Source organism: Archocentrus centrarchus, chromosome 1, assembly GCF_007364275.1.
Source record: "Archocentrus centrarchus isolate MPI-CPG fArcCen1 chromosome 1, fArcCen1, whole genome shotgun sequence".
In the NCBI taxonomy this organism is placed as follows: Eukaryota; Metazoa; Chordata; class Actinopteri; order Cichliformes; family Cichlidae; genus Archocentrus; species Archocentrus centrarchus.
In genome coordinates, this window is record NC_044346.1 from 36,061,582 (window position 1) to 36,133,670 (window position 72,089).

The following is a 72,089-nucleotide window of genomic DNA, read 5'->3' on the forward strand; positions in this document are numbered from 1 at the left end:
AAAGCATCAATATAAGGACTCACAAATGTCAGCAAATTCCTGGAGGGAGACTGCTGGAACTATCGGAACGGATGTGAGGAAATGAAGAAAGTGGACAAACAGGGACAAATATGTTTGCAGCCAAAAAACTGAGCACAAAGAGCGAAGACCAAAAAAGTCCCAGCCGGCACCGCATATAAAACACCAACACGCAACCGCAAGGTAATTAACACACACAATCCACGTACACAAGCATAAATGGTTGGCCACTTAAGTAGGTTGTGTACAGAGGCTGCAAAGCTAGCTCTCCGAGCAGCTCCAAAACAGAAGCAGCTTCATGTGGTGAGAACATCAGGATGCAGCTGGATTTGAGCTTTGATTCCTTCAAAGAGTTCAGGTTGTTTTTGTCCAACATTCGCTGTGTTCTGATGTTTTACACCTCGTGTTCTGAAGTTTGTTGGAGAGTTTATTGAGTTTTGGAGTTCATGTTTTTCTTGTTAATGTTCATGTGTTTCCTTAATATTACACACATTAAACACATAATGCTGCTATTTTGTGAACAGTTGGTTGTTGAATGCAATTTTTTAAACGGTATGTTTTGTCGAGTTATTATTACTCAATAGTCACTCTTGCACCTGACAAAGTATGAAAAACTGACGAAAATGAAACTAAAACTAAGCATGAAACCAGATATAAAAACTAATGCTCTGAAAACTAACAAAACCTATATATATATATATATATATATATATATATATATATATATATATATATATATATCACATTAAATAGTTGGACTTCCGGACCTTGGCCTCATGAAATTTTGTTGGACTGGACCTCTTTAAATTTGACTTCAATACCCCTGCTTTAGAGTATAGCACTGTCATAAATCTACTAGAAGATGTGATTGCTGCAGTATGGACAAGCCCTACTGCAACCATCACTGAAAAGCAACAAGCTGATCTATACCATGGCAGCTGTGATCCATGAGATGCTTGGATATAAGATCTACAGCCACACGGAGCAGTACCCTCCATTGAGAAGAAGACTTAAGGCCCAAATCAAGGCAGCATGGAGGGAAGTTAGCCAGCTATCAGAGCTGCAGAAAGGTGTCATGAAGAAGTACCTAAGAAGTACAACAAGCTGCCTCAGCGCAACATGGAAGCTGCTGTCAGACATCATAGCAGCTAAGATGGGCAGGCATGTGGCTCAGTACAGGAGGGGGGCCCAGAAAGGAATGGGCAGAAAGACACAGAAACACGAGAGGAGCAAAATACACTGCTCAAAAAAATAAAGGGAACACTCAAATAACACATCCTAGATCTGAATGAATGAAATATTCTCATTGAATAATTTGCTCTGTACAAAGTTGAATGTGCTGACAACAAAATCACACAAAATTCATCAATGAAATCAAATTTATTAGAGGCCTGGATTTGGAGTCACATACAAAATTAAAGTGGAAAAACACACTACAGGCTGATCCAACTTTGGTGTAATATCCTTAAAACAAGTCAAAATGAGGCTCAGTATTGTGTGTGGCCTCCACGTGCCTGTATGACCTTCCAACAATGCCTGGGCACGCTCCTGATGAGGTGGCAGATGGTCTCCTGAGGGATCTCCTCCCAGACCTGGAAAAGCATCCGCCAACTCCTGGACAGTCTGTGGTGCAACGTGACGTTGGTGGATGGAGCGAGACATTATGTCCCAGATGTGCTCAATTGGATTCATGTCTGGGGAACGGGCGGGCCAGTCCATAGCTTCAATGACTTCATCTTGCAGGAACTGCTGACACACTCCAGCTACATGAGGTCTAGCATTGTCCTGCATTAGGAGGAACCCAGGGCCAACCGCACCAGTATATGGTCTTACAAGGGGTCTGAGGATCTCATCTCGGTACCTAATGGTAGTCATGCTACCTCTGCCGAGCACATGGAGGGCTGTGCGGCCCTCCAAAGAAATGCCACCCCATACCATTACTGACCCACTGCCAAACCGGTCATGCTGAAGGTTGCAGGCAGCAGATCGCTCTCCACGGCGTCTCCAGACTCTGTCACGTCTGTCACATGTGCTCAGTGTGAACCTGCTTTCATCTGTGAAGAGCACAGGGCGCCAGTGGCGAATTTGCCAATCCTGGTGTTCTCTGGCAAATGCCAAGTGTCCTTGGGCTGTGAGTACAACCCCCATCTGTGGACATCAGGCCCTCATACCATCCTCATGGAGTAGGTTTCTAACCGTTTGTGCAGACACATGCACATTTGTGGCCTGCTGGAGGTCATTTTGCAGGGCTCTGGCAGTGCTCCTCCTGTTCCTCCTAGCACAAAGGCGGAGGTAGCGGTCCTGCTGCTGGGTTGTTGCCCTCCTATGGCCTCCTTCACGTCTCCTGGTGTACTGGCCTGTCTCCCGGTAGTGCCTCCAGCCTCTGGACACTACGCTGACTGACGCAGCAAACCTTGTTGCCACAGCTCGCATTGATGTGCAATCTTGGATGAGCTGCACTACCTGACCCACTTGTGTGGGTTGTAGAGTCCGTCTCATGCTACCACGAGTGTGAAAGCACCACCAACTTTCAAAAGTGACCAAAATATCAGCCAGAAAGCATAGGTACTGAGAAGTGGTCTGTGGTCCCCACCTGCAGAACAACTCCTTTATTGAGTGTGTCTTGCTAATTGCCAATAATTTCCACCTGTTGTCTATTCCATTTGCACAGTCCTGGGAACAGCAAAGATCCTGCACAGGACCCTCAAGCTTCCAGGCTTCTGGTAGAGGGCCTGAGCTTGAAGGAAAAACAAAGACCGCCTTCAGGGCTAGTGGGGAATTTTATTTTATTTCAAGGACAATTTTGATATGATAATATTCCAAAATATATGTATACGTTGTGAAAACTCTTTTATTTGGCCTTTAGGTCAACAATGCAGTGGTTGTATTCATTTAATGTTCTTTAAAAATTCAGCTTCATAATTCTGGTTCTTTGCAGAAGTTTAACTAGTTGTCATCAACGCCCTGTTTTAGCATGTGCAGGGTGGGGAGTGTGTGAAAATGTGTGAACAAAACTGATTCAATGTAAACACTTTCAGAAATTTGCTAAAACCTAATTTAAATACGCTTTCAAGACTCCACCGACTGGACGCTGGTATCTTAGGGCGTACATTTTGAGGCATTAAACAGAACCTGCTGTTTACGCTCAGGGTAAGATGCCCAACACCTTCATTTTGCTATACTCATAGATTTGACTATTTTCATGACTTTGAATTTTCCAGTAATATAACAGATTTTATGGCCTCTCATTATTTCTCCTTCTGTTGTTCTTTATTTCCCTTCATACAGATGGCAAGGCTGTGGCACCTCCTGCTCCTCTGCTGGGCATGGAGTCCTCTGTGCCTCCCATCCAGGGTAAGCTTCATTGGTACACCGCAGGAGTGTGAAAAGGCTCACTTTGTCCCTGGTTACAATCTGGGTGGAGAAGGCTTCGACATTGTGACGATGGAGAGAAAAGGTGCCTATGTCATCGACACTGAGACGTGGAAGCTTCGGGACGGCACCTGCAGGATGTACAGAAACAGCTACATGAATCAGGAAAAGCAGAAGGTCCCTGTTGCAATGCTGGACTGGAGAACCCTCCCCAAGTGCAGTTTATCAGTCTCCAGTACACTCTATGATTCTGCTGAAACACTTGCTAATGATTCCACATCATCTGTGTCCAATGACTGGAAGGTTGGCCTTGAAATTCCTGTTTCTGGTGGCGTTGGGCTTGGGATTGGTTTTGGTGGTTCCCACTCCAAAGCTTCTAGCTTTGGCATGCAAAAGTCAAAACAAGATCATTACAGCTTCTTTCGCCATTCTATCAACTGTAAATTCTACGGGTGAGTATTTGGACAGAATTCATCGTCTCTCTAAAGCTAACAATTATATATCCTAATGTTCATTTTCATTTCAGATGTGATAATTATTTACTGACAGAGAAAAACTTCAACAGTATTTTACCATCTCAGTGAAATATTATTACTTTACTTTATTATTGTATACCTTTAAAAAAAAAATTTCTATGCTTTACAGTTACAGACTGGCAGCCAATCCTCCACTGAGTCACAACTTTGAATCAGTTGTGAACTCCCTTCCTTCTTATTCAAGTACGACAGAGCATTCATACCGCCATTTGGTTGAGACATATGGTACTCATTTCATCACACAAGTGTATCTCGGAGGGGAAATGAAGGCCATCACTTCCATCAAGACCTGCGAAGCATCCATGAACGGCCTGTCAGCAACAGATGTCAAGGACTGCCTCTCAGTGGAGGCCTCAGTTAGCTTTGCGAGTACTGCCACCATTAAGGCCATGAACAATCACTGTAACGAAATGAGAAAAAAGTTGAACTCTGGGCAAAGTTTCAGCAGTGCATTTAGTGAGCGATACACAGAGATCACTGGTGGACACATTAATGGAGCTGATATCCTCTTTCAAGAGCAATCAAACCCCTCTCTCTATAATGACTGGATCAGCTCTCTGAAATACACACCTGATGTGATTCAATACAACATAAAGCCAATGCACATGATTCTGCCAAGCAGTCATCGTGCCAGAGCTGGACTGAAGCGAGAGGTGGAGAAGTACATCAAGAAAAATGCACTGATGAAACAATGCTCAGAGTCCTGTAAGATTGGGCACAGATCCAGCAGGAGAGATCCTTGTGCTTGTGTCTGCAATGGTAATCAAAACGTCAATTCAAACTGCTGTCCTGCTGGGAGAGGTCTTGCAACATTAAAGGTGTTCAATATTTATGCAAAGAATCTGTATGGTGACACAACTACACAAACAGATGGATCAGTACTAGTTAAATATGGTGACCAGATAAAGCACACTGACATTATAGCAAATGATGATAATCCCAGATGGTCAGAGGTATTTGAGTTTGGACCCATCACACTTAACATGAAAGACAAACTGGAGGTTGATGTTTATGATGAGGATAGTTACTGGAACAGTGATCATCTGGGTGGGTGTTTGGTTAAACTGCGTAGAGGGTGGCAGAATTACAGCTGCATGCTAAATCATGGTACTGTCTTCTTTTCCTGGAAAGTGGAGTGTGCACCAAGTCTTGGTGGTGACTCCTGTGAGGAGTACGTCCCCTCTCCCATGAGTTCCTCTTTGGCCAAAGTCTTTCACACCAGAAATGGTATCCTTATTGGAGAAACTGGTGAGAAAGATGGCAAATCATTCAGGCCGGGAATCGGAGTAAGACACAGGAAGACTTTGTGATGCATGCATTTTCAGCAGTGGCTTCCTTTTACGGTGATGCTTTTAATTCTTTTGCTTAACTGTATTTATCCTGTGCAACCATTCCTGCCTCATGTATTACTCACAAATATATTGATTCTGGATTCATGCATTCTAAGCCAAACAAATCTGCCAATAAAGCATTTATAAAAACAACATCAATGCTGGTGTGTTTGCTTCATTTGGTTTAAGGTTTGAAATGTGCTACACAGCGGTGAACATGGCCCAACTTTTCTGAAATATGTTAATGTGTTTTCTCAGTGTAAAATGTTTGTATTATACAGTCATCATTATTTTCACTAAAACAAGAGACTGCATGTTTGCATGCTATAAAAATGTGTCTCTTGGTTTGTGTTTCTATTAAAATTTATATGATCCACCTGAATGAGTGTGTTGATAGACGGGAAACTGAAAGACTGAAAGTTAGCTATGATCAAGTTTGACTCACAGGCCCCAAATGCAGACAAAGATGTCACAATAATGCACAGCAGCTTGCAGAATCATGCCTTTCACTGTGATGACTGCAGCATATAAATTAAATTTACATTATCAATATTATACCAGAAGCTTATGCTTGCATTGAATTTAGGTGCATCAGAACCATGCCTGATGATTTTGTGACTCAGTTGAATGACTGAGTGGGCTGCATTCTTTCCTCCATATATTTAATATGTTAAAGAAGTGTGGAAAAACGTCATATGTTCTCCTGCACCCACAGACCTTCACCTTCATCTTCAGTGAGTGCCAGCATTATGTTAAAATTTTGCTGAGCTTTAGGATTCAAAAAAGTCTTGATATGGTGAGTGATGGTTGACTGTGACATTTACAAAACAACTGATGTTTCACTTACATGTAGTTTATAGTTTATTTCTACAACTTGGTCAGTGTAAACACTTTGACCATCATTTCCACTTAAAGGCTGATGCATGTGTTATTTTCCTTTGTGAGGTTGCAGTCGCTCATGTTTGGCCTCACTGTAGGTAGGTGTGAAAATGACCACAATACAAAGCACCACTATTTCTGTTTCTGTTTCTCATGTGGGCAGCTGTTGGTGCTTAAATGTGTTCAATTCTCACTACCTGTCTGCCACTTCTTTAAGCTCACTGTAAAATGAAAGAAAATTGAGATAGTTCTCTCAGTGATTATCTGTTTACATAGTGCTTGAAGTGTCATTTGGGACATTTGTATTAAGATGATGTAGTGTTGTAGTCAAGACCACCTAACCCGAGACCGAGACAAGACCAAGACCAGAGTGTATCGAGACCGAGACAAGGCCAAGACTTTTAGGGTCCAAGACCAGTCGAGACCAAGACCGAGAGAAGACCAAGACCAGTGCCTGATGCTACATGACCCAATAAAATGTGAAACATGATCAAAATCACTTTTCAAATTGATCTGAAAGATCCACATTCCCATAAAATCATCCTGATATTAAACACTCACAGCTCAAATAAATATAACCATCTTTATTTAATACTCCTGGGTGACTTCCATCATTTATCACAGAATGTAAAACAATTATTCACAGTTCATCACAATAGTCTTAACTTTTCTCTGCCTTTCATAAACAATGCATAAAGTTGTGTTGATTTTAAACCAACAATCTTTGTAAAAATGGGTGCTTTTTTAAAACCACATAGCTAAATGCGTAAAACTGAAAAAATGGCAAACACTCATCAACAGTAAGAACTAAAGCCTTTAATCTTATACAGATTAAAGCTGCAGGATGTAAGTTTTATAAAAAATCTGTTTTTTACATATTTGTTAAAACTGTCACGTCACGACAGTATGAGACCGATAATCTGCGAAGAAAATGGAGCTCCTCCACCTCCTCCCTGAACCGCTCCCAGTCAAAAACAACCAATCAGAGCCAGGAGGAGGGTCTTAGCACTGTCAATCACTCCTGGTGTATGCTACTCAATGTAGTTGTGTGCGATACTTCAAGATTTGGTATCGATCCTATGCCAAGTAAAGACAGGGCCATTATCACCGATACTGATACCAATACTTTTTAATAATTATGAAAAATTTCCATGAAGTTTAACTGGTTTGAGATTTTTTTCCTTTGGATCATTAATTAGTTAAAACCCAGGATAGAACTGGGCAAAGTTTATATGTAGAAAGTAGAAAATACTTTATCAAAATAAAAGTTATTGTTCTGAAACAATAGAACAAAACAGTTTTCCCCATACAATGACGTCTGGAATTTTTTTTTCTTCATAAATTAAGTGTACAAAATCATCACTCAAGAACAAATGCAAACTTTTTTCCAGGTAGATTGTTCAGAAAGTATTATAAAAAAATTTAATAAAAAATGTTCCTTCGTTCACTAATATTCTACAAATTTAAATTTAAATTTGCTTTAAATGTTTAATAGCAAAATCCTTTTTATTTTCCCAATTAAAATATGTTATGCGTCACATGACAGTATAACAAAACACTGTGGGGAGGGGAGGAGCAAAGTGCTCTGTGCTGTGACAGGAGCGACACTTAGACAGTCAGCCTGCATCTTTGATGAAACCGCAGCACTGCATACAGGAGAGAAACTGAAGCCAAAGTATCGATCTCATTACACTGATATTGATCAATACCAATACCATCGTTGGCATCCATATTATCGATATTAGGATCGATCTGCCCACCACTAGCTCAATGTACTAATGGCGGAGAAACAACTTACTTACTTCTCTGCCGTTACCATTGGTGGTGGCCATGGTAACTTCAGGGTTCTAGCAAGAAATATTTCTCACCCCAGCGTTAACACTAATGCTAATTAGTAAGCTAATGCTAACAGCTAAATGCCGCTCCCACTTGTTAATTGAGTAATGGGGCCTAAGATGTAACTGGAAAGCAGCAATCAGTTTTTTTGGACGTGTAGTTACATTTCTCGAGGTGCATGTCAGGTTTGGTTCAGAGAGGATTTTCAGTTATACACAAAGGATCAATGCAGAACTCTAAATCAGGCCTTATTAGATCGATAGAATGATCATTTTTGCATATAATCCAGAAAAGTTACATTTATATATCAAGCATTTAATGTGTCCCAGAGTGCCGTTTCCTTCCACTAATGTGTTTGCAGAAATCACATAAAAAAAAACATACACAACAAAAACATAATCCAGATTCCTCAGCTGCTAAAAGCATTTCCTACATTTGAATATCAGCCACCATGTTGTGAGCATAAACGTTTTTAATGCAACAACAGGAAGTGACATCATCCTGCTGGTAACTGTAGTTATTTTATACTTGAAGGCCTCTCATAGCTCTGCTGGTGCTGAAAACTAATGTTTGACTATGGCTTTCTGAATACAAGTAGGGCTGCAACCATCAATTATTTTAGTAATCAAGTATTCAATTGATTACTCTGTCAATTAATCAAGTAATTGGATAAGAAATAATTTTTCATTTTAACAATTCATCAGCATATTTTAACTTCTGTACTGCAGATGTTTCTCTGTGTGAAACAAACAGGGTGGATGGAGCAGCTACAAAGTTCTCTGTTCTTCATGTTGCTGATCAGGTGGTTGATAAAAACATTTTGACGGAGCCCCTCTGTACTGATGGTGGTGGAGGGGGCACCGAACGATTGCTAGTGCTAATGGCAGCCCCCCTTTCCCCAGTACACTGTGGTTATAGGTCTATTCTGGTGGCTACAGCTGACATACAGAAAAAATAACAGCTGACATCCTCTGCACAACATGCGCGCACATTCAAACATGCGCACTCACATCACAGAGAAGTGGGGGCGTGGAAATACATCTCAGCGATCCACTCGTGTTAAAGGGTCGTTTTTGTTTTTTTGTTTTTGTTTTTTTTCCAAATGACGGAAATCCGTGACAGCGATGGAGAACTAATGTGGAGGAAATGCTCCGCTTACACGGAGACACCTGAGCTGCAGAGTTGAAATGAAACATCAAAGCAACAAATTTGTGTCGAGGATTTTTAATAATCGAATTGCGTTACTCCAAGAATCGTTGCAGCCCTAAAATTTGCATTAAATTTTCACTTTGTGTATCAAATACATGAAGGTTGGTATTTACCTTTCATGTTGGGTTTTTTTGTTGAATCGAAAGCCTGAAATTTTCCTTTGATCTTCATTTTTCCTCTTACTTCTCTTCGTGTTCATGCGGTTGTTATTTCGATTTATGCAGCACGTGAACATAGTGAGACCAAACGTGCACATTGTGAATGAAACTGTCCGTGCTCTGTGGTAGATTGCAAACTGCGGTGCAATGATACAGGCCTAAGCAACAATAATAGCAGCGACCTAGCCGGGCGGAGTGTGGGAGGTGCGCTCCTTTGAGAGGCAGAGGAGCGCACTCTTTGTTGGATTTGAATCAGTACGATTTGCATCCAATAAAAGCAAAGATGTTACCAAATAAATTGGACAGTAATCTGGCAATTTAGTTATATTTCCAGAGCTGTGGTCTTGACTGGTCTTGAAATAAAATCCGGAGTCCATGACAAGACCAAGACCAACAAAAAGCGGTCTTGAGACCAAGACCGATCTCGAGTACTACAACACTAGGATGATGTGTGTTTATTTGTTGAGCTTCTTTGTCCCCTTAAGGAAGAAAAGGCTAATTTTGTGCAGAGCGTCTTGAAAATATGTATCTATACTTGAACAGTGCGGGAGTGCCAGCAGCAAGCTGTAACTCTTTCATTGTGAAAATGTATAATCATTAAAGTATACATGTGAATTTGTTTGCCTTCTTGTATGCATGGAGGGCATGCATGCACACGTCTGCAATCTCCAAAGGCTTCATTTCGATAGATCAATGTGTGCATGTTTGTATGGAAACATGTTTTCACGGAGCAGATGCAACTATGTTTCCCATGTGTATTGTGTATTTACACAAACACAAAGAGTCCTCTGAGTATCCCAACCAATCACTTTGCCTCTGTGTGACGGCACACCTCCTGTCTGTGTTATAAATAGAGAGTAGATGCATCAACTCCCTCGGGTTAAACAGCTCAAGTTCAAAAACCTTCAACTGACTGTTTTGACAGAAGGGAAAAGACGCACTCCGCAAAGACAGACCGCGGCTGATAAACAGTGTTAGCCGGCTATTACAGAGTCACAGTCGTACTGTATTAACTGCATAATGTTGATTAAAATAGATGTTTATACTTCTGACTTCAATACAGCCAACAGGATCCCAACCAATCAGGTGTTTCACATTGAAATATTAATAACATTATTTATTCCTGAACACAGAAGTGTTAAAGGTTTCTAACTTATGCAGCAGATCCCGGGGCTCTGCTCTGGAAAATGATTTAAACATGTCCACATGGATCTGGTGCCTCTTAGTGGTGAAGACCTGAACTGCAACTTCTTGGAGCACTGAAGCAGAAACAGAGTTTGTACAGTTTGTGTGGGGCCCTGTGGCACAGGACGAGCCGCAAAAGAGGCTGAACAACATGTATGTAATCAACAGTGATGCAAGCAAAGCAAACTATCAAATCTTTGGAAGGAAGTTTAAATCTTCATTTCACTGTGCAAGGCCAGCTCTTCATCATATGAAGGAAAAGCACATACTGTAGCCTCTACCTGTATTAGTAACTTTTATGTCTACACTGACAAAGTATTTAAATACGAAGACACTCCTGCAAGTACAAAATTCAACATTTATTACTAAAGTACTAATTATCCAGAAACATTTTAGAATAAAATATATTTTATGAATAAAGAAATATCTTATAATAATTGCTTGATTTAAATCATTAGAGGAACTGGAATGATATATGTTAACAAGGTTTCCTGATTTACTCATTTCCGGACTCATTGAACGCATCACCATCCCATAATAGTTGTTTTCTCGCAGCCCATCCCATAATAGTTTCCTCCTCACGTCGGAACAGGACTTCGCTTCGGAGCTCACCGTTCGCTCTCCTTTAGTTGGACCAGTACCTTCAAATAGTTGCTAAAATAGTTACTCTTTCACCTCAGTGGAGGACTATCTTGCCGGGACACTCATAGGTTTTGTATCCTCAATGTTTATGCGTCCATGAGACTGTAAGTTTGCCTCTTTGATTGTTTGGCTAGTTACGAAAAAAGCGTCCAGTTCGCTGTTGAAATGCTCTTCTCTATAATTGTTCGCACTGTTTAATTCTGAGTGTTGTTGTTGTAATATTCCTCATTATTATGATAACTATCGTTGTGAAATCTTTATTAGTCTTAGTTGCGTCAGAGTTAGCTTTTTTGTATTGCGGTTGCCGAAAATACCGGTGATGCATTTAGAGACCATCGGAATTCTGGAAATTCCCATAATTTCATTAGTCAATGGTGCGTTCAAGGACGCTTGGAATTTTCTGTATTTGGCGAGAATTCACTGGATCAATGTTCCTTTCTAGTATGCTATTTAGTTAAAGCCATGTCATTCAATAACTCTTTACACCATTCTGGGTTATTTTATTGTAGATACTTGAATATTTATCTGTGCTGTTAGATTATATTGTTATATATCTATTTGATCACTTGTTGTCATTTATTCTCTTTTTTTGTAGAAACCATAAACTTCACTATAAACATAACATCATTATAAGCATAACCCTCATCCCAAGGGAATAAAGAGTGGCATGAGTGTAACTGACGTCTTCTCTCATCTGTTCTGGCCGGACAACCTGGGGAGATTGAGGATCTAAATCAGTTGCCTTATACAATCCTTTAGAGGTCACAAGTGTGGATTATTTCCCATCACCTCTTTTACATGGTCCTCCGAGCCGGATCCCCAGTTTCCTCTGTTCAAAATGGCCCGTCCTCGTCGTGATATTCGTCAGCCTCGTTACCTTGATGACTTCATGGTTACTCGCCCAAGATGTCAGCTCCCTTCAAATACACTCTATGACCACTCCACCGAGGGAGCCACCGATCAACTTCCAGCTCCACTTCTCACCCCAGAGAGATCAGCGAATCAGAATGTCAGTTCAGAAGACGTCTTATCAGCTCTTCGGGAAATAAGGGAGGGCAATAATCAACTCAGACAAGAAATGCAGAATCTTCTGAGCAACCTTTCACTGAGAACACCTCTTCAGCCTCCCTGTCCAACTGAACGGCATCCTGTGGAATTTGATGGCACTGTTGCTTCACCCTTGCCACATTATCCTTCTCAACGTACATCCACTCCAGGCCCCTTCTTCAGTCAAAGGGTATCTGAGTCAGAGTACTTGCCATGGCCTGAAGTTGTTCCTATTCCACCTTATAATGAGCCATTACCTCCGCCGCCACCTCCAGTGTCATATCCTTGTCCTGAGGAATCAAGGTTTATCAATACCCCACAGTATGTAGAGCCATACACGCTACCATCAGAAGTGCCTTCGCCTGCAATAGAGACTGTATACAGAGGGCCAAAGCCTCATATTCCCTACTTCACTGAGGATGACCCCCGACAGTTTGCTCGCCTCAAAATAGCATTGGACAATATATTGCCTAAAGACGCGACAGAGCGATTCAAGTATCAAATACTTGTCACTTGATCACCTCAAACTGGAGGATGCCCTCCTCATAGCAGACTCTTACAGCCATAGCCCCACTCCCTTCTCAAAGACTATGGCTTCTCTCACTGAGATGTATGGGCAGCCTCACAAATTAGCTCTGCAGCGCATAAATGAGGTCCAAGCTGAACCACCAGCCCGGAGTGGTGATAGCCGTGGGTTTCGCCTCTTCACACTCAAAATCAGAGCTCTCGTGGGGATGCTAGAGCAGCTGGGAATCGATGGGAAGACTGAGTTAGAATGTGGGTCACACACAGCACGCCTGTTGTCAAAGTTGCCACATGACCTCAGAGCCCAGTTCAAACGGTTCATTGACCCTATCCGAACTCCCATTCCAACATTGGTGCACTTTTCAAAGTGGCTTGAATATGAAGTCAGGGTCCAGGACGATGACTCACAACCACCTCACTCCCGTCCAGCTAGGGATGAGTGGCAGAGACTCAAGCCTAAGCAACTGAAATCAGGCGCCCGTCCTACTGCAGTACTGCTTGGTTCAGACCCAGCTCCCAAGCCATCTGCATCATTGACCTCATTCAGACCTGAGACTAAAATGGAGAAACCCAAGAAATACTGTCCTTACTGTGATAGTGTCCAACACTATTTTAATCAGTGTACTGAGTTCAAGAAGTTCAACACAGACCAAAGGGCCGCTTGGATCAAAACTGAGAGGCGTTGCTGGAGATGTGGGAGAAAGCATCGAGCAGCACAGTGCTATCTCAAGGCTAAGTGCCAACAATGCAATCAGACTCACCTGGAAATATTGCATGAGGTCAATTCTGCCACCACCATCAGATCAGAGGAACCAACCCCAGAGATGGTACAACCAGTTACCTATTATCTAGATCCTGCTCTAAGAAGTAGCTGTGTTTTGCTGAAGATGGTTAAAATCATTCTCTACAATGGCAAACAGAGACTTGAGACCTATGCCATCCTTGATGATGGTTCCGAGCGCACAATCATTCTCCACAAGGCTGCTCAAGAACTCCAGCTTAATGGACCAAGTGAAAACCTTGCGCTCAGAACTATCCGCCAGGACATTAAGACAGTGTCAGGAAAGTCAGTGTCCTTTTCCATAGCATCTACAACTCATCCTCAGAAACGGTTTCGTATCAACGGAGCATTCACAGCAGCAGAACTCGGACTATCTAAACACTCTCACCCAGTTGAAGCCCTACAAAAGACTTATCGTCACCTCAGGGGTCTCCCCCTCCATTCCTTCAGCCAGGTTCAGCCATTGCTTCTCATTGGTTCGGACTATCCTCACCTCCTCACTCCAGTCGAGCCTGTGCATTTGGGACCACCAGGAGGACCAGCAGCTCTCAGAACCCGTCTCGGCTGGACCCTTCAAGGTCCTGCTAAAGTCCTGCTGCATCAGTCCTCTACTCCTCAGTGTCTCCTCATCAACACTTCTTCTCCTTCTGCTGATCTCCTCAGTCATGTGTCAAAACTATGGCAGATGGATATTCTCCCATATCGTAATGAGAAACTCATCACAAGGTCAAAACAGGATAATGCAGCCATCAAACTGCTGGAGGAGAAAACAATCAGAGTTGATGTTGACAACGTTCAAAGGTATGCCACTCCCCTGCTGTGGAAAGAAGGACTACCCCCTATCAATGATCCAAAGGAAGCAGTCATGAGTCACCTGCGTGGTACTGAGAGTCGCCTGACCAAGGACTCCAGCAAAGCAGCTTCCTAAAACAAGGAGATCAAAAAGCTACTTGATGCAGGCTACATCAGAAAGCTTACTTTACCTCAAGAGCAAAGCTGCAACTCATGGTATATACCACATCACATGGTCCATCACAACGACAAAGACCGTGTTGTCTTCAATTGTGCGTTCACATTTCAAGGTACCAGTTTGAATGAACATCTCCTTCCTGGACCAACCTTGGGAGCTACTCTTTTAGGCGTCCTACTTCGTTTTAGAGAGTATCCCATTGCAGTTAGCAGCGACATAAAAGGCATGTTCCATCAAGTCTGCCTTTTGTCTGAGGACCAGCCCTTTCTCCGTTTCCTCTGGAGAGATATGGATCGCAGCAGACCTCCTGATATATATCAGTGGCAGGTTCTCCCCTTCGGCACCACCTGCAGCCCCTGCTGTGTGACGTTTGCACTCCAGAAGCACATCATTGAACACAGTAACACTGAAGAGGTAACTCGCCACTCAATTCAAAACTGCTTCTATGTAGACAACCTTCTCCAGAGCTTTCCCTCCATATCTGAAGCCAAACAGCTTGTCACTAAGCTGCAAGATCTCCTCCAGTCTTGTGGCTTTGAACTGCGACAGTGGGCCACCAACGTTCCAGATCTCATCAGTCACATGCCGCCTGAACAGGTATCTGAAAACAGAGAACTCTGGCTGTCCATGGATGGAACAGACCCACCAGAACGGACTCTGGGACTGCATTGGCACTGCAGATCCGATACCATCACCTATCAGCTCCGTCACACCGAACAGCCTCAGCCCACAATGCACACTATCTATCGGATCTTAGCTAGACAGTATGACCCCTTAGGACTGCTTATTCCTTACACTACACGCGCTAAGATCTTGGTGCAGTGCCTCTGGGGGAAAAAGCGGGACTAGGACGACCCTCATCTTCCAGAGGACCTCCTTCAACTTTGGACCACTTGGGAGAGTGAACTCTATATTCTCCCGAATATCGCCCTCCCCCGCTGCTATGTCCAGCCCGACACAGACCTCTCAACCTCAACTCAAAGCATCCACATTTTTTCAGATGCATCAGAGAAGGCATACGGATCTGTGGCCTACCTCCGGACTGTTGGCAGCAATGGGGAGATCCAGGTAGCCTTTCTAGCTGCCAGGTCTCGTGTTGCTCCAGTTCGACAGCAGTCCATTCCAAGATTGGAGCTCTGTGCTGCCCACATTGGAGCTCAGCTTGGCTCTGTATTGAAACGAGAGCTCACTTTACCCGTCTCATCCATCACATACTGGACTGACTCCACTACTGTACTGAAGTGGTTGCAGTCTCCATCCTGCCGATACAAGGTGTTCGTTGGTGCCAGAGTTGCTGACATCCAAGAGTTAACTGAAAACAGTTCTTGGCGCTATGTCTACTCCAGTGACAACCCAGCTGATGACATTACGCGTGGACTAACCCTCTCTCAGATCATCGGTGAAAATCGCTGGAGTAATGGACCTGGTTTCCTAAAACAACCAGAGTCATCATGGCCTCTCTGTCCAGACATTTCTTCACTTGAGGACCTAACTGAACTCCGAAAAGTCCAGTTCTGTGGCCAGACCACTACTTCCTCTCATCCACCATTGCCTGATCCCAGACAATTCAGCACCTTTAAAGAGCTACTAGAGGCGTCCGCTTGAGCATGTCACGGGGCGGCCATTAACCCCATTCCTACAGCTGAAAACTTCAGACAAGCAGAACTGTCTCTACTCAGACAAGCTCAAAGGGACTGTTTTCCAGAAGAATTCTCCCTCCTCTCCACCCAGAATCCAGTCTCTGCCAATAGCAGGCTGCTGACTTTAGCCCCAGAATATGACTCAGAAACTCAGTTGATCTGGGTGGGAGGCAGATTACGAAGATGTGAATCACTTAGTAAAGACACTTTACACCCCATTGTTCTTGATCCTCATCATCCCATAACAAAGCTCATCATAGCAGACTATGACAGCAAACTTGCCCACCCAGGAGCAGAGAGAGTTTTTGCCGAACTGCGAAGAAAGTTCTGGATCCTGCGTGGCAGAGAGGCTGTCCGCAAGCATCAGCACCACTGTCCTGAATGCTGCAAATGGCGCAGTAAACCAGTCATTCCAAAGATGGCTGATCTCCCACCTACCAGTTTAAGATTACATAAGCCAGCATTCTATTCAACAGGAATGGATTGTTTTGGACCTTATGTAATCAAGAGTGGGAGACGCAATGAGAAACGATGGGGCATAATATTTAAGTGCCTGACAACGCATGCAGTGTACCTTGATCTGCTAGCCAGTATGGACACTGACTCATTTCTCATGAGCCTACGCCGTTTCATCGCCAGGCGGGGAAAACCTCACGAGTTGCTATCTGACCAAGGGACAAACTTTAAAGGAGGCAGCTCAGAACTCAAGGAGACCTTCGACTTACTTGTCCCTGATCTACAGTCACAACTTGCCAGTCAGCAAATTCATTTTCACTTCAACCCGCCAAATGCACCCCATTTCGGGGGCTCTTGGGAGCATGAAATCAGAGCCATCAAATCGGCTCTGCACACAATCCTAGGGTCTCAAATTGTAATGGAAGAGGTCCTGAGAACCATCCTGACTGAAGTGGAGAGTATCATCAACTCCAAACCACTTGGCTACACTTCCACAGATGTGGCAGACCCAGATCCAATCACTCCCAATATGCTGCTCATGGGACGACTGGATTCCTCCACACCTCAGGTCATCTACCCTCAGACAGACCTTCTTAGTCGCCGCAGATGGAGACACTGTCAAGCCTTAGCGGATCAGTTCTGGATCCATTTCATCCGGGATTACTTACCTTCTCTTCAGAGCCATTCAAAGTGGCAGCAAGACTGTCAGGACCTCGCTATAGGAGACATTGTTCTCATCGTGGATCAGCAGCTTCCACGTGCCCTGTGGCTGATCGGCACAGTCACAGCTGTTTTTACTGGAGTGGATGGCAGAGTACGGACTGTCCAGGTTCAGGTCAAGGACAGGAACTACACAAGACCAGTTGCTAAACTCATCAGACTTCCTTCGCTACCACAGGATACACCTACCTGACTGACTTTAATCAACTTTGATCCTCAAAGTTGGGGGCGGCTGTTAACAAGGTTTCCTGATTTACTCATTTCCGGACTCATTGAACGCATCACCATCCCATAATAGTTGTTTTCTCGCAGCCCATCCCATAATAGTTTCCTCCTCACGTCGGAACAGGACTTCGCTTCGGAGCTCACCGTTCGCTCTCCTTTAGTTGGACCAGTACCTTCAAATAGTTGCTAAAATAGTTACTCTTTCACCTCAGCGGAGGACTATCTTGCCGGGACACTCATGGGTTTTGTATCCTCAATGTTTATGCGTCCATGAGACTGTAAGTTTGCCTCTTTGATTGTTTGGCTAGTTACGAAAAAAGCATCCAGTTCGCTGTTGAAATGCTCTTCTCTATAATTGTTCGCACTGTTTAATTCTGAGTGTTGTTGTTGTAATATTCCTCATTATTATGATAACTATCGTTGTGAAATCTTTATTAGTCTTAGTTGCGTCAGAGTTAGCTTTTTTGTATTGCGGTTGCCGAAAATACCGGTGATGCATTTAGAGATCATCGGAATTCTGGAAATTCCCATAATTTCATCTTAGTCAATGGTGCGTTCAAGGACGCTTGGAATTTTCTGTATTTGGCGAGAATTCACTGGATCAATGTTCCTTTCTAGTATGCTATTTAGTTAAAGCCATGTCATTCAATAACTCTTTACACCATTCTGGGTTATTTTATTGTAGATACTTGAATATTTATCTGTGCTGTTAGATTATATTGTTATATATCTATTTGATCACTTGTTGTCATTTATTCTCTTTTTTTGTAGAAACCATAAACTTCACTATAAACATAAACATCATTATAAGCATAACCCTCATCCCAAGGGAATAAAGAGTGGCATGAGTGTAACTGACGTCTTCTCTCATCTGTTCTGGCCGGACAACCTGGGGAGATTGAGGATCTAAATCAGTTGCCTTATACAATCCTTTAGAGGTCACAAGTGTGGATTATTTCCCATCACCTCTTTTACAATATATCTGGTCAACGTATTGTATGCACTAATATGGACCATAGGTGATAAACAAATTGTGTTTTCAGGTATGCTTATGTGCTTGTTGTTGTCAGACATTGTGTAGTGTTTACTATGGTAGAACATGCAAAGATGACATAAATGATACTAACCAATATTTTTCTCTGTTCACTGAAAATCATCTCATTACATAAATGTCAAAATAAAAACCAGGCCGGCTGTCTTGCTTCCTGCTAAGCTGAAAGTGATTCTAGTGGAGAAAAACTGAGGAAAGATCAGCTGACCAGCTGTGACAGTGAGAATCTCTGAATATTAAAACTATTACAGACAAAGAAACAAACAACAAAAATTGAGCATCAATAAAAGTCCTTTTGGATGAAAGGGGAAACATCTTCAAGACTCTGGATCAACAGACAAAATAAAATAAAATAAAACACAGATTAAAGCCTCACAGACAGATTTATTGTCCAGCTAAATAATGACCTCAAACATTAAAAAAAAAAAAATGGCTTCATACTTTCACTTCACTCATTAACAATCTGAACATAATCGCTGAGAAGAATGAAAGAAATAAAGATTCAAATCTCCTTCATTAAAAAGATATCTTCTGCAAAGGATACACGTACTGAATATTTAAAGGCGCTGAATACTCATACAGTCATTTTTCTTTAAATGTTCAAATTAGGGCAGCACGATGCTGCAACAGTGGGGAAAGCCATGCATCAGTTGTTGATTTTAAATTGGCTGCAGGTATGAAAGTGTGTGGTTGGACTGGTGACCTCTGCAGGGAGGAGGAGAGGATTTTGTTAAGCTCTCAGACATGTCAGGACATCTAAAGCTTATTTGCTGTCACTAGCTTTTTAGAAACACCCTGTAAGCAGAGATACAGACGCCTTATATCAATAGGAAGATTTTCCTCTAATAACACGTTTATAGAGAACAGCCTCACATTACCATCTAACTCATAAACAGAGCTGCGCCCTGTGATCACAAACAGGCTGTTTGTGTACGCGTAAAGCCGAGGCGAGTGTCACTGGTGTAAACTCAGCCTGTTATGACCTTTCCACCCTCACATTTTTTAGGTTCTTTTTTATAAATAGTTTATTTTTGAGAAAAACAGAAGTGAGACACACACTTTAAATGATCCTACATCTTCAAGCGCCTGTTGCATGCACTGCTGCAGATGAAACGGACTTAAAGCAGTACAAATAAAATGCAGTCGGTTATTTCGAGATGTCTCGGCATAATGTGATTTCTTCTGGATTTTTGTTTTCCTTTTAGGACGTTGTGGACTGCATTGAGATCGTTGTCCATCAGGGCATATTTTGCACAAATGTCCTCTCTCTATCTAAGACTCTGCAGGCAGCTTGGTCAGGCCTTTAGGTGTAAACAGTGGTGGATTTGGCTGCGTGTTTAAGGTGCAAAAATGCACAAAATGACAAAGCCAACAACATAATAAGGTTTACCTGGTTTGTGATAACATGCTTGTCAGGCCTCAGTCACACCAATCAGAAAAGAAGGCAGTTCACCTTCAAAGTACAAGTTGCACTTTTTGTATGGTTTGTGGTAAAGCTCAACTTTTACTTTGAAGACTGTTATTGATGTCTGTTTGGTGCTTATGGGTGTGTGCATGTCTTGTGTGATTTGTTTTTTATGTGGTATGTTATTGCAGGCAGCACGGTGGCGTGGTGGTTAGCACCGCTGCCTCACAGCTAGAATCCACCTCGGCCCGGGCCTTCCTGTGGGGTGTTTGCATGTTTTCCCCATGTTTGCGAGGGTTTTCTCCGGGTACTCCAGCTTCCTCCCACAGTCCAAAGACATGCAGTTACTGGGGTTAGAGTAACCGGTGATTCTAAATTGCCCATAGGTGTGAATGGTTGTATGTCTCTTTTCGTTAGCCCTGCGACAGGCTGGTGACCTGTACAGGGTGCACCCTGCCTGTTGCCCTGTGACAGCTGTGATAGGCTAAAACCCAACCCCTATTTTGTTGTTGCCATCTTTTGCATGTAGCCTGCCAACAAACTGCAGATTCTTTAAGCTAGCTCAATTTCACCGGCCAACAACCAGCAACCACTTGCAAATATATATTTTACAAATACAAACAGAAAATACACAAATAAACTAACCATTACAGCCTTTTGTAATTAACTGCATACACTAATTATTTGGTGACATAATCCATTTTGTTAAATGCAGCAGTATTCACACAGCAGTTTTCTGCTTTTACTGAGTGCTCACAGCTCTTTTACACTTCATGGCACATTTACACAAACGTTCATGGACCGTTTCTTCCATCTGCTTTTTATCACACACAGCATGGATGCACTTTGGTCACTTTAGACATGCAGGCTTTTGATTCAGTGGGACCAACTATCCTCGCTCTGATTAACAGTGCGCTTGCATCTGGTTGTGTTCCAGCTGCCTTTAAACATGCAGTTGTACAGCCTCTAATCAAGAAGAAGAACCTTGACCCTGATGTTCTTTCAAATTACAGACCAATTTCTAAATTACCATTTTTATCCAAGGTTCTTGAAAAAGTTGTTTTTAAGCAACTTCAAGCATTTTTAAGTGAACATGGAATGTGGGAAAAGTTTCAGTCAGGTTTTAGAATGCGTCACAGCACAGAGACGGCTCTTTTAAGAGTTTTTAACGATCTGCTTTTAACTGTGGACTCTGGTAGTCCTGCAGTTTTAGTACTTCTAGATCTGTCAGCTGCCTTTGACACTGTGGACCACGAGATCCTTCTATCCCGCCTAGAACATGAAATTGGCATTAAAGGCACGGTTCTGACTTGGTTCAGATCTTATCTTACTGATAGAAGTTTCTCTGTCCATCTAGGAGACTGTTTTTCTACCACAGCAAAGCTTTCTTGTGGAGTGCCTCAGGGGTCCATTCTGGGCCCAATTCTTTTCTCATTGTATATGTTGCCTCTAGGGTCGATTTTTAGGAAACATAATATTTGTTTCCACTGTTTTGCTGACGACATCCAGGTGTATATGCCCATCAAACTGAACAGCAGAGATCCATGGGAACCCCTGCTGAACTGTCTAAGTGACATCAAGTCCTGGATGAGAAACAATTTCCTAAGTCTTAATGAAAGCAAAACCGAGGTCATATGCTTTGGTAAATTTGACCCCTCAAGCTACTCCTCTGGCACTCCGAATCATTTGGCTCCTCACTGTAGTGATGCTGTGAAAAATCTGGGTGTCATTTTAGATAGTAGTTTTAAAATGGAGAAGCAAGTAAGTGCTGTTACCAAAATCAGTTTTTACCAACTCAGAGTCATTGCCAAGGTAAAACCTTATCTCCCACAGCAGGACCTGGAAAAAGTTATTCATGCTTTTATTACTTCCCGCCTGGACTACTGTAATTCTCTGTACTTTGGCATAGATCAATCATCTGTGCGCCGCCTGCAGGTAGTCCAGAATGCGGCAGCTCGTCTTTTAACCGGTTTAAAAAAGCATGAACACATTACCCCAGTCCTGTCATCCCTTCACTGGCTCCCTGTCCGTTTTAGAATCGATTTTAAGATTTTATTGCTTACTTTTAAAGCCTTAAACGGACTGGCACCTTTGTATCTGTCTGAGCTGCTTCACTGTCACACCCCTGTAAGAGCTCTGAGGTCATCGAACCAGCTGCTCTTACAGAGGCCTAAAACTAGACTAAAACAGAAAGGTGATCGAGCTTTTGCAGCAGCAGCACCAAAGCTATGGAACGATCTACCTCTCCATATCCGCACAGCTCAGACGATACACACATTTAAATCTCTATTAAAAACATATTTCTTTTCCTTGGCATTTGGCTGCAGTGCTACCTCCTTTTAGATGATTGTTTTATGGTATTTTTATGGTACTTGTTTTAAACGTTTTAATTTTTAATTTTCTTATGTTATTTATTGTTCTTAATGTTTTTATTTATTTATTTTTATTTTATTATTTTATTTATTTATTTATATATTTTTATTTTTATTTAGTATAGTCCTTGGGGTTACAGATCTTGTACAGCACTTTGGTCAACGTCATTGTTTTAAATGTGCTTTATAAATAAACTTGACTTGACTTGACTTGACTAAAGAATCCGGGGTCGACTACACGCTCTACATCTGGAGCCACAGCTGCACCAAGCTCTGAACTAAAGTGGTGGGCAGACTGAACAGCCTCACGTCGCCGTCCACAGACCCCTGCTGAAGTTTGACTAAAAGTTTCTCCATTTCAAGGTTATTTTTCCTATTTTTTTAATTAATGAGCAGCAGATTCAGTGTAACAAATGCACCCTTGTAGAGTAAATTTTACATTTTCAGAATGATAATTGCAGAAAATTCTTCTTTGGGGAGAAGAACGTATTTTAAAGATGTCTTCTGTGAAACTGACTTAAAACAGTGTGAAGTGAGCAAAATGTGTGAATGCGGTTGATTAAATTAGACTGACAGGGGGCGCCTGGGTGGCTTAGTGGTGAAGCCGGCGACCACATACACACGCCGCATTGCGGTGTGGGCGGCGCGGGTTCGCGCAGGTCCGCCAATTTGCCCACATGTCTTCCCCTGTATCTTTCCCCCATTTCCTGTCACTCTCCACTGTAGACAAATGCTGCTGTGGCCAAAAATGCAAAAAAAATAAAAAATTTGACTGACAGTATTGACTCCGCCTCCTGGATATTAATGTTACAGTATACAGTTAGAGTCAGACTTTGAAAGCGTGATCAGAGCTCGCTGTTCACAGTCGAGGTAAGGTGTGACAGGTTTGTATAGGGTCATTAAAAACTGTTAGTTTAGGCTGAGAGTGTACATTTAAGGATTGCTTTGTTTAACTGTTTATATTTGTCCTCCTGTCACTTTTTATTTTCTCCACACAGATGACAAAGCTGTGGCACTTCCTGCTCCTGCTCTGGGCATGGAGCCCTCTGTGCCTTCCTTCCAGCGTCAGCTTCCCTGGTACAGCGGACGAGTGTGAAAAGGCTCCCTTCATCCCTGGCTACAATCTGGGTGGAGAAGGTTTCGACATTGTCAAAATGGAGAGGAAAGGAGCCTCCATCATTGATGCTGAAACATGGAAGACTGGCAATGGTTCCTGTCAGCTGCAGAGAAACCCCTTCATGAAGGAAGAAAAGCAGAAGATTCCTATCGCGGTGGTGGACTGGAGAATCATCCCCAAGTGTGACTTAAAGGTCGACAGTGTAGTCTATGACTCTGTTGAAAAGTTTGCCAATGATTCCACATCAGTCGTCTTCAATGACTGGAAAAGTGACCTTAATCTCTCTGCAAACCCAAGAGTCCCTTTTCGGACAATTTATGGAGGTTCCCGGTCAAAAGAATGCACCTTTGCCGCACAAAAGTCAAAGAAAGACCGCTACACCTTCTTCCGTCACTCTCTCTCTTGTAACTTCTACCGGTGAGTGTGTGGACAGATGTTTGCCCTCGCCTTATTTACTCTGAGTGTGTTTTTCAGTTAACTGAGGAATGCTTCACATCACTGCAGTTAAATAGGAGTGAATTAGTAAATAAATACAGTGTTATATTTGACTTTAATTGACATTTGAATGAAGAAGTTGTAACATCTGTTTGTGATCTGTGTCCTTTACAGGTACCGAATGGCAACAAAACCTCCGCTGACTCATGAATTTGAATCAGCCGTGAACTCCCTTCCTACTTATTCACAAAAAACAGAGACATCATATCGCGCTTTGATCGATACCTACGGGACACATTACATAACACAAGTGCTCCTGGGAGGGAAACTGAAGGCCGTCACTGCTATTAGGACCTGCGAAGCAACCATGAACGGCCTGTCGGCGACCGTAATCAATGACTGTTTGTTAGTCGAGGCTTCGAGGCGCTTTGCTCATTCTGATAGCATTAACTCAATGGCGCAGCACTGTAACACGATAAAGAAGAAGCTCTCTTTGCCGAGTTTTAGTGGTAGATTTAATGAGCGCTTCACTGAGGTCACCGGTGGAAACATTGATGGAGCCGATGTGCTCTTTCAAGCGCAGTCAGATGCTTCTGTGTATAAAAAATGGCTCAGCTCCCTGAAAACCACACCTGATGTGGTCCAGTACAGCTTGAAGGCCCTGCACACCATACTGCCAGCTAATCATAGCACCAGGGCCGGACTGAAGATGGAGGTGGAGAAGTACATCAAGAGAAATGCACTGCAGAAAAAGTGCTCAGAAACTTGTGAGATTGGTCACAGAACCAACAAAAGAGATCCCTGTGCTTGTGTCTGCAACGTCAACCACAACGTGAAGGCAAACTGCTGCCCTGCTGGGAAAGGTCTCGCAACATTAAAGGTGTTCAAGCTTTACGCAAAGGGTCTGTATGGCGACTGTTGCACTCAGACAGATGGTTCAGTGGAGGTTAAATATGATGGCCAGGTAAAGCGCACCGCCATCATCCGGAACAATGACAATCCCAGATGGTCAGAGGTGTTTGAGTTTGGACCCATCAGTCTTAATGACAAGAAGAAAATCATGTTTACGGTTTATGATGAAGACTCATATTGGAACAGCGATCTGCTCGGCCAGTGTCTGTCTGACCTGCACAGCAGAAACGTGACAGACAGCTGTATGTTCAAGCACGGCACCTTCTTCTTTTCATACTCTGTGGAGTGTGCGCCAAATCTTGGTGGTAAACTTTGTCAAGATTACGTACCCACACCTCCCAGTACCTTTTTGACTGAGGTCCCCCCTGACAGGTCTGAGATGCTTGTTGTGGAGCCGGGGAGGATGTATGCTGAAAGATGGAAAAACGATATGGAAATCTGATTTCACCATAAAAATATTTCATTAACCTTTGATGTCATATGCTTTGCTTTTTAATGTTTGCTTTGTCTTCTAAGTGAACGTTTTTTCACACATTTGCAAATAATTCAACAGCTTTATGAGAAACACTGTTGATTTAGTTTTTGTGCTTTTCTTTGTACTATGAATGCTACAAAATCTGCAAATAAAGCACCAGCAAAGACAGCACTGACCTTGTGTGATTGTTCTTATTCATTGCTATTTTTTAACACTAGTAGGTCTTGTATCAACCACCGAAGGTCAGCATTGTCTGACACTGTGCTGATCACTGAATATGTAGCCAGTATTTACCACAGACTGCAGGCATGCTGAAGTTACTGGTCCGTGTACAGTGTGTTGGTACAGTCGTTGTAATTGGTAACCGTTTTTCAAGCCCTCAGTGAGAAGTTATTTGAGAGGGTGGAGTAATAAGTTAACAGCAAGCAAGCCTGGTGAAACACAGAGGTGCTGATCAGGGGTGTGGCTGAAGGGGTGGGGGACATGTCATCCTCAAATGTTTTTAATATGATATAATATAAAAATATGCATTACTATAAACCTTCAGCACTAGTGCTAATGCAAGTTTTGTAAGACTGTAATTATGGAATGGCCTCATTTGTTACCAATATGTATTTATGACACTGGATACCTGGTTAATTAATCACACACCTTCATCTCTAGAGTTTATATCATCTGTAGAAACTAACACAATTATTTCAGTAATGCAGTTATTACTGTGGATTAAACTGGACTGCAGTATCTCTGAGACATGGTTTGAATGCTGTCCCACTGTAACTCTGATTAGAGACCAGAGTTAGAGTCACTGCCACACATTCAGCACACAGGCTGGTTGGCCTGTGGAAATGTGGCTCTGAAATAGGTAAAAAAGTATATTTAAGCATCTCAATTAGCTTCCATATTAATCCACATATATGTATGTACATAGGTAACAATAGGAATATAATCTAAACTAAATGTAATCCAAAACCTGTGGCTAACACCTACAGATAACACACTCTAACCTAAATGCACACCAATACCGAGGCCTCAGCATCAATCATTTGGCAGTCAACACTTCCCTCTGCTGGACCGAACAGTTAAAACAGGTCACTGTGACACGGTTACAGCTTCTGTCACATGCCTCTTTTCTACAGTCACTATTTGCTTTGTTAAGCAAGATATCCTGTGAAGGATAAAAAAGCATGTTTGTCATCATGACTCATCACGGTTTGACTAACTCAGGACAGAAGAATAAAACACAAAAAAGCGAACCTTACTGGTCCTATGAATCAGTGACGGCCATCATTAGCCCAACTCTGTTGAGCAATAATAGATGTTTAAAATAACTTAGCCTCCATGATTAGGTTACAGGTTTATTTTTCTTACTTAGGACTCACTGCATGTTAGTTAATAAATAAAAACATCTTTACAAGACAGCCTGTGTTAAAATATTCAGAACAGTTCTGGCAGGCTTCAATGCTTTCTGCTCATTTACACGACGACAACAAAAGAGTCTAAATCTACATTTACTGTAGTGTTAGTACTCCATGTGTGTGTGTGTGTGTGTGTGTGTGTGTGTGTGTGTGTGTGTGTGTGTGTGTGTGTGTGTTGAACTGCAGTTTTTCACACTTGCATGCTGGCTTCATTTTTCAGTCCCGTGGATGCTCGTTAACTACCTAATGAACTGCCCTTCAATCATAACACGCAGGCTTCAAAAAGAATCAAGAAAATAGAAACACGTGGTAAAAATAAAATTAAATACTAACTTTGTGGTGTATTAGCTTTTAAACATAAATCATCTTTTAGTGTTTAATGTTAATATGTAATATCAAAGATTCTTTTAAGTCTCTGAAAATCTTTTTTTTTTAGCTTTCTTCTCCTTTAAGAGCGTCTTCTCCCATCTTTGAATACAGTGAGATAAATTTTTTTAAAATGTGTGTTAATTATAAACAGATTACATTGGCAGACATGACTCCTACTTTCATACATAAATATCACAGATGCCGGCAGCTTTAGCATGTAACCATTAAGCAGTTAAGACAGGCAGTGACCTCTGTGCTGCTGACTTTGAGCAGGACGAGGCTTCAAGGACTACACTTGTGTGTATTCAAGGGGCCATCAAAGCTTTTGCACCATATAGAATAGCAGCATGCATCAAGCGTGCACACTCTGTGTTGTCCTTGGTGCTGACAGTCATAACTTTAGAATTCAAAACATGAGGCTATGTGGTGCCACTGAAGTACTGTCCTCCAGGGACCGAGAAGCTTTTGAAGAATTCAAATCGTCTTTCTGTTTCAACCAGAGGGACCAACGTCTAAATGAAGCTCCAGGGAGATTGTTTTATCCCCAAGAAAGTCCCTGCGCAGGCACGGCACCTGCACAGGTAGGGTTTGGAGCGCTGAATGTCTCCAGGCACCTTCCCACTGGAGGATTTCGGGGCAGGTGTGAGGTGGCACCGACAGGAACGGGCCCCAAATGGACCCCCTTAGCCTCGGTGTTTAGACCGTGGAGTCAGCTGAACTGGGAGGGTTTGTTACCTTAGCAAACTGCAGATTTTACATACATTTTACACCTCAAAGGTGGTGCTTGTTCAGTGTTTCAGGAACTGCTGGCGGAAATATGGCTGTAGGCACCTTTTTCACATGAATAAAAAAAAGCACTGATTTGATGAGTTGACACGATAATGATGTCTCTAAACAGATTCTGCTTATGAATGTAACAGATATGGGTGATATGGCATTAAATATCTACAAAATCACTGTTTGCTTTCCCCTGAACTCCTCTTACAAGAGCAGGAGTTGATCAACCAAAACTGTCACTCAAGTGCATCTTAGAACCCTGAAGGTACTACTAATAAATGCAGGTATAACGCTTTAATGAAGCATTTTATCATTTTCATTTCGTGACAAAAACATTTCACGCACTAACACCACCTAACAATGGATTCAAATGGCAGACAGATTAAAATCGTGATGATGAGTTCGCTGTTTATCTTTATGACAATCGGCTGATTTATAACAAAAATCATGCACACAGCAAAGAAAACGAGTCCAGTCCAGGTCAATACTTTGACACTGAGTTCATTACACAGTACAGTACTGTGATGCATAATAAAGGAAAGTACATCAAAGTATTAAAATCCATGCGTTTATCCCCACTTTCATCGAACGTGCTATCAAACACTGACCCCTGCACCAGCACCCGATATTCAGACTCACTCCCACTTCCAAAACAGGTCATCTTAGTTCTTCAACTTGACAGTCTCCTGCTGGCCTGGCTTATCCACATCTCATTCTTTCCTCCTTCCTTTGCTCGTAGAAGAAAAGAGACAGAGACGAGGGGATTTGCCTCACGGTAGGTAGCTGTTTTATGTGTAGCATATGAAAAAAGAGTTTTTTTTTGGTGAGGCTTGGCAAAGAGAGCCAGGAGCCCACTTGAGGAGCAGCGGGTCTTAGAGCTGGATGATTTGTTTGGAGAAGCCCTCTCCAACCAAAAGGGGGATTAGCTGCACACAGGTTCCCATGGAACCACAGCGAGATGGAGAGGGCTTTTAGAGGTCGCCACACCCCTGCTTGGCTACATATGCATGCATGTACACACACGTGCACAAAAACACAGACACGACACAAGAATCTGCACCTGTCCTCAAAGTACATTCCCATGGGTGCAGAGACAATAAGACTACAGTAGGTGGGCTTTGTCTTGGCTGGTTTACTGTTTACTTCACAACCTCTGGTCCCTCTCAACTCCCAGTGCAGGATTTAATACCTGGTAGTTCTACAGTTAACCACAAAATAACTAGGGATGTCAAAGTAAATACCCTGAAATACAATGCCGAATTGAATCGGTTTCCTTTTATTGCTGAATGGATTCTGAAGCCTGTTGTATTTGTCTCTTCTTTGAGATGCACTAAACTGACTAAACTGAAGTCTGAGTAGGCATTGATCATGTCCTCGAGATGTAATTACGCCCACCAAAGAGGTTATGTGTTTGGTTTCATTTATCAATTTGTTAGTTTGTTTCAAAAAGTTATGGACATATTTGCAAGGAAAGTTTTACCAGACGTGTCCCAAAGTGACTAACTCTTGGAGTTTCTGGATTTATATTCTGTCCCAGAAATTTTCTAGAGGATTTTTTTTTTTTTTTTTTTACTGTTGCAAGACTGGGAAAAATTTCATATTTTGCTTTATATCTTCACAAATGAAACTCAAACTGAAAAGCTGGGAAAGTTTTTTTTTTAATATATGAAATCTTTTGGAATCAGGGAATCACTTCATTCGCTGTGTGGATGGAATTGTCAAATGTTTGCAGTCTAAGGCTGCTCGTGTTTATAAACTTGATGACACCCAATTTCCATACAGCCGCTACACTTTCAGGATTATCCGTCCATTCATTTTCTTAACTGCTTATACAACATAGGGGTCACGGCCTATCCCAGCTGTCACAGGGCACGAGGCAAGTACACTGTAGACAGGCTCAGTCCATTGCAGGGTTAAGGCAGAGAGAGATCCTGACTATACCCCGCATCAACTGTTACCTCCAGTATGAGTTCATTTTATGACCCACACAGAGAAGAACATCAGGTGTTGTTTCCCACCTGCAGACCCTTGATTCCTCCTCTTTACTGTATCCAGCTGTACCTGCAAAATAAAACTAAAATGAGATATTTTTTCTTTTCCTGATAGAATTATGGAAAAAATCTCTCTCTTTACTTTCTTCAATTTGAATATTTGCTGATTTGATTTTTTTTTTTCCACTGAAAATGTCTTGGGCACGGGAACATTTTTTTTTACATTCTTCACATGATAAAAATAAGCTCACTTGTTCTTAAAATCACTTGGTCTGCAGAAATGAAGCTGTGGTGAAGCCATCTATAAACAATATTTTCACCGCCTGTTTGCAGCAGGATGAGGTCACTGATAGTTCATGTGCTGCTGCCATCTGCTGGCTAAAAGAAAAATCATAATCCATGTAAGAGTACTTGAAGTTTATGCTTGGTACATTATCTTTTACTACATTTAACTGTAACTTTTTCATAATAATAATTAACTTTGTGCAAATTTATGTCCTTAAACCTTCTCCTGTGCAGAAATTAATAAAAATACATCATATATTATCTTTAAGTGAAACTGATTCTGTATTTTAATTTTCAATTGAGCATGTTAAAATCTTTTTAAAGTATTTTGATTTATTCTGTTCAGGTCTAAATGAGGTTTGAAAACTGCTGTTAAAGCATGCCGAGTATCTAATAAAAGTTAAGACCATCGGGTTATAAAGCCAACATGCAGAAATACACCAGAAAAGTCCAAGTTTGTTCATTTTTTCTATCCATTTTTTCCCAGTTATCTGAAGCTGAGTTGGGCTTCTTTCAACCTGATAATATAATTTTTATTATTATTTAATGAAATAACCATGCCTCACTTTAACTTGGATTAAAAACCCACAGCTACTCTCCATTATTTCTGCTTTCATCTTCTAAAAAAAAAAAAAATGAAGTTAGTTTAATAAGTTAGCTTTTGTTGTGTTTTTATATTTTGATTCAGTGTTTTATAAATAAATGGACTGGTTCTTATATGGAGCTTTTCTTGCTCAAGGGTACTGCAGACTGGAGCAGCTAGGGATCTAACCATCCACCTTCTAATTAGTAGAGGACCTGTTTTAACTCCTGAGCTACAGCCACCCCGAACTAGTTCACAGCAACAGCAGTTTTTAGGTACTTTATGTGATGTATGTAATCTAAAAGCTGTGAGAAAGTGAACCCCGGTGATCAGACAATCACCTGTGAACATGCGTTACCTAAACGGTTTCTGACCTCCACTTCTTCACTATTACAGACAACATGCAGTTCTGGTTGGGCATTAATTATGCAGCCTTGCTTAACATAGTCAGTGCTGACACACCTGCGACAGACCCCGATCAAAAACTGCTGCGCTTCCCCATTAACGCACCTGAATGAACAAACCCCTTCCTGCATAAATGCAGTAACTCATGGAGGTAACTGCCCCCTAGTGTCCAAATGCATACAATGCGAAGAAAGTAAGAAGAGGGCTCTTACACGAAATAAATAAATAAAATGAAAAACTAAATTGTGGTTTAGCAAATACAACCCCCTGTTTACCAGAATGCAACCAAAACTAATGCACATATGTTTGGTTAATAGAACTCAGACTACAAGTGGAAAGTAGAAAGCTTCTAATTTCCATTTGTGGAAATGAATGAATATGAATATGTAGATATCTGCTTGTATAAATTTAAAGAAAGAGAGAGAAGCGGGTTTGACTACATTTGTGTTTTATATCAGTTGTGTATAACGGAGCCTATTCCTTCAGTAATGTAAGCATTCTTTTTTCTTTCTACTTGTGGTTTGGAGATTAAAGTGAATTCTGTCACTTTTTGCAGAAACATATTCATCACCGTGACAGCTAAAGTGTGAGTTAACTTTATTAAAGAGCTCTCCAGACAATGATGACATTTGTGTTTCACACAGACCCTCATTATCTGATATGCAACACATGTGGGTATATGACTGAATTAGTGTAGCTTGCATGTCCCATGCCGGTGGACCCTCATGGTGATATCACCCTCAAAGCAGCTGCTGCAGCCACCGCCTCACCCAGTTGCTGTGACCGTCCATGGCAACCTGGGAAATCAGTGCTCCCTTTTATCTCCCAGTACCACCCCAGTGGTGAAGCCTGAACAACTGGTAGCACTACTGTCAACACCTCACTTTATATGCCGTGAACTGCTCGGCTCAGCCTTGTGGCAAACATAGCACAGATTAGCATGCCTGCAGTTCTCTTCCCAAACATCTCCGACAGCATCAGCACATGCTCGGTCCAGGCCGTGCGCGGGAGCCAGCTGTCAAGTCCAGGGAATTCCTAGTGCTTCATTCAAGGTCGCTCCCACCATTCAAAGCAATGGTGCCCCGTCACGACTCCCACGCAAGGTGTTAACTCGGTATCACTAACAGTTTAGCTCGGCTGTCCCGGCATTTCTACGAGAGACTTAATTGCTGCTTTACATTTACACAGCACGGCTGCAGAGTGTGATCGTCACCTGTCACGCCACACGGGAGGTCACAGCAAACACTGAAGGGTAAACTTTTGTTTTAATGTCATCAGGGAACTATTAATTTAAATACTGATAAATAAATATCACTCCTGCAACTGCAATTGTGTCTTCTATTTGGACTTTAGTTTATTTCTGGTCACCCTGGATTGCTCATAAACAGGCGTCTCCTTCTCCCCCTTTCCTCTCACTCTTTTCCAAATTCCTCATCTCTTTATTTGTCCAACATATCAACGAGGAAAAGATTTCTAATCACAAATAGGTCTTTGGCCGGATTCTGTACTTCCAAAGGTGAAATTCTTTACTTTGCATGCAAATCCAAACACAAAGCCTGCGCGGTATGTTGGGGCGTGAATAGGGTGGGTGGGCTTTGGACAAATTCAACAATTCATGCTGATTTTAATTAAAGCCAACAGGGTACTGCATGCAACATTAAAGGCACAAAACACACAGGGCTACGTTTCAGACAAGTCGTCCTCTCTGTATTTTCCTCCTTTGTCACTCTTTCTAGTCCTCCCACCCTCGGTTGCCCCCTCCTTCACTTTAATCCAGTGGCAGAATTTCACTCGACAAGTGATCAAAGACCAGTCGCACGATGCCAGGTGCGGCTGTAGCTTCAACCGTTGACAACCACCTAGCAATTTTTTCCCCCCTTCCTTTTTCTCTTCTCTGAAACCTAAACAAAGCTGGGCGAACTGCTGTGTGTGTTTGAGTCTGAGAAAAACAGTTTCTCCTTTTTTTAAGACTTTATTCAGTTTTTTTTTTCCAGAAGGGGAAGTAAAAAAATTTTTTTCCCTTCTTTTTGACGGTGATCTGTATTACCTAGTCTCCCGTCCCCCTCAGTGCACGGTGTGGTGGCCGGTTTGAGGAGTTCTGTGACAGTAAATTACAGCACTCTTGAGACAGACGAGCAGCAGGAGCTGAGGTACAGAGAGAGGATGCGCGGCGGGGATTAGGCTTTATTAAGACTCAGCGACCACTCATAGGCACAACAACACAACACGCGGGGTGTGTGAGCGAATAAGTGAAGGATATACAGCTCAAAGTGTCTTTCTCAACCTATAGGTGGTCTGCAGTGAAGAAAGATACACATCAGCTCTAATAGGGATCTCATGTCTAAAAGTGTTCTCTGCTTTCTCGACGAATGTTTCCACACTGCACTGTTACAATACACCCATACACCAGTATATACTCACAATATATATATATGCAGTACATACTGCTGATTTCTCACTGTGCATAGGTATGTAAAGGCTGACATGAGTATGACATGCATAAAATATGCATGCTTTGCTAGCTATTTTTATTTTTTTGTCTTGTAATATCCAAAACTTTGATGTATTATTATTATTATTATTATTATGTTAGTTTGGGTTGCCAACAGAAGAACAGGGGAAAAAATTAACAGCGAGTGCAGACAAAGTGCACATCATGTCGTCCACATCAAAACAGGGTGACAGCTCCTCCGAGGAAGACACACAAACGCAGAAAATATTTTCTGACAAACTGCAAACTTCAAAGAATTTTTTCTTTTAAAAAAAGAGGAAATACTGGTATGTTTTTGCATTCGTTTGTGAGGCTCGTAACACCTGGAGCAATGCTTCACTAATGTCATATCCAATAGATCGTTGATGGAGGAAAAGCTTCAGTCAAAATGACCTCATACACACCAGTCAAAGGTTTAAGTTTGTCGAAGGTCAGCGGTTTAAATCCAATGAATAACCGTCAATGATCTGAAATAAAAGATTTAATGGAAAACAATTTATGAATAATATTTACTGTAGGTTTGCTCAGCAGTGGAGCCAGTTTTATTCATGTAGCACCGGCTCAGGTAGAAAGCCAATAACAGAACAGAATTACTGCAATACTGTACTGCAGAAAGAAGTATTCTTACTAGAATGTGTGGGAAAATAAACAGAGTATAAAAAAAAAAAAAAAAATCCCACGGACCTTTCACAGCTATGGAGACGGTTTGGGAAGAACTGGACGGAAAAGGTCCAAGCAAAGGAATTCAGCAGCGTTGCTAAGACTTTTCCAAACAATGTTTCATTTCCTCTGTGGGTGAGTACGGCAGCTGCTGGATGATTCTTAATTACATACAGAGTTTGAAATTCCACAATTCCTTCTTCACGAACCGATATTCATTTTATCTACGCATTAAATTCAGGGAACACTGAGGAATCACAGTAACAACAGGAAAACTGTTGATGTGTATCACAAAGTATGACGACCGCACAGTGAAAGCTAATCTGCTGTTAACATGCTTTGGGATTTTTAAATGCATTGTGGAAAATGAAAGCTAAGGATGGCGTCCTGCTGTCTGAATTTCCTGTTTTGATCTTAAATTCAAGAAAATCATGAATTTCACTCAGACATATTTTTCGCGTGTACTTGGTGATGGAAATTTCTGAAAATCCTGAGTTTCCCAGGAGACAATACAGCCTGGATATGGACACCATTTGCAACTCTGATATGTCTTGGCTCTGATGAGGCTCTGAGTTGTCCTTTGCCCTTTGTAATCAATATGCATGTGAGTGTGACTGAGCCGACGCTGCATATATTTTCATATTAAAACTTTCTTCATGTGCGTGTGGGTGGATATGGGGACTCACTGACAGGTGGGAAAGCAAGTGAAGCTCTGTCAGGCTCCAGCTGTCGTGAAACGCCTCCCAAACACTCTTTAACACATCCGCATCATCCACCCGCTTCCCCCATCTTTGCTCTCACGCCTTAACTATCCTCTCTTGTCCAACCACTGCTGCATCCAGCTGGAAGCTTTGAACTGGCCCAAACACACACTCACACAGACACAGACACACACACACTCACACACAGACGGACTGAGGAAAGTTGAGTAGAGATCTGTTCAGACTGATAGATCAAAAGAGTAACTAAAGAAGAAATTTCTTTCAAAGCCGCTCTTCCTCTATTTCATGAACAGTAAGAAAGTTGGAGACAGTGATTTGTGTTTGAGATCATTTATACAGTCATTCAGCAGTTTGGGGTAAACTGGAGTCCACTGGAGACTACTTCCAGCAGAGAAACTGTTGGTGCTGGAAATAAATTGTCTGGTCCTGCATCATCCAGTATGAACATATATAATTCCTACAGACTCTGGGATGGTCAGCATGTAGGCCTATCACAACACAGGCATGAGAGTGGGCCTCATCGTTTTTAAATATCTTTCCTGACTGACAACTTAATGGAGACTGCCTGAGCTGTTTGACCCAGTAAAAATAAGGTTGAAAGAAACCCTGAAACTTATTTTCGGAGCAGTTGAAGGAGTTTTGTGTCACATATGAAAGGAAAGGTTACCCCAGTTGGTTTAAAGTGGAAGAAAAGGCGATACGCAAGTACTGAAGGTACTGTTGTCCTTTTGAGAAAATCACTTGTTTTCTCCCTTTGAAGAATTGGTTATGAGAGTAAATCTGACAGAAAATTATCTGACTAAAACAATATAACTCCAACACGCTGAGCGACTGGAACAGTGATGATCACATTAAAGAAAATCAAGCAAAAATATTCAGCCAATTCCTTTCAAGTTGATATGAAAATGGATTGTTGCAAAAAAGAAAAAAGGGGGCCAAAGAAGTCTTTTCTGGCTGTTAAATTGGATGTGCATATGACAAATTTCAAAGGCTGTCAAAATAAAAAAAAATGAAGGGGGGGAGAGAAGAAAGGGTTGGAAAAAAAATACATTTACATCATAAATGCACAGGTTCCCTTTCAATAGGCCTCTTCAAAACTCTGTCAGGCTTTTAATGGTAGGCAAGTTCAAAGTGGCACTAGACTCCCACTGCTTCCACAGATAGAAGTAGAACAGTGTGTGTGAGACCGCATCCGTATGTGGACACACACACACACACACACACACACACACACACACACACACACACACACACACACACACACACACACACAGAGTGTAGCATGTGAACTATTACCTCTCTCCTTCTGTCCGAGTTTCTCACACCAAACCCTCTCTTGCTGCTTGGCCTATTGTGTGTGTGTTTGTACATGTGCTTCAGCGTACAAGTGTGCATGTGACTGACAGGTGTATACGGAGAACTGATAGTGGGCGCTCTCACTCTTCCTCCACTCCACCTCTTTGAACCACCCATCCCCTTTTCTGCTTTCTTCCATCCACTACTCTTTCTCTTTCTCTGCACTGCTTCCGCTTCGCTCCCTCTTTCCTCCCGGTTTGTCCTAAACTGTTGGGGAGGGATTGCTCGAAATGGTATCTTGGGGAGCATTGCAGACATTCTGAAAGCGCTCCGGATCCCAGAACCAGCCAGCCCCAGCCAACCAGCCATGCCCCACGGTGATATCCCTGCATCAAAGCCACAAATCTTCCCCTCTTTCTTTGCCTCCCCCTTCCCTTTTCTCTGTCTCTTTTTCTACGGTGGCACTTCCAGCAGCTTCGAATGTTTAAACTTCATATATCAGCCTCATTACGGAGCCTCAAAGCCTTCCATCGATTCTAAAGGCACTCATTTGAATTTTTAATCACACGTATGTACGAGTGCTGCGCTCAGCAACTATCCGACGCAAGCATGCACACACACACACACACACACACACACACACACACCCTCGCGCGCTCATCTCCGCTCCTTCAGCTCTTTCAAAGTGCTCTGCCTCTGAAGTTTCGGAGTTCAAACTTCCACTTAGAAAAAGTCTCAGTTAATATTGCTCCGATGAGTTTGAATTTAGAACGATAAGTGTGGGCACACAGTTCAGGCTCCATTGTGGGCACGGCAGCATTGCTTGTGGGCGGCAGGGTGCTTGACTTGAGTTAACAGAGGTGCTTCTTTAGTGTTACTTCCCTCTTTGATGTCAAATATGTAGTTCGAGCGTAGAGAATATTATATAAAAAATATACAGTTATACATCACTCAGTCCTCTACTGTAGCTATGTAGGGCCTACTCACGCTCTGTTACAATGTGCATACAAAGTCCTGGCTAAGCTACAGAGAGACTTTGTCACTCAAGCAATAACAGGGAAAGGGAGAAAGAATCCTTTAGATCTTCCTGCAAGAAGTACACCTTTGAATCTGAATTTCCTTGCAGAAAAAAGCACTTTGAAAATCTAATGCATAAACATTATCTTCTTTCCCTCCCCACCTCCACCCCTCTTCTACTTCTTCCTCCCTCCATTCCCTCCCTTCACCTAAAGCGCACAAGCTTCTGAGCGACTTTGGAATAACTTCCCCCCCTTTTTTTTAGAGTCCTCAGTAACTTAAATAAGAGGCGGTTGGGGATTTGGATATTGTTATGTCTCATCAAAGGCACAGATCTTCAGCTATCCTCCTTTGCCTGTTCTCTTGTTGTCTGTCAACGCCCAGTCTTCAAGAAAGATGCTTCTCCTCAAGACTGATGAACAGTAATTTGATACACCCCCCACCACCACCACCTGCTCCACCTCCCCTACTTTTGAAAAAAAAATCTTTGTTAGGGCACAAACTAGCTCAGGGGAGCACAGATGAGGACGTTAGCACTGGATCTGTCAGTTAGTTATCCTTTTTTTTTAATGACACAATAACTAATACAAAAGCGGCCATTGACTGCAGCATATTCACATAAACACGTGGTCTGTTTTCACTGAAATATGAAATCTTATTGTTTAAAGGTTAAACATCTCATTTCCACACGACCTAAAAAGGTTCAAAGCTGCATTTCCCAACCAAATTGAAGAGCTTCATGCTTGCAAAATCGCAGCGGAAAGGGAAAAGCAGAAAGAAATGGGACTTTTGTGGCTACATGGTTTCCATATTTCAAGCAACATGGAAGAATTACAGCATGTGATCCCCCCCCCCCCCCACCCCCCAAAAAATAAAAAATAAACCTACGCTTACAATCTTCAACTCGGTCAAAAGATATTTCTTGATGTGCCTTCTGACAGCCACTCACTGCTATCTGCGCTGTTTACCTTCACACAGCGGGCAGCAGGCAGCAAAGTGTGCGCCTTCCTGCTGTCGGCGGTGTCGGCTCGAGCGCCGCTCGCAGTCCAGAGCGTCATCACAGGTTCAATAGATCATAATGAAAAGCTTCGTGCTAGCACAAAATCAAACAGGGATTCTATTTATTGGAACCCATGCGGGGACTCTGTCTCATTGGCTTATAAGCGCTGAGTGTGATTTAGTGAATGCTACCCATATGTCACCCCACCCCACCACCACCACCCATCACATGCTCTTTTCTCCATTCCACAAAACCACTGAACTCCCCCCCATCACTTCTACCCCCTTCTCTTCTCCCCTTGCACCTGCTGCTGTGAACAGCAGGATCCCAGTGTGTGATTCTGTTCATCCCTCGCTTTTCTCCCCTGCGCTCACCACTCCATCCCTCCATCCCTTTCTTTCATGTGTGCTCTGCTGTCAAGCCCAGCTGGATCAGGCCTGCCAGTCTAGTCACATGCAGTCTTTGTTGGTGTTGAAACAGGCAGTGCTAAACCCATGTCTTGTAAGGCCTTTTATGTTTATAGCGTTTATGTAAGACATTAGCATTTATGTTAAAATGATGCTGAAAGGGTGCGTTCACAGTCATATTTTAATTTCTTTCTTTTTAAAAAAAAAGAAAATTTATTATACATGGCAGGTTTGGATTGAGAAGAAATTCTTGTACAGTCTTCCAGGGAAGTACTAGGTCAGCATTTTTGTTGATACTGAATCAAATTTCCAGGGTCACATAACTAACGGAAACTTTTATTCAAAGCCATTTTTAAAAAACATTTTTTTAAACACAAGCTATTAGACTTTTTGCAATTTTAACTTCAAGTTAAAATGTAACCCTTTGACACACAGTGGTTACAGTGGACAACTGTTCAAAAGCTATATAAGTCAAATAAAAGCTTTATTTGACTTATACAATAAAACTCCATATAACATCAAAACTGTTCTCTAAAAAGCCGAGATATCAAAGGTGCTCTTTACCCTACTTCCATAACTCATTCCATATGGTATTTCTAATCAGCTAGATAGCTAGATATAAAGTTAGTCACAAAATGAAGCTTCTGAGCCAAAAACTGAAGTTCCTCAGATGGCCACTTGAGGCAGTCCGCATAGCAGTGTTAATTTTGACAGCAAATTTTCATTTAGTTTTAGTCATAGTCTTTTGATGAAAATGTAATTCAGTTTTAGTCATAATTTAGTATCTGAATAGTTTTAGTTTTAGTCGACGGATTATTGTAAGATATAGTCGATTAAATCTACAGTCGATTCAGTCGACTAAAATATAAAGGGTGTAAAATGTAAGTGCTTTTTCTTCAGTTCCCTTGAATTATTCATTATACACACTTACACAACATTAAACATTTATTAAAATTTATGGAATATTATTAATAATATTAACATTAGCGTTTCGACTGCTTCATACACACCTGATCATTAACACCACCTTACTGAGATAATCTGAGCATTTTACAGCAGGACACGCTCTAAAAGGTACAGGGCAGTGTTCAGGACTAAGATTATAAAGGCTAATCCACCGCGGTGTGGAGATTTTCTCTAAACACAAACTGGGAAAAACACTTTACCCTGCATGACATTAAAATGCTGACCTTTGCATGGAGATCTGGGTGACTGGTTTGCAGATGCTGTTTAAGATTTGTCGTGTTTTTACCCGAGATAGTCGCCCCACATGGTTTACACATCGTTTTGTTTGTCACAACGTCAAAGGACAAATGTGTCCATACATCGGCTCTTCTCTTTGTTTTACACAACTTAGTTCTATCGGAAGTAACGACCAATCACAGGCTAGTTTGTCCTTCCCAGGTTTAGAGCAAATTTGTGCATCTGTGTGTTTGATTGGATGTTTTCCTAACTTGTCCCATTCTGATTGGATGTCGTCCCCGCCAAGCATTTTCATCTCGTTTTCATTCGTTGACGAAAGCGTAAATTAAATTCGTCATCGTTTTTTTTTATCCTTTTAGGTAGTTTTTATTTAGTTATCGTCTCGTTTTCATCATGAAAAAAAGGGTCATTGACGAAACTATGACGAAAATATTTTGTCAACGAAATTAACACCGCCCCATAGGCTCCCACACTAAAATGCCCAGTGATTTTAAGCACAAAAGAAAAAAAGGTGTTGGTATCACTGGCCCAATGGCTTCCTCTGTCTAGTAAAAATGTTTCTCCTCCTAAAACCCTATCCCCATAGAGATGGTGTCTGCTTCCAGACCACCAAAAAAAATAAAGCAAAAACAAACCAAAAATCAGCAAAAAATTATTTAAGCATAAACATTCACAAAGAAAGAAAAATATTACATCCTCAACTCACCAAAGAGTAAAACAGTTAAATGTGGATTAGTAAACAATTTAATAATTGATCAACATATTAATTTATTCTGCCTTACAGAGACCTGGTTACAGTAGGATGAATATATTAGTTTAAATGAATCAACACCCCAGAGTCGCACCAACTGTCAGAATTCTTGAAGCACAGGTCGAGGAGGAGGAGTAGCAGCAATCTTCCTCTCCAGCTTATTAATTAACCAAAGACCCAGACAGAGTTTTAATTCATTTGAAAGCCTGAGTCTTAGCCTTGTAAATCCAACCTGGAAAACTCAAAAAGCAGTTTTATTTGTTGTTATCTATCATTCAACCAGACCGTACTCAGTTTAGTTTCCATCTGATTTCTCAGACTTTTTATCTGAATTTGTGCTCAGTTAAAATAATTATAGTGAAAAACTAGTTCATGCATTTATTACTACTAGGCTGGACTATTGTAATCCATTGCTATCAGGCTGTCCTAAAAGCTCCCTGAAAAGCCTTCAGCTGATCCAAAATGCTGCAGCTAGAGTACTGACAGGGACTAGAAAGAGAGAGCAGATTTCTCCCATATTGGCTTCTCTTCATTGGCTCCCTGTTAAATCTAGAATAGAATTTAAAATCCTTCTCCTCACATACAAGGTCTTGAATAATCAGGCACCATCTTATCTTAAAGACCTCATAGTACTGTATCACCCCAATAGAGCACTTCACTCTCAGACTGCTGGCTTACTTGTGGTTCCTAGGATACTTAAGAGTAGAATGGGAGGCTGAATTTGGATTTGGGAGACAGATACTCTTTTTATTTTTAAGATGAGGTTTTAAACTTTCCTTTTTGACCAAGCTTATAGTTAGGGCTGGATCAGGTGACCCTGAACCATCCCTTAGTTATGCTGCAATAGGCCTAGGCTGCTGGGGGGTTCCCATGATGAAGTGTTTCTTCTTTACACGCCTCTTTTCACTCTGTTTATACCCCACTCTGCATTTAATCATTAGTCATTATTAATCTCTGCCTCGCTTCCACAGTGCATCTTTTGTCCTGTCTCTGTCCCTCTCACCCCCACCCGGTGAGATGGCCGCCCCTCCCTGAGCCTGGTTCTGCTCGACGTTTCTTCCTGTTAAGAGTTTTTCCTTCCCACTGTCGCCAGTGCTTGCTCATAGGGGGTTATTTGGAGCTTTCTCTGTATCATTGTAGAGTATTTACCTTACAATATAAAGCACTTTGAGTTGTGATTTGGCGCTATATAAATAAAACTGAGTTGAATTCAATTGAGATGAATTGAACAGCAAATATCTCTGATTGTGCGTTGCACTCATGTAGTTTACCCTTATGTCCAAATATGGTAACTTTGGGCTCTTGAAAACCAAGATGGCAACAAGATGTCACAGTGGCTAAGTCCATCTTTTTTATACAGTCTATTGTTTTTTTCCTCTTTAACACACTTTGTCTTCTCCCACCTCATTTAGAAATTTAATACCCATACACATGCGCATGCACACACAAACAAAATCCCCCTTTCAAACTTCAGCTTTCTCCAAATTCCTTGAAAACACCTGACACTTTCTTGATGTTTCAGTTACATGGGCAGTAAAAGAAAAAAGAAAAAAAGAAAAACATCAAAGATGAACACTTCAGCAATCAGCTATCACTCAATTAGCGCTCAAAATGTTTTTGTCTAATGTACTCCAGAAGGAACGTGTGGAGAATGTTGAAGAGGGGAAGCAAAGTCTTTGAAAAATCGCACTTTTTCCTTTATCGCTTCATCTCATAGCAAAACAATTTCTTCCTATTATCCTCCCAGTAGGGGGTCCACTGTCCTGTAAAGGTGTACGGTAATGCTTTATCGGCAGAGAGGAGAAAACTCCTTTTTTCTCTGCACCTTGTACCCCGGATACATTAAACAGAATCAAAGAAGACATTTACATACCATTTGTGTTTCATGTTTGAGGAGTTGAGACAGAAACAGCTCTCATCCTGTGTGAAAGTAGGGATGTTTTGACTTTCTGAACTTTTTGCAGCGAGAGAGAGAGAGACAGAGGCGGGAGGGATGATTGAAGGACAGGGGAGGAAGGAGGAAGGAGGGAGATGAAGAGTGAAATAACTCTCAAAGTTTTTCACTACAATTTTCTTTTGTCATCTTGTCACTACTTCTCCTCCCTCTTATCCAGCTTTAGAGTGAACATGTCATAAATTAGTGACAAAAGCCTTTGAATTAGATTTTCTCTTTTTCTTTCTAATCGCCTGTAATCTAATAGAACATTCTTCACGTCTGGTACTTCATAATATACCCGACATCACATCGTCACATCGGCAGTTTTCTTTATCTGACTAATGAATGAGGTGACGCTAAAGATTACAGGACGCCTAGAAAATTAGAGCAGCATGCAAAAGTTTATATTTTTTGTTGAATATATTTCTCACAGACCTCTGAATTACCTCTGTCTTTGAGCTCAGCACATGCATGTGATACATCTGCCTCGCCTCGGCGTCTCATCATATCAACAATGACCTGCAGCCTGATCAGGCTGCTCACGAAGACCTTTTTTGGATTCGTTTTGATCAAATGAGTCATACGGCAGAAGATGTCCATGTTTCCACATAAATTCTGATTTGTCTCCTGTGATGTGCTCACTCCTCATCCTGCTTTGCTCCTCAGTGGCTCTGGTGTTATTGCAAAGTCTGTCATTTATGAGCTGGTTCTCTACGTTCTCCATATGGAGCGACCGTTATGCTTACATCCCTCCAGCTGTGTGTGGATGGACTTTCATCAACAGGAGATCCCTTGACCTACTATAAATACAGCTGAAAGGGCGGTGCTGCGGTATCACTTCTTTAAACCTTGATTTGATAGATGAGGTGTGGCATTGCTCCATCCTCCGTCCTACACGCATGCATGTGTTTTTTTATGGTTTAAATGACGGTTTTATTCAGACAAATAATGTGAAGATTCAATGTTTTGGAAGATTTTAAAGATGAAAGCGGCTCAGTAACCTCTTCTGTTTGATTCCTTTATAGATATTCTGCTTTCAACCTTACTTGAAGCCTTTGCTGATCTGTAATAATTCTGGGAAAATGTTACTAAATGTTACCACATAGTGATGCTGGCAACAGAAAAGTCACCAGCATCACTAAGGGGGCAAATTCTGCTCACTTTTGGCCTTGTTGCCCCCCTCAGGTGTGTGTGACTGTGCAGAGTGGGGGTCCCCCTCATAGCCAAGAGTTTTCTTGTATTAGGATCTGTGTTTATGTATCAGGAACTGTTCAATAAACTAAAAAGTATCTTTCAATTTAACTTTTTTATGACCACTACAGAGGACATAAGATCTCAGTAGGATGTTGCAGACAGTGAAGTTAAGACAACAAACACTGGGAATATCAGAAAATCCGGTTGTTGCATGACTGCTTTCACGTGCAGGGATTCTCGGTCTGGTCATTTTTTCACATGCTGGGTGACATATTTTAAAATGCATTTTAGCCTCCTTGTAGGGTGAGGGTTGAAATACCTTTACTATCACTTAATTTTGACTTAAGAGAGTGAAAGCAAAAGTATTGCTAACAACATTAGCAGTTGCCGTCTTCCCCTATAGTAGCCACATGCTAAATGAAAGCAGCTGTAATAAAAAATATTAATTAGGGCCTGAGCACAGAGTACGAAGGCCCTAATGTATCTGCTTAGTTTTTTTTTATTATTTCTGCAAATATTAAGGGTTTAAACATGAAATTTTGCACACATCAGGTCTGCTGAAAATGTATTTTATGGGTCTCGCACATGGGTGGAGTGCCACCTGCTAAATCTTATTAAAGTGCAACCAACACAAAGTTTGAGTAACGTGTATGAAATTTGGTAAACATGTGTAACATCACAAGGCATACAAAAAAGTCCGCGGGACCTTTGAGCCAAACCTAACAGGAAGCCCGCCATTTTGAATTTAAGATGAAATTTTAGTGCGTTTTTTGTGAGTTCCAGGGCGTTATAGTTTAACCAATTCCTTTGGTTTTATTGGATTAGCTTATTTGCTCATTTGCCATGCTAAATTGCAAAGCGTTTGAGTTTTCATCAAAGGGTGTGTCCATGGCACCGTGGCAAATTTCAGTCAACATTAAATTGCTGTACTTCACACATACATTGTCCAATGTGGCCCAAACATCTCACATTTGATAATGGTCTGCCCCTGAGCGTATGGGTTTGGCACATTTTTTCACACTTTGAGCTACTGCTTCAAGTTGGTTGACTAGAACCATCTTAAATTTGGTCAGGAAATCCTTGAGGAGTTGGTGCTACTTTTCTTTTGAATTTCCTTGAAATGGCGCGATCCTGGTGCCATTCTGAATTTCAATATTTCACCACGAAGCACAAAATTGCTGGAACTCAAATGCACATTGTCCAGTCTGCCCCAACGTTATGTTTGACAGCTGAACACATCTAACTGCCAATTGACAGTGAAAATTAGAGTGCCACCTAGTGGAAACAGGAAATGTCATGATTTATACTTTGATATGATCCTCCTCACAAGTTGACTGCATCCACTTCAAAAGTGGTGCGAATAAACTTCAGATCTTTTTTTTTTTTTTGGTGATTTGTTGTAATTCCCACGTTGTCCAATCTGTCCCAAACTTCAGAGGCTACATAAGAGTCCGAATCTGGAGATATCTGTTATACCAGGAAATCAGCAGTAGGTCAGAAACAGTATTGGATTTACTTGAAATTTTCATTGGTGGTTCTATACAACAACATGACATACACTATATTGCCAAAAATATTTGCTTGTCTGCCTTCATGAACTTGACATCCCATTCTTAATCCAAAGGGTTTAATATGGAGTTGGCCCACCCTTTGCAGTTATAACACCTTCAACTTATCTGGGACAGCTTTCCACAAGGTTTAGCAGTGTTTATGAGAATTTTTGTCCGTTTTTCCAGAAGTGCATTTGTGAGGTCAGACACTGATGCTGGACAAGAAGGCCTGGCTCCAAGGGTGTTCTACTGGGTTGAAGTCAGGACTCTGTGCAGGCCAGTCAAGTTCTTTCACACCAAACCTGCTCATCCATGTCTGTATGGCCGTTGCTTTGTGCACTGGTGCGCAGTCATGTTGGAACATTAAGGGGCCATCCCCAAACAAAGTTGGGAGCATGGCATTGTCCAAAATGTCTTGGTATGCCGAATCATTAAGAGTTCCTTTCACTGGAACTAAAGGGGCTGAGCTGAACTCCTAATGCTGCTCGTCCATGGAAACCCATTCCATGAAGCTCTCTACACACCGTTCTTGAGCTGATCTGAAGGCCACATGAAGTTTGGAGGTCTGTAGTAAATGACTGCAGAAAGTTGGCGACCTCTGTGCACAATGTGTCTCAGCATCCACTGAGTCTGCTCTGTGATTTTGCGTGGTCTACCACTTCGTGGCCGAGTTGCTGTCATTCCCAATCACTTCCACTTTGTTATAATTCCACTAACAGCTGACTGTGGAATAGTTAGTAGTGAGGAAATTTCACAACTGGACTTGTTGTACAGGTATCATCCTATCACAATACCACACTGGAACCCACTGAGCTCCTGAGAGCGACCCATTTTTTCATTAATGTTTGTAGAAGCAGTCTGCATGCCTAGGTCCTTGGTTTTATACACCTGTGGCCATGAAAGTGACTGGAACACCTGAATTCAATGATTTTTATGGGTGAGTGACTACTTTTGGCAACAAGTGCACATTTACTGTGTGTTCTAATACACCATCCAGTGGGGACAGGAAGTCATAAGTAACTTGTATGTTGCAAAAGTCAAATTAGAATTGAGGGTGTACAGCGTGAAATGCACCACGCCCGACCGCCAGCACACTTCCACCGCAGCATGCCTCAGCGTGTGCCGAGGCGCGAGGGCCCTCTCTTCGCTACTTGCAGCTTTAATTACACTTGCCACAACATCTCAAATTGCCAGTACAGTGGAATTAAATAGACTGAAATATGCCTGGATAAGAACAGCAAGCTGCTTTACAGTCTCAAGGTATAATAAAGTTTTTATTTCTTTTTCAATTAAGTCACAACTTTGAGACAAAGACGACTGTTATTCAGTTCAAAAGTTTAATTTTGTTTGGTGTTGTGGTGATGATTGTAGTTTGTGTTTAGACTGTGTTGTGGATTTATGACGTGGTTTACAGTGTTTGTGTGGCAGGTTTAGCTAGCGACAAGAAACAATGACTAACACTTTCTGTCGTGAACGAAGACAGCAGGCCACCAGTTTTGTCGTTCCCGTATATGAGCAGTATTCCTGTGGAGAAGATTGCCACACAGGCTGAGAATTTAAATTATTTTAACCCTTTCATGCATGAATTATGAGAATCTCAGTCAAGATCTTTTTTCGCCTGGGTGTTTTTATTCCTTTTGGCGCATGAAAAAAACAAAACAGTGCAATTGAACTTTTGTTTATGAACCCATCTTTCATGGCGTTACAAACATGTCCACCCAACTGGACACCATGCGTTTGAATTTTGAACCAGAGAAATACGCATTTAACAAACCAGTAACAGAACATAATACTGCATCCTCAGCTCGACTGTCACTACTGCTAGCACTGATTAATAAAGGTTTAAGAAAAGAAATGATGGGCATATAGAACCTGTTAGTGATTATGGAATAGTGATTATGGGTTGTAACGTACAAGGTCTTAAATAATCAGACCCCATCTTATCTTAAAGACATCTCTCGCCTCTTTTCTCTCTCTGTGTGTTTATAGACCACTTTACATTTAATTGTATTATTGCAGGGCCTTTACCTGACAATATAAAGTGCCTTGAGGTGACTGCTGTTGTGATTTGGTGCTGTATAAATAAAACTGAATTATTTTACAACAGTTAATTAATTTAGAAATATCAAATATGATTGACACTGCATTGGCTTTGATGTACAGTAAGGAAAGAAAATACACATATATGAATATATATGGTGATTCTGAGCTAAAATCACAAACATTTTCTAATTGCTAAATTTAACTGCACAACATAATTATGTTTTGTCATCTACTGCAGGCATAAAGCATGGCAAGCATTAGCGGCTGGTGTGACGAATCCTGCAAACTGTAGAGACGTGGTTCCTTAAAAAAGCACAAATAATAATAATAATAATACACCTGTATTTATTTGAAAGATTTTTACTTATTAAACCCTTTATTGTGTTATATTTAGATTTTAATTCATAAAATCACAATTTTCTTTGATTTTATTTAACTTATTATTTAACTTTATCTATTTTGTGCCCCTTCTGTGTAATTTCTACCTTGTAGATCTATTTTGTGTTTAATGTTTTAATAATGATTTCCCGAGAACTGCAATAAATAAAGCGCATCGTATCTAAACCTATAAAAACAAATATTTTCCCTTCATAGAAATTTAATGACTTTGATTATTAAAAAAACATAGATATTTATTGTAAATATATTACTCTAATCATACATAGTGAGAGTTTTTGTCCCCCTTTCCTGGCTCTGAATGAAGGAGCTTTGCCGGTGTGCGGACCCTCTTTTTTCATTATTGATTAGTCCCATATTTTCCCATGAACAAGTACAAATGTACCAATACATACATACAGCATGGTATAATTAGGCTAATAAGAAAAGCCAGCAGGCTGCAGCCCTGAGTCAAATTCTAGCCCTGCTTTCATATCCTGGCCTGTCCACATCTGTTGACATATGGACACAGGACTACTTTCTTCTTCTAGAAAATAAATGGAGGCAACTGCCCTGCCATGTGAACTTGCACCTGCTGTGCATCCACTGTAACCTTGTCTCCTCTGTCCTCATATTCTTATGTTAGTTTTCATTCAACATTCAGCTCACTTCAAGCTCCTCTTCCACCCCCCCATCCACCTCTCCCTCCATGTTCCTTTTCTCCTCCACGTTCCTGCACCTTTTTATCTTTTCCTCGCTCCGTCCCTCCGTTGCCCCCCTCACATTTAATGAAGTCTGCTCTTGTGTAATCTTACTGTGATCGGGCCCTCTCACCTCCCCTCTGTGACTCAGGTGTGTTCTCCAACAGAGGGCCATTGTTCTCAGGATCCTCCGCTGAAGCCTGCCTGGCACAAGCACACACCTGCAACCAACAATGGTACCTTTATTCGCCTCACACACACACATGAACACTCACACACACACACCCACATGTGAACTCTCAGACAACATGCCGACATGCAGAAGAACGAGCTCTCCGGCAACATCTGAATGCGGAGGGTTTGAAATCACCTTTGGTTATCTACGGTGGTGGAATGAGGAAGAAAAAGTAGCTGGGCGAGGTGGGGAGAAGGAGGGGGGGAGAGAGGGGAGGAAAATGGCACAGATTACATAGCCAAGTTATTTTTTGCACAAGCTGGTGTCATATTTGATTACATTGGACAGACGATCGGCTAGGTTGGTGCACAGAGGAGGAGTGAGGCAGGATCGGCGATGCATCCCGGAGACATTGCACCTCTGGCGATGGGCAGTTACTGTTTAGTGCACGGTGACGGGAACATAACTCTATTTGCATTCACGTGCTCTCAGGCGATGCGTCTCAAAAATCAAAGGTGATCTCTGCTGCACAAAGACATGAACGGGGTATTTCCAATACACCTGCTGCAGTTTATGTTTGGGGAAATAATCCTTTCATTTTCCTGCAACTGCCACTGAAACCTGAAGTCACTGCGTGCCTGAAGGTGGAAAGAAGGGAAGAGATGATTGCAACAGGGGCAGAAAGGAAAGTATAGATGGGATACAATACGGAAAGGGGCGGAAAGGGGGGAAAGCGTGACTGAGATAAGGCAAGAAAAAATGTGAGGATAATAGAAAAAGAGAAAGGAGAGCAGGGGAAGGGGCTCTGTGTCTTGTAGTTGAGATGTCATGTTGGAATCACCTGTTAATGGGTGCAGGCCTGCAGGCAGGCCTTTCAAAGTCTCAGATATCAGTGTTTGTGTGCATGTTTGCGAGAGAAAGATGGAGTCAGCTCTCAATGCGATAGGATTTCAGCTCACCGTGTACAGTAAATATATCGTCTTGCCCGAGGATGACACGCAAACACCAAGTAGACTCTATCCACTCATCCCTTGGGTTAGATGGTGAGCGTGAGCGCTGTTATAGCTGCATATATTTACAATAACCGAATCAAAGCTGAGAGTGGGGGATTCAAGATGAGAAAACCTCCCATAAAACAGTTATCATGTGTACACAGTGTGTGACACAGAGTAGCTACAGTAGTTTTCAGTATGTCTTGGGTTAAATTGGGAGATCTGCTTCAAACCAAAAGAGGTTCACAACCTCAGCTTTCCAGTTCCAGTTCTTTGCCAGAACTCCAATTTGCGGTGGGAACACTGTAAAGTTGTGAAGTATTTTGAGAATAATCTAAGTGGGTTATATGCCTCTCTGACGTTGGAACATGGGGAAAGGGGTGGAATATGAGTGAAGGGGAGGTGTATGGGTGGGGGCGGTGGGGTGGTGGAGGGGTATAGGAGGCCTTTTGTAATTTTACATGTGACAGGAGCGAAGCGAGGGATGGAAATAGAACAATGGAAGAAATGCTGAGCTTCTGAGAAGGCCCTCAAAGACTTCCAACTCAGAGGCTGATAAAAGCCCTTCTACTTCATATCCCAGCACCCCCTTTTCTGTCTCTCAGACACACACACAGACACACACGCACACATACACGAACACACGCATCTCTCTGAAGAGAATATCTTCAAGCTTTGTGCGCGTGCAGCTGAGCGACAGATCGCCAGGGTGTGACAACGATGACGGTTTCAAGCTGAGGAGACGTCTTGAAACAGAGTCGCGGCAGTGTCACATCCTGATCGTGGTGTGATGAAAGTAGAGTAAACATGGTAAACATGCCAGGAAATTTTGGTCAAAACTCTGAAAGTGAGCAATACAATAGGTGGACGTGAGTGTCTGAAAAGTGAAACAGTCTCTATCCACAGTCAGAATGACAGAGTCAGTGACACTGAGGAAGAGTATCTGAGGAAGAGTCTGCGGGTAAAATGGGAACCTGGTTTGTTTTTTTGGGGGGGGAAGAAAAAAAATGTACAGTGAAACAAATAATTTTCTGTAATTAAATCAGAAGCAAACAAAAGCTGCTCTTTACTTATTTATATTTCAATGTTATTTACCTGTACTGTATTTTCATACAGTGTTATAAACTTACCCGTAAAAACTAAAATTTAGATCAACAAATATCACATGAGAATTACAAGGTAACAAGTAGAAGCAGGTGGTGTTAAAATTGTGTTTTTAGTGAAGGTTTGTGGACACAATTCTGACTTTTACTAACTGGGTTAGTACACAACTTAAATGTAGGATTCCTGTGAGTGTCTCTGAAGTAGTCCTTAATTAATGAAGATCAGATTTGGGCAACATTTGTCATAATAAATTTCTGTAACGTCATCCATCTATTGTCTTTGAGGTTTTTGCTCTTCAAAGTGTTAAAGACCTGACTGGCTGACCATGCATGAAGAAAAAGCTTTTTTTTTTTTTTTGCCTCACTGCACTGAATAGTTTTTTTTTCAAGGTTTTCTAGTACTGGCTTATATTTTGCAAAAGCTTAATTAAAAATGCTCATTTTAACAGATCACTTTTGTTGTGTGGTGGCCAAATCACTAATTTAATAGTGGCTTATTAGTAGCTTTTAAAAGGATGCTAAGGCGAGATGGAGGAACATGATCTGCTGTACCGACCAAAAGGAGCAGCTGAAAGAAGAAAAATACTTTTTTCTTTAAAGCTTTTGTGTTGAATCTGAGTAAAATCTTTTAGAAGGAAGTCTCTCACTTGGAAGCCTTCTGGGTAATGCCTGCAGAAAGTTATTTTAAACCCCTATCCAAATTTAAGCTATTTAAGCATTTCTTTTTTTTTTTCAGTATTTAAAATGTTTTGTGATTTTTAGCCCTGTTTGCATTGAATTAGCATTACCAGACACCCCCTGTGGTTTAGAACTTACCCCTCGATACATTGCATGTAGCTGTCCAACAGATTTCTAATCTGGATTATTTGGGAGCCACGTCTCTGCTTTCTTAATGCTCGTGGCGAAGTATTCCCACTCAGTAGCTAGCTTTATGAATGCGGACTTCTGCTGGCCATCTGAGGTGAGGGCATGCAGATAACTGGAGTTTCTGAAAGGAAAATTTGTACTCTTTTGGCTAAACCATTTTTACTAATGTCCCCATTTACCCTCAAACATCTGATTGCATGACAGAGCGATGTGCTAATTGTTAGCGTGTTTCATGTGTCTGCCGCCTGTGAGTGTTTTTAATGTGTGCACTTCACGCCAGTGCTGAAGAACTTTCTTCATATCTTTCTTAGTTCCCTCCCTTCTGAACTGTGTTGAGAGAGGGAAGCTAATTAGAGTTGCGCAGCCTTGGAAGTTGAGGAGTAGGGGGGATAGTTAGCTGGCGGACTCATGGCGGCTCCCTGTGACATGATTGATTTGGACTGTCACAGCGCTCAGCTGGGTGTCACTGCATGGCGACAAATAAAGGATTACATCGTCTCATGGTAACATCCCCCCCACCAATGCCGCCACCATTGTTTGTCCCACATCAAAGCACAAAGGAGGCACATTAGCATTTTTAATCAGGGGAGAGGCTGGACGCTGCGCAGGCACCCAGCGCTGGACTGTTACTTTAATCTCTGGGCGCCCCCTCTTCTCCCCTTAAAATGATCTCATTGAAAGTACACACACACACACACACACACACACACACACACACACACACACACACAGAACATCACTACATTAACACACACACATATTCGCTCGTACAAAGGGCCATGTCTAAGGTCACAGACTGACCCGGTGGTGGAAAATTAACGAGATCCATCTGCAGTCACACTTCAATTAGCACTTGAGAGTTTGCCCTCATTTCGCTGGACAAAAGTATGTCCTTTTTTCTAAATCTTTATATTTTTTTCCAACTCAGTAAACGAGGGCCACCAGACGGGCCAGAATACAATTGTCCTCCTCTGCCTTGTGTATAGCCTCCCTTGGAACATGCAGATGGATAATTAGGGCTACACTCCTGGTGAGAGGACAAAGATGATGCTAATTCCATTCATGAAGGGGTCTTCCGCTAATTACGCACAGAGTTGCTCTCTCTACCGAGTGAACAATTGCACAGCTGAGTGGTTAAGGTTAAAGGGAGCAGTTCATGTTTGGAATCAAACGAGATTAGCTCTGATTGGTGTGTCCCTTCAGCCCTCTCAGGAATAATTTACCTAATAAAGTACCTGAATTACTGCTTTCTTTTCTTGGAGTCAGCCTGAAAGGATGGAAAAAAATGAAGAAAAATTCTCTTTTGCAATTTAGATGCTTTCCCAAACTTAGGTTTAAGCAAAAATGGGACAAAGTGAAGGATTTTACTTCTAATTTGGAGCAAAGTAAAAAGCTCACAGTCTCTGTTTTGTCAGTGTTTATGTCTAAATAACGAGTGACTTAATATCATCAGGAGTTGGGAGAATACAAGAGAGGAACGCAGCAAAAGAGAGAAACAGGAGAAACTCAGACGGGGAATGTTTAAACAGTCCCTCTCTTTTTCTAAACTGCGGTTTTGAATGTGCAAACCATTAACCACAAATTGTGTACACTGTGTATTAATGCGGACTGCTTTCCAGTTGTGTTGCTGGACTAATTTAGTGGGGAATCCACTCCTTCCTTTTACCAGAGAGTGAAAATGTCCTTGCAAATCTTGAAATAAGCAGGATGTCACATGCTGTGTCTATGTGTGTGTGTGTGTGTTTGTGGCTGTGTGTAATAAGTCTGCAAACACGAGATTTCATAAATCAATTCATCTTAGTGATACATTCAAGGATGCTCTGACATTACAAGCCCAGCGTTAATTGGTAAGCATTTAAGTTGCTGAAAGTACAAAAATAATTTGATTTGACTTCCAGATCTTCTTTAGAGGAACTGATGAGGACAACATAGATGGAAGGAACAAAGAAAGTCACAGCAAATTTGAATTAGATTTAAAGCCGTCACAGATGACTCACCTTTCCAACCTCTTTTCCTTCTCTTGCTTTATTTCTTTTGCTGGATAGCATGTTCACAGTTATTGATGAGTGTAGCTTCCAGATCTGTAACATGAAGCCAGTGCAGAACTTCTTTAAACCTGCCAGCAGGGGGCAACTCCTTTGGTTTCAAGAAGGCACTCAATTGGATAGAAGTGTGTGGAAAATGCCCATTAGGTTCCTTTGCTTGTGACCTCAGCAAACAGCTGGTAAGTTTATGGTCCAAGCCACTGGTTTTACATTTGATTGAATATATCATGATGTCCATTTTGGAAATAAAGGTCCGATTACAGTAAAGCAGGAGGATAAAGAAAGTATCTATACCGTTTATGGATGCAGCTTGCTAACCAACCTTGCTAGCATTAGCTGAAAACTTAGCACTCCATTCTGTCTTCCAAATATGGTCATTCCTGGCTCTAAAAAACATGCAATAATGGTTTATGAATTAAGAAATTCATAAACCAGTGTCTGCTGGCATGCTGGCCATGTCCATCTTTTATATACAGTCTGTGGTACAGACAGGCATTAAATCGGACTCACGTGAAATCTAACTTTTGGTGTTGTGTGTATGCATCTAAAACAGTGCTTTCTTACTGATGGCCTACAGTGACTTTCACACTTCTTTTGTCTCTTCGGAAATATATAATTCTTGAAATATTGCTGCTTTGGCTCATTGACACCTGCAAGATAGGCAAAAATGAAAATTCCTTAACAATAAAAGCAAAGAAGTTTAGCAGGGCGGCTGCAAGAAACAGGCCCTAATCTGCATGATCATCACTATGGCACACGCTAGTGATCAAATACGGAGGGGGCTAAATAATAGATCACAATGGGGCTGTCACTGTCTTTTGTTTTGATGTGTGCACTGTGATGAGCTGGAGAATGTGCCTTGCAGTTTAACTTACAGACTACCGCTCATCTACAGTAGTGTGGCACATTTGCCCTATCACCCGCCGCACATGACTCGATTTGGGAAGAGGAAGGAGCGGGATAAGAAAGAGCTGTCACACACAGAGAGAGAGAGACGATGCAATCTGTACTAAAATTAGATAGCGGTGAGATTTTATGGGGAGAGAGAGAGAGCCTGAATGAAAGTGAACACAGTGAGGCAAAGGTTGTCTCACCCCACCACAACTGGTAAGATGACTTTGAAACAGTGACTGTGATGCGCGCTAAAATGAAAGAGACAAAAATACAGGAGGGAGCAAACGGGTGCTGATTACAATGATGAGGAAGAAAGAGAGAGAAGGGGAGGGGAGAAAACAAACCCGAGTCATCACAGCTAATCGTGTTATCATACTTTGATGTGTCAGCGGCGTACACAATGTACTTCTATCATTTATGACTTTTAGTGAACACATGATGGCAGAGGATTACATTTGTCAGTGGGGGTGGTGGCGGTGGAGGTGGTGGTGGGGGGCTTTGAAAGAGATATGCTAATTTAGCCAAGGAGCAAAAGAACAACATCAAATATGTACCAGTGAATAGCCAAGGGACTTTCAAGTCTTAATATCCTTCAGAAGTGCTTTATCTTCACACCACAACCTGCATTTACAGCACAAACAGGAAAAGAGCCAGCAGTGGCTTCAAAGCGCCGCTGGTCTATGAGTTTAATTCCAGATCAGGCTTAATAAAGGTTATCAGCCGGACCACTAATGAAACAAAGGCAAGTGCACATATGCAAGCGGTGTTAGCATGTTTCGCATCGCCCCCTCTTTCTCTTCTCCCCTCACTCCCTCTTCTCCTTTTCCTCTTTCCTTCTTTCATGGCAGACGTTTGATTTTTGATTTTTTTTTTGCCAGTGTTTTAAGTTCTGCATCAAAGTGACTGGAAACAATACGCGACCCGCCTGACTCTGACTCTCTTCTCGCTCTCCCGCAGTCAGCGTTTGGAATCATAGCAGGGTGGTGCTTGTTTGATAGCTTGATAGTCATTTGTTTTGATCTGCGACTCCTTTGTCTCTGTTTGGGTCTGAAACAATGAGAGATTAGAACCCTAGACTGAGGGTGCAAGCACAGAGAAAGAACAAATGCTTTCTTTGTTGTTTTCCTTTCAAGTTTGCTTCTTTTTCACCACAAATCTTGCAGATCTTTTTTTTTTATTATTATTTTATGCCTCCTAGTGACTTGCTGTGCTCTTAAAGCACCCCAAAAAGCCTCTCTCAGAGGGTTGTTATGAGCCCGGGCAATAATGATTTTGAGCTGTTGCATACGCAAAAGGTTGTCGTGCTAACTTTCTAGCGTGCACTGAAAACAGGCAAAATTGGCTCCTGCGGTTCAGTGATGGTATCCCAATTATGAAACCATGAACGCGGGGAGAAGGGATGCATGATGTGAGCATCACAGAGAGGAGAGTGGTAATCGAATGGGGACTGTATTAAAGATCTTTTTCCTCTCCGTCTTCTCCATCAGACATCAAGGCAAGAGACAAAGAAGAACAGGAAAGGAGAAAGTGCAGTCTTCCAGCGGAAGCCCTGACTGAAGATGAAAGCTTTCGAGGAATCAAAGAAGTCCCATCACTCATTATACTTTGGTGGGCATGCTTCAGTCCATATTCACTGCAGTCACGGTACCAAATGCAATAGAAGGTGGACAGAGGATTCCAGGTGAAGGTCAAAATTATTGAAATCTGTCAAATTTTATGCCTTTGGAGCCTAAAATGCCAAGAATTGAAGCCTTGCTTGAGTGGAAAGTGACTGAAAAAACCCAGCGGCAACCTCTGGGTTGAAGAATGAGCCCAGCGTGGAGGTGCCAAAAACTGCAGTTCCTATAATGACCCTGTGTGGTTAATCTAGCTATGTGTAATGGTAGGTATCAGCAGGTATCTGTGTCTGTGCGGTGGACCTATCCAGTGTGGTTTTACCAAGTTTCCTAGAGTTAGGACACCACCCTTTACTTTTTTGCTCCAAAAATGGCGAAAATGGATATTCGTAATGCTAAAAGTGCGGGTCTAAAACGTTCACAAAGCCACATCAAGGTGGCCACTTCCATCTTTAATATACAGTCTAGGAAAATGTTATTAAGAGTCGACGCAGCCCCCCCCCCCAGTGAAGGCAACAGGAGCAACGGCAGGGTCGGCAGGGAGGTCAGCGCTTTTAATAAGCAGGATACACAATCTGATAAGGATGCAACTCCACACACACACACACACACACACACAGTCTCTCCGGCGATGTCAAGCCCGTCCTGGACAATCACCTACCCTCCGTCATTTCCTCTTATCATACCCCCCTCCACACACACACACACACACACACACACACACACACACACACACACACACACACACCACACCCCCCCACGTCCCTCCCATCCCTCTGTTGTTTCGTTTTATCTCTGTGAAAAATAATGAAAGCAAGCACTTGCAACCGTGGCTCCATTGATGTTCAAATACACAACCAGCAAATTCAAAAACACATTCTGGGATCAAAGTAAAAAGGGGAGGGGGTTGGGGGTGTGTGGGGGGGTCTTCTTCTTTCCAATGAAATTAGGAGCGCAGAGGAGTCTGGGGTGCAGAGCTCATTTGCTAAGACTGTGAGGCAAATAGTCGTTAAAGAATGGCCTATAAGTAGGCATTAAATGGAAATGCCTGCGATTCCTGTGGATTAGCATAAGAACCTTTTCTTGCCAGGCCAGCTAATAATATTCATTTAAAATAAATACATGGGAAACGAATCTGTTTGAAAAGCGGGGCGATTGCACATATTTACTGAAGGGGCCGTCGAAATGAAAGAATGGAGATTCGCAGAGTGCTCAGAGGGATGTGGACTTGCGAGTCGTCGGTTCTTTGAAGTTCCAGAAACTGGAAAATTAAAGTCTTTACAAAAAATTAGAGGAGGAGAAAGGTTTTATGATTCAGTGGGCTGGCGAAGGAACACAAGGCTGAAGATGTCAAGGACTTACAGTTATGTACGTTATGAATTAATTCGTCTTGTTTGTCATGATCGTGCTCTATAGCAGATGGCAACCTTTGATCCTCTACCTATGGCAGCGGTGCTAAACTGTGTGGGGCTTAGTTATGCTGCCGCGGGTTTTTGTCCCTGATTCAGCATGATTCAACGCTAACAAGAGATGTGAAACTTTTATTTTGTTGGCAAAGTCTTAAATCTCTGACATGAAAAAGTGAGTTTTCAGTAGTCCAAACACATCAGGCCTCTGTTGCTCATAGGTTCTTTGATGCTCGTAAGTTCGTAGGCCAAGCCAATTAAAGTGACCCCCCTACCCCCCTAAAAACAAACACACTCGCACATACACACTTCCACAGGGCCTTGTTTATACACCCTGTGTCAGCAAATGTGTCAATGTGTGTCCTATGCGCGGCAGCTTCTAATGATGCTGGCCCATCATGATGCCCAGTCAGACGCTGACAGCCAAGCGCTAAAGTGGAGGAACTCCAGCTGTTTCTATAGCTACTGTGGAGTTCAAAGGCGGCCATCTTTTTCTAAGCATAACAAGAAAAGAAAGAGGCCATCACAGAGCAGGAGACCAAAAACGACCTCCGGGGTTACACGTCAAACCCGGCCCCCTCGACCCGGAGACCCTCGCGGCTCCCCCCACTCCCTCCCCCCGTACCTCATGGCGGGAAGGCGTCGTCCCGAGATGAGCGGCTGGACTGTCAGAAGCTTCAGACGAGGTCAGCAGAGCCAGGTAAAGATTCTCCTATCAGTATTATATTAGCCCACTTTCTTAAAGCGCAGGCTTTGAAGTGACACCAAAGTCTGTTGCAAGTCTCTCTCATCTTATGTCCTTTTTTCTAAAACACTGCAGTGTCGACATTTCAAGCATCTTTCAGCGTTTAATGTTGAGCCTTTGATTTTTTTTAAGACACTAATTTTAACATCTTCAAGGGAGAAGTGAAGTCTCTGCATTTGGGTCTTTTGTCTGCTGTCTTCTGCCCTTTCTCTCTCGCTTTATGATATGAAACAAGCTTAAAAGCAGAACTTGTTAAAAGGCGGATCTCCATCAAAAGTAACGCAGAACGTGCTTTTTTTGGTGACATTTTTGCTACTTGGCCATTTTAACATGATGCCTGTCATCCTAGGGCTACTTTTTCTGCTCTCAAAAAGGAATTTTTTACAAAGCGCACAGACAAACACTGCATTTCAAGAGGCAAACAAACTTAGATTGGGAAACCTTTGATATATTAGTTGAACAGCAACCACTGCAGACAAAGGCCATAAAAGAAAAAAAAAAACTTAAATGTGCTGTGAAATTTTAGGTATTCAGCGTAGAGTGTTGAGACATCTGCCGCACATTTGCTAGAGAAATCAACTCAGTATCAGAGGAAAATATGTTGAAACAGGGAAAAGCACATCAAACTTTTACAGTGAAGTTTCCATAACTCCCTCCAGTGTGAAGACTGAATCCTCAAACAATAGATTCAGATTTTTTCAGGTTTGTCATATTACAATAGTCATGTCATATTTAGGGTATTAAAAAAAGGTCCCATTATTCTCTGATTGTTAATCCTCTGACATCTAAGTCATCACAGGTGGCAACGCTGACGCTGTACTTTGGAGAAGGTCAATAAATGTGAGTGTTTTTTTATTTGTGTCCCAAGAATTGGGAGAACTGAAGAAATGGGGTCGACACAGATCACATAGTCTATGATTTGTGCAAAGGCACAGCAGGGAACACGATAATATAAAATGAATTATCCAATAAAATATTAATCACATACATGCAAATCTATGTTCCTGCTTCTTAAGAGCAACCCTGTATTTTCCCTACACCTGACATCCAATAAGAAGTCAGTGCCACCCTGATTATTGTTGAGGTTTATAAAATGCTGCATTTGCTCTTCAGTTGATTAAAAAGCAGCTTTTTTTGTGTCTGAAAATCCTTCATACTGACGGATCTTTTGCCCAAACTGGATTCCATGGATCACAGTAAACTGTCTCATTTGCAGGTGAAGTAACAAATCGCCCACCAACAAGTTCTTCTGAAGAGCTTTAGGCTGTTTTTGGTGAGCGGGGTACCTTCCACTTCCTTCCCCTTTCTGTGTTTAAATGACAGTGTTTCCTTGGAAAGCCACAAAGAGCCAGGGAGAGCCAGGGAGAGGGGAATGCCAGTGGTGATTTGAAGTCATGTGGCACTTTTGTCGAGTTTTCTGTTGCATTGTCAGTTTGTGGTTGGCTAAACCGTCATTTTAATTCACTTATTTCTGCACAGAACCCAGACTGTGAGCAGTTTACAGTATAATATCATTAGTAAAAGAGTATTTCGAGGCTCACATTGAGATGACAAATGATTATAGTGATTATTAATTCTTTCAACACATGTGAGTGTTGAGAGGAAAAAAAAAAAAGCAGCAGCCTCTAAATCTTGTTTGCCTTCCACTCTTGGCTCAACACGACTCTGTAACAGGTGTGGTGCAGCTATAATGTCAAAGCTGTCTTGTCTTTCCATCTTCCCTTCCCCTCTCTGCTCCTTTTCTCACTCTTTTCCAGCCAAGGATACCAGTTTGTATCTATGTATGGAATCATCAAACAAAAGTGAGCTTCACATCACATCAGATAAAGAAGGCATGCCTGGGCACTTCTAACAGCCTCCCAAAGATGCCTGTTTCAAGTCCTCACAAGAAGGCTGCCTCTCACTGAAGTTCAAATGGATAGCTCTTGGGCACAAGCTTTCCAGGGGGGGGGGGGGGGGGGGGGGCTTGCTCACCTCTGTACCATACTCACACATACTCCTACCAGGGAGCTATGTGAGGGGGGAAAAAATTAAAAGCGCCGCCCATGGGCAAACCAACTGATTCCCTCTTTTCTGTCTCTCAAGTAGCCCCCCCATCTCCTTTTATCACCCAGCTGCCCCACGCCACCCCCCCATGCCCTTGAGCTGCTATTGCAGTGTCAACAAAATTGAGTTTGAGAATTTGGCCGTCTGATGAAAATCAGCTTTGCTCCGTGAGATCTTCATATAAAAAGAACAGTGCCTGAGCACAGATTTTCATATCTATCATTACGAGCCCCGTCTATCACGAAACCGAACTAATCGTCGAGTTATTGGCCTCGTTATCCACAGTTTGCCTCTCCTGAATGGTCTTTTGCCACGAGGACACGGCACTGAATAAAGACAATTAAACTACAAAGGGCTCGATTACAAGTGTATCACTTTGATGAGGGAACAATAATTCAGCCAACACCAATCCTTATGAGTTCCTCCGGGTTAAACATTTTGGGAAAACAGTGTTAAGCTGTATCAAATTAAGTCGGAAGGGGGAAGTTCATTTAATAGCTTGGAACTCCACATCTCAGTCTAAATATCTTTTCCCATGAGCCTTTGCCCACTGTGCCCCTCCTCCCTCCCTACAGCGAGGCCTAATTTTCCTGTTTTCACCAGGAAGATTTCACAGTTCACAAGATCAAAAGCTCGCATAAGCTCTGTTTGTTTACATCAGCCTACACCCAGGCAAATAAAACACTGTTGAATATCTTTCCTGGCTTGCGCTCGTCCGCCAGCACACATGACCTCCCACCTCTGCTTGCTGCACATGCTCTGATTCACTTTCATTTTCCACTTCTAACAATCCCATCCCAAGTGGGAGACAGGATCTCAGCTGAGTCCATATTCATGAAGAGATCCCAAAGAGTTTACAACTAAGGCTAACGCTAAACTCGGATCCTCTGAAAATGCCGTCTCTATCCACGAGAGCAGCTGACAGCTTCTTCTCCGTCTCCACATGGTGCATTTTGACACAACCCAAATGAGGTCCTTTGACATTTGAAATGGAAGTGTGACAAGAGGGACAAAAACAACCACCAAATCAACACATGAATAAATAATCTGTTTGCCTTTTCGGTGTCCCATTTCGACAAACCGCAGGCCATCCCTCCTGAAAGATGCCTGTGACTCATTTGGTGCTGAACTGTTTTGAATGAACACGTCTCTTTGATGTGCAGCTGAGTTTCGACATGCCTTTATAGTTCCATTGTTTTATACAGTAATTTTCCAGTGACAACAACAACCAGACAAGCAAGCAATCTTGAGCAAACTTGTTGAATATTACATATTGCAATAACTGAAGTACGCAACTTTTGCACATTATTGTCCACATTATTGGATTACAACTATAGCTGACAGTTCATTTGTTTTTTTAACTATGCACACATAAACTGAGAGAAATGACTCAGACTGCAGTAACTTTTTCACACAGTGCACACAACAAAGAAAGTAGTTATGCAGGTTAGAGCAATAAGACAGTAAGTTAATGACAGTTCATTAGTTTGAAAGAGAAATTATATTATGCCTGACAGCGGGGCAGCTTATCCAGCTGAACCACCCAACAAATGCAGGAGGACGGGCACGATTCCTCACTGCATTTCAAAGGTAGAGGTCGAGCAACATTTATGAGACAGTCACATTTTATCTGCCGCTGAATAACACCTCCCAGTGGATGAGGGGACTTCCAACTAGAAGGAGACCCCAGGGTAGACCTGAGACATGCTAGAGAGATTATGTGCCTTGGCTGACTTGAGATTGCCTTGGTGTGCTCCCCCCAAGATCGCCCGCTGCCTGGAATAGTTGGACGGGGGGGGGGGACTTGTGCCCCCAGAGCAGTCAACTTAATACTGTCAGGAAATGCATCCAAGCTCAGTCGCTCATGTATTTTACTGTACTTTTACTCTAAAACTGGAGGTTTTAAAGGCAAAATCAAATGTATATATTTTAAAATACACAACTAAAAGCACTATTTAGTCTGAACTGTTTTATTATCAACTGGAGGGATCAGCTGTAGACATATCTGCCCTCTCATGAACACAATGGAACTAAATGGGACTCACCTTGTGTTAAAAAATGTTTTTGGAAAACTCATCAGTGTCCATCCGTCCATCCATCCTTCACTGGAGCCTATCCCAGCTGTCATAGAGGCAGGGTATATCCTGCACAAGGCTAACACACAGACAACCATCCATGCTCATATTCACACCTACAGTTAATTTAGAATCACCAGTTAACCAAACTCCATGCATGTCTGTGGACTGTGGGACGAAGCCGGAGTGTCCACAGAGAACCCACACAGACATGGGGAGAACATGCAAACCCCACACTCCACACAGTCTACATCCAAATCCAGGACCTTCTTTCTGTGAGGTGACAGCACTAACCACTGCCACAACCAATCACAGCATATCAGCACAAACACCTCATACCAAAGCATTCTAGGAGAGCTAAAGCTCGGCCAAAATTGGGTCATGCAACAGGAAAATGATCCCAAGCACAGCTGCAAATCTACAACAGAATGGCTATAAATGAATCAAGGTGCTACAATGACCCAGTCAAAGTCCAACACCTCAACTCGACTGAAATGCTGTGATGGGACCTTAAGACAGCTGTGCATAAACAAATGCCCACAAACCTCAATGAACTGAAACAATGTTTACTTTTTTTTTTTAATTAAACCAGTTAAAGCAGTAAAATGCCTCTTAAATGTTACTGCATCATTAACGATAATAATTTAAAAATAAAACAGTCAGAGGGTCAATTTTCTGCACTCAGTATTTTTGGTTTTATTAACTGATAATAATTTTGTAATTATGCTTACATAATTATAGTAATCATGATTGTAAGTGCAAATTACTGTTGGCTGCTTTTTTTTTTTTTAAATCTTTACCCACTCATCCAAAACATCTCACTTAGGTTTAGGTGGGGTAATCATGGAGGCTCAGTCATCTCATGCAGCTGTCATGACTCCACTTCTTACTTGAACAGCCTTTACAGAGTGTGAGATGTGTTTCACTTCATTGCACTGTCGAAAAACCAGTGATGGTCCCATTAAGCTCAGATGGGATTGTGCGTCCCTGCAGGGTGTTGTGGTAGCCCTACTGGTTAAATGCTGCCTTGAATTCTGAGTAAATTTCCAACAGTGTCTTTAGCAAACAGTCACAGTTCCTCCTCTGTGCTTCCATTGGTTCACCTTCACCACGTCTCACAAAGACACAGCATCTAGAAAACAAAGTTTTGCATTAGACCAAAAGACCAGAGTACAGATTTCCTCTGCACAGATGTCCACCCAAGTTTCCTTGTTCTAATTGGTCTTTCGCAGCGGTAGTTTCTTTGCAGCAGCATCACCGTGAAGGCCCAATTCATGCAGTCACCTCTGAACAGTTGATGGTGAAATCTGTTGATTGCTTAAACACTGGAAAGCGCTGATTTGAACTCTAATCTGAAGTGCTCACTTCTCTTCTGCATCAAATGTAACTCTTGGTCTTCCTTCTAGACGTGGACTCAACGTAAGGAAACTAAAAGTTACTGAAAGTTTCTGTTGGTACCACATTTGTTAGCCTGAGACACCTTCATCTGTTTTCAATCACAGTGGATCTTTCTCCATGCTCACGTTCCACCAGCTGTGAGCAAGGAGTTGTTCGGCCCTGCCAGATTCCCAAAAACCATCATTAAAAGCAGTGGAATAAGCATCGCTCGTGCATGGATGGAAATCACAGTTCTCAAATGACTGATTGCATTGTGGCTTTAAAAGTATTTGCATTTCTGATGTTTGTTTTGATTTGTGAATGTGTCAAGATGAGGAGAATTATCTCATGCTGCAAATTTAGTCAAATAGGTCCCGGGTTGGGTCCATATCAGGTCCAAAAGATTTTACTGTCATGGCCAAAAACTGAAACTTTGACATGCTGAAATGATTGCAGATTTAGAGCTATTCTGAATAACTGATTGTAGATTGTACATCATTTTGGAATTATTGTAAGTATTTTACACCTGGAAACAATGTACTGCTAATCAGCAATGACCTATTAAGTCTATTCCCACAACAAGCCAGCCAAGGACTGTAAAAGATGGATGTAGGTGGATGTGAATTGCACAAACACCTGCCTATTAGTGCAAGCTAATAAAATAGTAGAATTTCACTCAGCAAAACTGAGGGCTGGGCTGCACAAACTAACAGGTCATTAATTCTCAGATAATGCTATTGAAAAATGCTACAAAGCACCAACAGCACAAACACAGCTGAGAGTCCAGCTTGAGCCTCAGTCACACAGGCCTAGAGATCAGCTGGTGGTTATGAGCGAACGTGTATTCCCCAACAGGCTAATGAGTGGTTACTGGAGGTTGTTGGTAGCACTAGGTGAAATTGCTCACAAACACGGCACTGCACCAAAAAAACTCCCTGTTACTGCTTTGGTCGCTACCAGATTGCAGTGGTGTCCAATAGTTTGCATGGAAGACTGTCTGCAAACACTTGACATCTAACCACAGAATGGTAGTGAAACTTGAAAAAGTACAATGCAAACTGGAAATGGAGAAAACGTTACACCGTACTGCTGAAACCAACACATTTCAGAACTTTGATTCACAACTTTTACCGTGAAGGCAAACTTTTGGTTTGCGTTGCAGTCTTCACTTTTGCACTACCATTTAGTAAGTAGCTGTCAAGTGTCTGCAGACAAATCAGCATTAGCATACAGACTATGGATGACTGCTGCAGTCTGTTAAGAACAGTTTTTGGTGCAGCATCATACACTTCTTTGTAACCAAATTCAGCTAGCGATAGCAAGCAACTTCTTGCAACCACTCACCAACCAGTTAGGGAATACTAATTTTTCCCCTACCCACTGGTGGTTGCCAGGTCTGTGTGACTAGGGCCTCTGTTATTAGCAGAGGTGAAGTCTAGCAGTCAGACAGCAGATATACCTGTCTATGTCAGTAAGCCTGACAAACATGGTGAATCGCAGTTGTCATGGAGGCTGAAATTAGCGATAGACACCAAAATCATTTTTTTGTACCAAGCTGTAAACATGCTACTCTCATCTCTGAAGTTAGGCATTTTAATATGGGTGTGATATGGAGGAAGGTTCATTTTTGGAGCAAAGCCAGCATAAAAGATGAACACCGCCACCACGATGTCACCCACTAGTTAGTAGAGTCCCGTTATGCAGCCTTGAGCTGAGCTGAGCTGAGCGGAGCGCTGTCTTGATGTTTCAAAACTGGATGTGAGGCGAGAGGTGCGGACCTGGCTGAAAACGCGAGGACACCACACTCGCTAAGACTGGCTAGCAACTTGTGAATATTAGCCATACCCTGCATAATCCTCCTCTCTGAATCTAATAATCACCACGGTTCACACAATGAACAATTTTATATTCAATATCATCTGAAAGTAGCGACTGAGCCCACAAAACTCATCAGATCAGAAAAGTGTTTGCTGAGGGCAGACAGAAAGGGAGCTGACAGCTGTTTGCTGATAGACTTCTATGAAAGTCTATGGGAGAAGTTGCCCCCTGCTGGTCATTAAGAAGAATGCATTTGTAAGGGACTTCAGCGTTAGCTTCACATTTGAGACTCAGAAGCTTTACATCCATCTTCTATACTGACAAACTGCTGCAAGAACTTCTTTTTTCTTTTTGGCAGTTTTGAAATCTGTGTCTTACTCTCATTTTGAAATAAAAATTTACAATAATTCCATACATTCACGTGAGGGAAGGCGTGACAGCAACATTGCCATACATCATACAGCTTTTGCCTCACATCACTATCTGAAAAATAAACATATGTCTTTTTGCAAGTGTGCTAGCCCTCTTTTCAACAAGCATCTACTAACAAAGGCAACAAAGACAGGCGTAACCAGACATGCCAGAACAAGCCTATCAACACGTCTCTTAAGTAAGAGACTCTCCTGAAACAGTAAATGTGCCACATCTTGTGTTTTCAGTTCCCCTGACATGCTGATGGATATATTAACGATTTGTTAATTACAAACACTTTCTCTTGCTTAGGTCCAAAAACATGACACAATACTTTGTTACCATATTTCCACTTCATCTGAAAGCCAGTTGCACAAATGAAAGCGTTTCAGACATCAAAACCATGTGCAGTAAAATTATTTAGTGTCAGTCCCGCATAATCAAGAACGGATGCCTTTTCTTGACTGTTATTTGTGCTTTGATGTTTAACAATGATAAAGCGAGAACTCAATAAAAGGCCATAAAAGTATTGATATTGATAAATGATGCAAAGCAGCCACAAAGTTAAGAGCGCTTCCAGCTTGATGAGGAGATCTGGTTTGGTTTAAGGTTCTTGAGTCTTAAATCATAAACTGCTGCAGGTGACGTACAGTAGGTGAAGGCGAAAAGGGTAAATCGTGCAGCCTTCAAAATGCTGTTGCAACACCAACACCTGGAATCAGTAATTGATATTTGAGTGCTCAAGGGTGCAGCTCCAAATGAAACCAGGCATCCAAAATCTTTACCTCCCACAATCTGTTTAAAGGATCTCGTTGTATGTAAAGTCTGGTCCCCAGCAGATTACAAGCCAATTGTGCAAAGGAGAAAGGAATGCCTCCCACACCCTGCCTTCCACTGCTTCTCCTACAAGGCAACTGGACCACCACCGACTGGTGTGGGTACACCTCAGAGACAGGAGAGGAGGAAGGGGGAGAAAAGTGTGTGGTTCTCATGAAGGCTCCGTAATGGCGAGGCCAGTGCCAGCAGTTTGAGGTGCCCGAGGCAAGTGAGAGGATTACAGCAGGGGAGTGTGAACCACGGAGCTTCAGCCAGAGAGAGACGGAGAATCTGAAGCTACGAGAGTGTGCAATAAGAAAACGTGTTGACTTCACAAGAAAACCAAAATGTATCTTTCAGGAGTTAAAACTTACATTTTTCCTGCTTTAAGGAAGAGAAAATGGTTCATGATTTTTCACACAGCATTTTTATCTAAATGGGTTATTATGTGTATATATATATATAATCAAAGGCAAATATCCCATTTCAAGGTAAAGCCTGTCCAGTACCTGGGGAGGAGTCAGAGTTGAAGATGATTAGGCCAATGTGCTTCCCTCTGCTCATCACAGGAAACAAACAGTCCGGCTCTGAATTTAATTCAACAAACAAGAACCATATGCCTGTCTTTCTTCCTCCGTCATCCTCTTCCACCACCCTCTTTTCCATGAGAAACATGTAAATACTAAGACCTAGAAACACATGTGGTTAGTCATAAAGCTGGAAATGCACCCCCCACCCCACTCCCACCCCTCCTTACCCCCCCCTTCTCTGTTTTCCGCCCCCAACCTCGACCTCCTCACCCGAGCAACCAACCCGCAAGAAAGCAGGCGAGAGAGAATAAACTTGAGGAAAAAGGGGAAAAAACAAAAACAAGAACAAAGAATGTTGGAGAGGATCACGGCGTTGGGAAACTGACTCAACTGCCTGAAAAGCAAAGAAGAAGAGCGACAAAGTGGCGACAGGGAGGAGAAGAATGAAAAATTTAAAACAAATCAGACGGTGGTGCCGTGGGCTCCTGCTGACTGCAGAACCATCTCCTCACTGTGGTGGCCTCTCGTTAAACCAAGGGGGCCGCGTTGGCCCATCAGCAAGTGGCATGAGGGATGAGGAGCGTGAACCAGAAAAGACAGGGACGCCGCAATCCTCGTTAAGAGAGTCTGCGAGTTTGGAGACAGACAGATTCCCTCAGAGACCGCCATTTTGTTCACGCAACTTTCTACCTTCTCATCCAACTCAGTCCCTTCCCATCATCAAGGCCGATTAGCCTAATCGTTTGTGCTTCAGGGGTAGTTATCTTCTTGGGTGTTAGATGAAAATGGCTTGCAGCTGGGTTGTGTAGAACTCAATCTCTAACAGGTGCTGGGCTCTGTGGGTAAAGAGTAAACAATGGTGGCTAAGCCCTGAGCTTTGCCAGGCAGAGTGTTTAGGGTGGGAAACAGTCAGGCTTGAGGGCTCGCAACACAGGTGGTTTTCAGAGGTTCATTTGGGGATGTGTAAACTCTTAGTGTGGCTTAACTTGTTTTGGATGATGAAAATCAGTGATAAAAAAAAAAAAACTGAAAATGGAAAGTTTAGATATTTTACAAGGTTAATCTTAGCTGTGAGGCAAAAGGCAAGATAGAGAGGATGGAAGTGTCATGAAATTGTTAAATAAGAATTAAATGCGTGTGCGCTAAAATGCCTCGTATACATCAGATTAATGAAAATCAGTCCTTCCCCATTTGTTTTCCCCTCTTCACTCAACTCCAGTTCCGCAAGAGTCACATGACTGTGTCACATGATAGAGGCTTTTTCTTTTTTTTTCTTTTTTTAAAAAATCCCTGTGGTGTCTGGGATGCATCCAAACCCAGAGTGGCCTCACCACATTTCCCACAGCCGTCTAGGGAATGGACTGCGGGCCTGAAGGTATGTGTGAGGCACAACACTGAAGGACTATGGCTGTCTTAGGATGAAAGCACAGAGAAATTCCCCAGTTTCTAAAAACAAGCGCAGTTCAATATTGTCTGTGGCAGCCACACCCAAGCAAGGCAACATGTACGGACAACAATGTTTGGTCGCTGCTGCAGGTTCTTTGTCAGGGTCTTGGAACATAAACTTCTTCAACTTGTATATCCAGAATGTGACCACAGTGGTGTTTAGTTTGTTCTGTGCTGCTTATCAAGTGTTTAATTAAGGCGTTACTGTAATAACATTGTATTTGACAGGAATGAACTGTACTCTACTTCTACTTGTGTTCTTCCATTGTCTGTGTGATGGGCTGATGGTTGCCTTTTTATGTGCACTCTTGCAGCCATCGCTTTACCTTACTTCATGTAAGAGATGGGACAAAAATGACAGCTACAACTTAGAGCTGTGTCATACTTTCTGCACCCACAGCTGTACCAGGGTCTGCTTGGCCCTGCTGGGCGCAGATTTTTATCATCAAATGGTTCCTGCCAATTTTTCTGACCCCGAGGATTCATCCACAGAGACACCACGCCACAAACTGCCACATACACATCCATTCTTCACGTGGACTTCAAAGAACAATAACAGGAATGAATACTCGGCAGCTGTCTGTGTCCGCGCCCACAGCTGAGGATATAATCCTCGTCTTGGGGAGAGAGACAATTACTGTTAATTTTTTTGTACAAAGGGACAGGAATGTGACATTAAAGAGCAAACTGGGCTCAGTCCAGGAACAGCAATGCACCACCATGGACGTGACATCAAAGCTCTAGAAGCACAAACGAAAGCAGCATGTTAACCTCTTTTACATGCAATTGATAAATAACACAATCCAGTAAATAGGTAAGGCGTGCTGGTTAGCAGTGCTGGTTAGCAGTGCGGTGCTGCCTCACAGCAAGAACATTCAAACCCAGGTTTGAATCCAGGGCCTTTCTGTGTGGAGTTAACCGGTGATTGTAGGTGTAATTCATTACCTAAAGAGTAAATTTTGATACATTACTTTGTTGTGTAACAATCTCAGCAGTGCTGGCGACATTATGGTATAAAATAAGTTCTTTGAATACTCAGATTACTTTTTTTGTTATAACAAGTAACAGAGCGCAATTCACACAATCAGTACAAATAAATTTAAAAAAGAAATAAAATAATAAATAAATCAAATCCACCAATGCATTTGTCTATTTTTTCTATTCTTTTGCAAGTAGTTGCATGCTGTTGTCAGCATGTGTGGGTAGCTCAGCTGGCAGGATTGCAAGGAAATATGAGGTGTGTTCACTTTTGGTAATAGAAAAGTACTCCAATGAGTTACTTTTTCAGCTGGTAACGCTTCAATATAGCAGATTACTTTTAAATGTCAGAATTGTAATTATGTTGCAAGTTACATTTAAAAGTAACTTAAGCCAACACTGCTGACCATCTTAAACAGCTTAAAATAGAAACAAGCTGATGGGGAGCACCACCAACGTGTAGGTGTACATATGTGCAGTTCATTGGGCACTTTTGGTTAAATCAAGCAAAATCATATCAGTAATATGTGGACTGTCATATCTATATTGTTCAAGAGTGGAAGAGTCCATGCATAATGTATGTGAGACATAATGTATGGTTATTCATAACCTGCATTCATTTTTATTGTTTTCAGTCATAGTCTCTCACTCCTCTCCCTTTTGTAGCTGCTGTTTTCTCTTGCTGTTAGAATTTTTCAGACTGCTCTTTTGGTGCTTCTCAGGTACTTTTGGTGCTTTTGTTTTTATTCTAAGAACTTGTTTCCACTTGTAATTCGTTTATTTCTTCTATGGCTGCAAAACGCACTAAATCTTTAATGACACCAGCGCTCTGACCATAAATGTCAACGTGCTTTTGTCTTGTTCTCAAATGCAAGACCACCCCGGCAAGATGGCAACAGCCAAGATGCTAAATTCAATGCTTCCAAAATGTGAGTCATCAGACTAATGGGCAGTGTCCATCTTTTATATACAGTCTATTGTTTGCACACAGAGAGAAACAAAAAAACACCCTCCACAAAAAGAACAATGTGAGATGTCTGCAAGACAAAACAACAAAACAAAACAGCAACAATGTGCTGTCTGAGTGACCGCAGTCACAGTTAGTGTTACAGACATCTGAGTTAGCTTTTCAAATTAGCTTCTGCTATACTTACAGCAAAGGGAATTTTCTAAACGTGATTCCTTGGCAGCTGGAATCTCAGAAAGTTAAGGTTGGAAGTTTTGCTTCTTGTCTATACCATCAGTTCATGACCGGACTTCATAGGCTACAGACTGGTGCTGGTTTATGGGTCTCATCTGTCCCAAATATAACTTTATGGCAGGACTTTGTATAGCTTCAAAGCCTTTTCTGACCCCAATCTCCAAACCAGTTTGCATACCAATCTGCCCACTGTGTAATGTAGTCCAATGTGATAACAAGACCCAGGGTTGCCATATATTGACACATTACCGTATTTCGTATGTGTACAATGTCCCAAAGGGAGTTTGAGTCAAGCGTTCATGTGAAAAACTGCAACACCTTAATCGTGGTATTTTTAGAAAAGTCCCTCCCGATATTCAGGATTGTACACGAGGAGAGTCTGATGGATTCAAAATACACCACACACCCTCTAAACTGAGGCCACAGGCGAAGCCTTTCGAGGGACTGCATTCCTCGGTCGCTGAGGAATGTGGACAAAGTTACGTGCCATGACTAACTTGTGTTATCGGATCATTTGGCCATTCTGAACTTCTAAACAATGGCGGTCCAAGCAGTGGTCAGCATAGACCAACTTTGGGCCGCATGGCATAATTCTATCTGTTTCTGCTTTTGAGATCTGAGAAAGATACCGTCCTGTGGTGTTTACTGACGAAAGAACACTGCTAAATGGAGCTGTGGTTCACCAATCTGTAAATATGGCCCTTGCCAGCCAAATTGTTCCCCTTGTTGACAGTGGTTTTGGCCCAAAGATGTATCTTGCCCAAAGAACACAGGCTTCCCTTGGGGGTGGTTGAGACCCAACAGGGGATAGTTAGACAAAATAGACAATGCCTGTCCACCGCTGACACAGAGTTGGCACAGGTAGAGAGAAAGGGAAAGAGACGGATGGATGAGCCCAAAATAAATGAACGAATGCCGTCCAAAAAGAATGCTCTTAAATCAGAGCCGAGTGGGCCAGAAAGCTGCTATACGCTTCTTTGAGTTTGTGATTACTGTAGGCACAGAACTGCTATTTATGAGATAATTAATGCCAGCCAAAATATCCAATGGTGCTGAAAGTTCCAGGAAAGTTAGTGAGTA

At 42.0% G+C, this 72,089-nt stretch overlaps 2 protein-coding genes across 2 annotated transcripts; both read left to right on the forward strand.

The window, feature by feature from the left end:
- The first annotated feature begins 3,141 nt into the window (after positions 1-3,141).
- On the forward strand, positions 3,142-5,369 carry LOC115787750 (perforin-1-like). Its single transcript, XM_030740498.1, has 3 exons — positions 3,142-3,168; positions 3,307-3,842; positions 4,036-5,369. Exons 2-3 carry the CDS (start codon positions 3,307-3,309, stop codon positions 5,234-5,236), a joined length of 1,737 nt encoding a protein of 578 aa, XP_030596358.1. The 5' UTR covers positions 3,142-3,168; the 3' UTR covers positions 5,237-5,369.
- Positions 5,370-23,184: 17,815 nt separating this feature from the next.
- LOC115787679 (perforin-1-like) lies at positions 23,185-25,338 on the forward strand. Its single transcript, XM_030740452.1, has 3 exons — positions 23,185-23,228; positions 23,357-23,892; positions 24,085-25,338. The coding sequence occupies exons 2-3, from the start codon at positions 23,357-23,359 to the stop codon at positions 25,262-25,264; spliced, it is 1,716 nt and encodes a 571-aa protein (XP_030596312.1). The 5' UTR covers positions 23,185-23,228; the 3' UTR covers positions 25,265-25,338.
- Positions 25,339-72,089: the final 46,751 nt, after the last annotated feature.

Excerpts from the sequence above, each read along its gene's own strand:
- LOC115787750 (XM_030740498.1), top strand. The coding sequence starts at position 3,307 with ATGGCAAGGCTGTGGCACCTCCTGCTCCTCTGCTGGGCATGGAGTCCT. Across the intron at positions 3,843-4,035 it reads ATCAACTGTAAATTCTACGG|TTACAGACTGGCAGCCAATC; the intron begins GTGAGTATTTGG and ends TATGCTTTACAG.
- LOC115787679 (XM_030740452.1), top strand. The coding sequence starts at position 23,357 with ATGACAAAGCTGTGGCACTTCCTGCTCCTGCTCTGGGCATGGAGCCCT. Across the intron at positions 23,893-24,084 it reads CTCTCTTGTAACTTCTACCG|GTACCGAATGGCAACAAAAC; the intron begins GTGAGTGTGTGG and ends TGTCCTTTACAG.